Source organism: Ranitomeya variabilis, chromosome 1, assembly GCF_051348905.1.
Source record: "Ranitomeya variabilis isolate aRanVar5 chromosome 1, aRanVar5.hap1, whole genome shotgun sequence".
NCBI lineage: Eukaryota > Metazoa > Chordata > Amphibia > Anura > Dendrobatidae > Ranitomeya > Ranitomeya variabilis.
This window is the reverse complement of record NC_135232.1, coordinates 978,367,888-978,439,976: the sequence shown is the minus strand read 5'-3', so window position 1 is coordinate 978,439,976 and position 72,089 is coordinate 978,367,888.

Sequence of the window (72,089 nt, the reverse complement as noted above, 5' to 3'; positions counted from 1 at the left end):
CCCCTGTTGGATACGATGTGGAGAGGAAACCCATGAAGACGGAAGATATGTTGAATGAAATGATCAGCGAGCTCTGAAGCAGATGGGAGACCAGGTAACGGAACAAAATGCGCCATCTTCGAAAAACGATCCACCACAACCCATATGACTGAACAGCCAGAGGAGACGGGGAGATCAGTAATGAAGTCCATTGCGATGTGCTGCCAGGGTACTGAAGGAACAAACAGAGGTAATAACCGCCCGGAAGGCAATCGCTTATCAGTCTTGTTGCGAGCACACGAAGGACAAACAGCCACATACTCCTGAACATCTTTGCCCATGGTAGGCCACCAGTAGTAATGGGAGATGAGTAGCAGAGTCTTCCTTTGTCCGGCATGACTGGCCAATTTAGAAGAATGACCCCACCGAAGAGCTCATTTCTGATCTGAAGTAGAAACAAAGGTTTTACCTGGAGGGAGTTGAGCAATATTAACCTCAGCCACCGACACTAATCTGGATGGTTCAATGATGTGGAGCGGTCCTTCCACAAAGTCTGGAGGCAAAAATGCTCTGGAAACTGCTTCGGCTTTAATGTTCTTATCAGCTGGTCAAAAATGAAGAACAAAATTAAATCGAGCAAAAAACAAGGCCCACCGGGCTTGACGAGGATTCAGTCTCTGAGCAGATTGAAGATAAGCAAGATTCTTATGATCTGTGTAAATGATAACCTGATGAGCAGCACCCTCAAGAAGGTGACGCCACTTCTGCAGAGCCAACTTGATAGCCAACAATTCACGATCTCCCACGGAATAATTCCTCTCAGAAACAGAAAAGACTTTCGAGAAGAATCCACAGGTGACCATCCGGCCAGACGACGACTTCTGGGTGAGAACCGCACCAGCACCTATGGAGGAAGCGTCTACCTCAAGCAAAAATTGTTTTTCGGAGTCCGGTCGATGAAGTACGGGTGCGGAGGAGAAGGCATGCTTTAGGGAAGTAAAAGCCTCCTCAGCCTCAGGTGTCCATCCCTTGGCTTTCGCGCCTTTCCTGGTCAAAGCCGAAATGGGTGCCACTCGAGTGGAAAAGTTTGGAATGAACAAACGGTAATAGTTGGCGAACCCCAGGAACCGTTGTATTGCCTTCAGACCGCATGGGCGAGGCCACTTTAAAATGGCAGATACCTTCTCTGGATCCATCTTTAAACCTGTAGGCGAGACAATATAGCCCAGGAAAGATCCACATCCACAAGAAAGAAAAATGACCGGCACTGAAAAAGCTGTGTAGTGAATGAAACAGTCTGTGTGTGATCTTAAACGGAGTGGACGAGCTTGGTTTCCAATGAGACCTGAGTGGTGCTCAGCATATAAAATCCATTATCCAACAATGTGAGTAGAAGAAAGAAGAAATGCAGAACTCACCATCGGTCTTCAGCAAAACTTGTGTCCTTTATTTAGCAAATACAGCCATCACGGACATAACGCGGCATCGGCAGGAGTGTGCAGGGGAGCAGGAGAGTGTAGAGACAGGACGACGGCCGTTTCGCGCACAAGCGCTTCTACGGGTCCATGTGAGTGGTGATTGTGATGTCATTTCCTTTTATAGAATTCGACTCACCACATTATACAAAACAATATATAGAATGTTTTAAACAAACAATCTCCAAGAACGGACTGCTTCTTACAGACTAATTAGATAAAAATTGCCATGTCAAGTTTATCATTAAGTCCCAATGGACCGTGGGCATTTGTTTTTAAGATCCATCTGGCTTCGCGTTGCAATAGCAATCTATTATGATTACCGCCCTGCTGAGGGAAGTTAACTACTAAGTTTTGCTGAAGACCGATGGTGAGTGCTGCATTTCTTCTTTCTTCTATTCACATTGTTGGATAACCCAGGAAAGGCAGAGAGGATTGCTCAAAGAGACACTTTTCAATCTTAGCATAGAGTCTGTTCTCCCTGAGTCTTTGTAAGACCATACGTACTTGTCTCCGGTGGGAAGCTAAATCAGCAGAGAAGATCAGAATGTCGTCCAGGTAAACAACAACACAAGAATAAAGCAGATCTCTGAAAATGTCATTTACAAATTCCTGAAACACTGCTGGTGCATTACTTAGCCCAAATGGCATTACCAGGTATTCATAGTGTCAGTCACGAGTATTAAAGGCGGTCTTCCATTCGTCTCCTTCACGAATGCGTATCAGATTGTAAGCCCCTCTGAGATCCAGTTTGGTGAAAATTTTAGATCCCCTAAGACGATCAAACAATTCTGAAATTAACTTCAACTGATACCTGTTCTTTACCGTAATCTGGTTCAGACCCCTGTAATCGATACAGGGTCGTAGAGATCCATCCTTTTTCTTCATGAAGAAGAATCCAGCTCCAGCAGGCGAGGAAGACTTCCGGATGAAACCTCTGTCCAGATTCTCCTGAATGTATCCAGACATGGACTGAGTCTCTGCTTGAGAAAGAGGATAGATCCGTCCACGTGGAGGAGATGCTCCGGGAAGCAGATCAATGGGGCAATCATATGACCTGTGTGGAGGTAATTTCTCTGCCTCTTTTTTCCCGAAGACATCAGCGAAGGACCAGTAAGGAGATGGCAAACCCGGCAGGGCTTCAGGTTGTACTGGAGGAAGAGCAGGACGAACCGGAATGATACATCGATCAAAGCAATAATCTCCCCAGCGCAGGATCTCTCCTGTCCTCCAATTTAGAACAGGGTCATGCATCCGGAACCAGGGTAGACCTAAAAGCAAGGGGTGAGACAAAACTGGCAACACATAAAAACGGATTCTTTCAGAATGGGTTAGACCTACCCGGAGTTCCAAAGGCCCAGTCTGGAACCATATGGACTCCACCAGGGGTCTGCAATCCACAGATGTCACTTGCAAAGGTTCCGATAAACGCTGGACTGGAATCTGATAATGATCCACTACCACCTGCGAAATAAGGTTCCCGGCGGCACCAGAATCCAGGTGACAGAACTCCAAAAATCTCGTCTTGCCGAAGGCCACAGAGACTGTTATTTGCAGAGCTGGAGAGAGATGATCCTTACCTAGGGTAGCCTCTCCTACAGACCCTAGGCACTGGAGTTTCCCAGTCTCTTAGGACAAGAGTGGATATAATGCTTGGCACTGCCACAGTAGAAACAGCTCCCCTCCCGGCGACGCACCTCCTGGCGACGGTTGACCAGATTAACACGATCCACCTCCATAGCCACAGGAGCGGAAGACAAAGTTGGAAAATTCGCAGATTTAGGAGTACAAGCAACCAGGTGATCGGATTCTTTTTCACGTCTGATCTCGTTTGACCGTTCCTGAAACCGTAGATCAACTCATACTGCCAGGGAAATCAGGTCATCCAAAGCAGTAGGCAAGTCATGTCCCGCCAACTCATCCTTTACTCGTCCAGAGAGTCCCTGCCAGAAGGTAGCCACCAGAGCCTCATTGTTCCAGGAAAGTTCAGACGAAAGAGTACGGAACTGCACCGCATACTGAGCCACCGTAAGGGCCTCCTGTCGTAGTCAAAGAAGAGCAGAAGCTGTCGACGTAGTACGACCAGGTTCGTCAAAGGTCTTGCGGAATGCCTCTAGAAAAGACGAGATTAGAAACCAACGGATCCACCCTCTCCCACAGCGGATTCATCCAGGTGAGTGCCTCTCCATCAAGGTGGGACATGATGAAGCCAACTTTGGCCAAATCAGAAGCAAACCTATGCCCCAATAGCTCGAAGTGCAGTGTGCACTGATTTATGAACCCTCGACACAAAACGGGGTTGCCTCGGAAGCGGGTGGGAGCCGCCAAGCGAGAATCCTTACTTGCTGCGCAGTTAGATACCTGGACACAAGTGGCAGGAGCAGGTGCCATCGAAGAAGCCAAACTATCCAGGCGAGCAGATACGTTGTGCAGGAAAGGCATGATTTTATCCTGTTGCTCCTTCAGCTGGGAGATCTCCTGACGTAACTCCATGACTGGTGATTTCTGGGATCCAGCGGGTTCCATGGCGGGAGCAATCTGTAATGAATGGAAACGGAGGCACAGATGTAGAAGTTCACATCCGTATTTATTAAGGTTTGATGTGGAACCACTAGACTGTGGTCCGGGGGGCTCCAAAGGGGGCGTTACTGCATGAGCCCCAGACATGCATAGTAAGTCCCCTCGAACAGGGACAGAATGGAATGCCTGGAGGACACAGGTGCTACCTTCAGTTAGACCCCAAACTCATGGCGGCTGTCCCAGCGGAACAGACGGTCCAGCAAGGTTAGCGGATGTTGCAGAGCGGACTGGAGGATACCGGGTGTAGGAGTAGAAGCTGGCACCGGGAGTACCAGAAGTGAGGCTGGCGGACTGGCAGGACTAGACGGGTCCAGTGTAGATACTGCAGAAGCAGTCCAGAATAACTGGGTAACTGGTAGCAGAAGATCTGTGGAGACAGACGGAATGAGCGGAGTTCCCTGCAGATACTTCAGAAACAGAAGCGCCAGATAACAGGAACCGGAAGTTAGCAACAATATGCACTTGTTGCTCCGGCGCCCTCCCTATGGTGGAGGGGCCAGAAATAGCAGAAAAACACACGCCATTGGCTAGGGACATTTGTAAAATGCACACTGTCTCTTTAAGAGACAGGGAGCGAGCGCGCATGCGACGTAAGAACCCTGCCAGGAAACCTGCTGGCCGCACGCCAGGAAGCAGGAAAGGAAGGAGGGGTGGGGGCTGTGTCCAGACAGCGTGAGGCCGGCACAGAGCTAGAGACCCGATGGAGACCCCCTGGAGGTACAATAAACAGACCGGGTGTAACAGCTAAGTTCCCAACACCTCCATGACACCATAAAATCATTGCAATAGTTGTTGCGGCTGCCTTAACTCTTCCCCCAAGAAAAGTCTCCTGACTTGGTTGCAGATATCACAATCCATGAAAATATGTGAATCCTACAGTATATGTTGCTGAACATAAACTGTGATAATATTGCTTTCTTATATAACTAGAAGACGTTTCATTGGAAACATCTATGGTGCAAACTTTAAAGGGATTTTCCTGTCAAAGACTTTGTGCTACAACAGCTGGATATACCATAAAAGTCTGATTGTTGGTAGACTGATCAAGACCCCTCTGACCCTGGTTTTATGTTTATGTGACTTACAGAAATCTTCAGATATATATTAGTTACTAGGTATTTTTTAGGTATTTTTATTAGTACGTTAATGTATCTTTTATCTAACTCTGTAATTTAAGGTCTTTTTTTTATTTAAGGTTTTGATTAAAGTATTTGTTCCCATTTTGTAATTGCATACTACAGTTGTTATATATAGCTTATTTATTTAAATATCACTTGTATTTTTAATGCCACATTCTCAAAAATAAAGCTTTTTTTATTGAGACGGGCCAAGGGCTAAGTTAGATGAGCTATAAAAGATTGTAAATGACAATGATATTAAATATTTATATTTTAGAAAATTTCATAACCCAGTAAATAACTAAAGACCTTACATGTACCTGCAGATCTGAGTATCTTAATCTCTGTTGAATTTACAGATTCAGATTAAGGAATTGGATGGGCAGACATTTCTTTTTATCTTTGCTTTTTTTAGCTAAATTACTACAGTAGTTGACCAAGGTAGAGACGTGGTTGTGAGTTTTTATTAAAATATTGTTGAATCTTTTTAGTTCATAAAGTAAAGCACAGGATTGAATTATTCACATTAAAGAAGCTGTCCAGGCTTTTCACAAACGTCTGCAGTTACTCTATGTGTCTATGAAGGGACTTCCAGTGTTGGCGACAAGATTGAGTGGTCATGTGACTGCAAGTGTGCGCTATGTATACTACCGGAAACATTCTGACTAGACATATGCAGCACTTGTATTGGGTGACGCATACCGAATTTTAGTGATGATGTCACTGGATCTCCCAGGGATCGCGCAATATTGCTATGTCAGGAGAGCCCTTCACGCATTCAGTGGCCACTTTACTCTCATTTCTTTTGGATGAAAATTAAGCTTTGAAGAAGTAAGAGCTGCTGCTGATCTCTGACCTCATCCAAATGTCAATTATGTCCAAAGGAAACAATGTCATACGAGCCTTGGGAGATCCATTGCTGTCATAGCTGAAATGGCACCGACATCGAGGTGAGTGTTGTTATTTTATATGGGAGACTATAACTCATAAAGGGATTGCCCACTACTAGGACAACTTCTTTTTAAACTAAATGTTCAGCCCCAATAAAATAATAAAGCCTATACTCACCTCCCATGCCGGCGCCGTTCCCGCAATGTCGGCACTTGCTCTTCCAGGGGCTGTGTTGCAGTGTTGTGACATGTGACACCGGCGCCAAATCAATGCTGGCAGCACTGTCTCTGACTTTGTACGAACTGAACACAAAGAGGAAGTCTGGACTGCAGCTCACCCCGGACTTCCTGTTTATGTTCTGTTTGTCCGAAGGCAGAAACAGTGATCTCATAGCTGATTGGGCTCCGGGCATCACATGTCGTTCCACCGCCCTGGGATCCGCCGACACTGCTGGAATGGAGCCATCAAGGGAGGTAAGTATAGGCTTTATTATTTTATAGGGGCCGAATATTTATTTAAGAAGGGGTTGTCTGAGTAGTGAACAACCCCTTTAAAGAGAACCTTTTACCATATTTTTCATGTTGAACTGTACACATTAAATAATAGTGGTTGCAAAGCAAAATAAGACTTTTTTTAAATTGTTTTCATTGTGGAGATATTAATGATCAAAGTGTTTGGCACCTAATATGTCAAATGTTGTTAAGTCCAAGGGGGCATTATCAGATAATTTTATCTGGGGTGGGGGGGGGTGTACTACTTCCGCCTGTATGAGATTGACCAATAATAAGCAGACCGCGACACTCAGAAGAAAAAAAACCATAGCAAATAATGACAGACAGCCCTGATCTCACTGCAGTGCAATTTCAAGTTGCTATGAGTACAGCATGCCTGAGTGTTATTACCAATAGAGAACCGTGGGCACTACTAAGGAAAGTGCCGTAGTAGGATCCCACACCATAAAGTAATAAAAATAAACTAGGCACTCAACTTAAAGATGAATTTTTTGACTTTTAATGTAGTCAAGGCAAAACGTTTCGGCCGCATTTGGCCTTTATCAATTACTACAAAACAGAAAAAAATAATAAATAATCATTATTAAATTCATAATGAGAACAACAAAAATAAAATATGTACAGAGATGGGTAATATTGGTCCGGGTCAAATGAATAATACCAACATATAGAGGTCCAAAATACAACGCTCAACTTTATATCGCATTATATCAGTTAAAGAAGGAAAGAAGAAGAAACATACCAAACTATATAGGAGTGTCAGGGAGTGTCAAGTTGAGTGCCTAGTTTATTTTTATTACTTCATGAGTATTATTACTGACACATTCTATCTTTCATCTCCTGGCAGTACCTGTTCTGGGATGAACAGTACATCTGAGCTGGCAGCACTTTGAGAGGAGAGTTGATAGCAGGCTTTGGACTATGGCACAGCTAAACTCAGCTGTGCTGCTCATCCTCCACATTTACTGCTAGGAAACCTCAATGGTACCAGTAGTGACCAATGAAAGCTCAAAGGTGACAGTAATGAAATGTGTTGTTGACATCAATATTTTTTACATTCCTTTTATCACATATTAATATTGTTCTCATATACTCATAACAATAATATTTCCAGAAAGTACAACATTAAAAATAAAAAAAATGTCAATAACATTTTAGTTATAAAAACAAAAGTTTGGTTGCGGAGAAACTAACATACAGCTCACCCACCTTCTCTCCAGTTCCAACCATTTTGGCACAGCTGTTCCAAAGAGGCATGAAAAAGCCAAAAATTGCTAAAAATGTTGTGCTTTATGCAAAAATTATGCAATTTTTAAAGCTTTCGGACACTTTTGTGGAATAAAAGCTCTGATGAAGTATCACCTATGTGTATCTATCAATGTAGCGGTCTCTTGCCATTTACAAAATGGTGAAAATTCTAGCCATAGTCAGCCATATTCTTTACAATTTACCAGTTTGATCTTCTATTGAGATGCTCATTATGCTGGTGAAGACTACAGTGCATATTAGCAATAATTTACCATTCCTGGTTTTTTACCGTTCCTGTTTGAACACGGACTAATGTTTTGTTTAGTTCATCTGGGACATAGGAAAGAAGTACCGCCAGGCAGACGTAAGTGAATTTTCCTGAAAGATGTCAGGACTAGACACTGAAAAGTAAGATACATGATTACCTTGAAAACTCACATGAGAATTTACTACAATAAAACATTCATTATTTATGTGAAAACAATGACAGATGATTTTTAATGCTCTAAATAAATCAGTATTGAAATAAAACCTACAAAAACCCATGTATGAATCACATTTTGCTGGTACAATTATTCATCCCGGGTACATACCAATAGATACATTTGCTAAACCCACACATAGGGACATTGTTGTTTATCGTAAAGTTATTTGTATAAATGTATTTTATAAATCTTCATTTTTCTTTGTTATTTAATGTTATTAACAATGTTGACATGGGGAAAAATAGTATATTTATATGTTACTGACTAATGTTAGCAATAAAAATTACACTGTATAAGTCTATCTCTTCTGGTTATGCCCCTGCCACTAATACATGCTGAATATCAGGTCTAAGTGTCCAGGGTGGTACTGTCTTAATTGGCGCTCATGTATCAGGGCAGCTTTATTCCTTAGGGGATTTCACTTTCATTTGGTTTCCTCCTTAACTACAGATTGCTTTCTCTGAGAACATAGATGCTTTCCCCACTCTCGTTTCTCTGATCTGCCCCATGTTACAATTAGGGCTCGCTCACACAAGCCTATAACTCGGACAAGTGCTACGCAATGTTTTATCGTATGGCACTCGGACCAATGTTATACCATAGGGCAGTGCAGATCTGTGAATGGCTCTGCATTCAAGTCTGTGGGTGTATGTAAAACATCAAACTGCGCTTGGATGACATCCGAGTGCAGTACAATTTACACAGACAATAGAGAAGATGGAGAAATTAAGTTCTCCATCTTCTCTGCACATGTGATACGATTCTCTCGTGCAACAGAATCGGATCACAGTAAACTGACACTAGCTCAAAATCTGAGAATCATCGCTGTTGTGAGTGAGCCCTTAACAGAATAGTCCGTCAAATCAAAGGCTTCCACATACACTGTAACAGTAAAATGGTTGGAAAGTTTTAATAAGGACTTAACCCATTACTTGCCAAATTAGCAATTTTCGTTTTTTGGGGGTTTTTTTAATGACAGATTTTTTAATGATTTGGGTCCTAATGAATCAGAAACATAATTTGCAAAATTTTTACAAGTACAGATTTTTCTGAAAAGGGCATCCCAATATTCAATAAAAAATGACAATGACATGATTTCCTATTTTGAAAACGTTCATTTTACAAACACAACACAAAAAATTGGACCTAATTATAAAAATTATAAAATCTTAGTTGCTAGAAGCTAAAGATTAGGCGTCCCAAAAAAAGGACATTGGTAGATAATGGGTTAAGAAAGTTATGGGATTTTGCTCCTACCAGGGTTGTCTACCTTTGGTGATATTTTTTTCCTACTTCAATGAATGTAATTGGCTAAAAATAAATTTTTACAATTGTTTCGTTACACATTTTCCAGCATTTGCATTCTATTTCATCCGTGCTGCACTGTCTGTTGCTGTCTGCAGAACTGAGAATCTGTCAGTCAGACCCCTAGGATGGTCTGACAGGGGGGTTTATAACTCGTATCTGTATTTTTTTTTAGCTATTTCCAGCTGTTTTATGACCACAGAACACATCAAAGTTGAATTTGCAGAGATACGAAAAGCTTCTATATCTCAAAAGATGCAACATTTTTAATCCAACCCAATTGGAAAAAAATAATTTTTAGTCCCAAATACATGAATCTAAGAAAAACTATCTCCAAATACGGACTAGCCAGCAGTGTAATAAGTAAAAGGTTTGGGCCAAGATGTACATAGCGTGTAAGATTTTAGTGAGTAATGCAATGTTTTCCAAAATACAAATTTGTCCAATAGGTTAATTAAGTAAAATCAATAAAATCAGTGTTACCATTGGTTTCCAATGCCGACCTATTGTAATTATTGTATTTGCCTATTGATAATTATGAGTCATTTCCCAATTCACATGACATTATACCATATATTAATCTATTACTCTCTACTTTACAAAAAGGAACAATCATATAAAGGCATCTAATGTGTTTCACACATATTTTTATTTAGGTAGCTACAATTACAATATTTTATTGAGTTCTTGAAATATTTAGAAATGAGCCTAGAGTGTCCACACAGCTCAGATCAATAACTACAGGACATTCCCAACATATTTCTCCAGTTTTGATACAATGAAACAATACCGCAGTTGTAATTTGGTAAAAATATTTCTGTACTGAAACATTATCACATGGAAGATTAGATTACTTTGCACAGAATGTTGGAAGCTATAAAATGTATGCAATATACTAAATAACCACATAAAAGATAAGGCAGATCATATGTCTCAGCTATTGCAAACCTAACAGCTATTGACCTATATGTCAAATCTGATCCATTTCAATATACTGCACAAAATAACACTTGTTACTTGCGCCAGACCATGTGTCGCCACGTCAATCACACTTTATTAGTAGATAAAGTGCAGCATTTACTTCATAACTAATACTGTATTTTTTCCAAATGTATTCTTTTTAACCCAAAAAGTGAAAGTGACCATATGTAATTAAATACACTTAGAACATACTAAAGAAGAAAATGATGAGAATGCTGCTATCAGAACCTAGAAAAGAGTGTTGCACAACACGACAATCATAAACAAATTCAATGTATGAAAAGTTTCTAGGAATGGGAAAGAATAGTTACCTTATGGCAACATGATGTGCTGCAGTTGATGGATTAACACAATTCACTTTGGATCTGAATGCGAAATCTTCACTCCTCAAACATTAATGGCTTCTACTATAAATAGGCCATCAACTTACAATTTTAAACAAGCTCTTTCATACTTTAGAGCAGTGTTCCCCAACTCCGGTCCTCAAGAGCCACCAACAGGCCATGTTTTCAGGATTTCCTTAGTATGGCCCAGGTGATAATTGCATCACCTTCACAGGCAGGAATTTCATCACCTGTGAAATACTAAGGAAATCCTGAAAACATGATCTGTTGGTGGCTCTTGAGGACTGGAGTTATGGCTACACCAGGGGGTGGCTGAGACCCCGGAGAACATGAAATGGGTTGGTTTTTACTGACCACAGTGTAGCGATCACCATTATTCATAGAATAACGGCGACTGCAAAAAAAAAATCCCATTTAATTTCTATCTCCTCTGATGTGATCTAGCACTTCAGAGGAGAGAGAAATGGGGTACCCCGAGACCCCCGGTACCTCTGATGTCTCTGGACCCTCCTGCATCCCCCGGTCCTATCCCCTGGCCGCCAGCATCTTCCGGGAAGAAAATGGCGGCACCCGGCAACAATAGAACATTTTTCCTATTGCTTCAATTTGACCACTGTGATAGACCCAAACCCTCCTTTGTCACCCCCTAGTTAGGTAAAAATAATAAAATAAAATAAAAATTATTTTCATTTTTCCATTATGGTTAGGGTTGGGCTAGGGTTAGGGTTAGGGCTGGAGCTAAGCTTAGGGTTGGGGCTAGAGCTAGTGTTAGGGTTGGGCTAAGGTTAGGGTTCAGGCTAGGGTTAGGGTTGGGCTTAGAGTTTCAGCTAGAGTTACGGTTGGGCTAGGGTTAGGGTTGGGCTATGGCTAGGGATGGGCTAGGGTTAAGGTTGGGGCTACAGCTAGGGTTAGGGTTGGGCTAAGGTTAGGGTTGGGCTAGAGCTATGGTTGGGGCTAGGGTTAGGGTTGGGCTAGGGTTAGGGAAGAGGTTAGGGTTGTGGTTAGGGTTATGATTAGGGTTGGGATAAGGGTTAGGGGTGTGTTAGCATTAGGATTGTGGTTAGAGTTATGGTTAGGGTTGGGATTAGGGTTAGAGGTGTATTAGGGTTGGATTAGAATTGGAGTCTCCAAATGCGACATAGCGCCCACCATTGATTCCAGCCAATTTTGCGTTCAAAAAGTCAATTGGTGTTCCCTCCCTTCTGAGCCTGGCCATGTGCCCAAACAGTGACTGTCCCCCCCAAGTTTTGTGGTTCATTTTCTGCTGATACCCTTGTGAAAATAAAAAAAAGGTTCCAAATTAAATTTTTTGTGAAAAAAGTAAAATGTTCATTTTTTTCTTCCACATTGCTTTAGTTCTCGTGAAGCATCTGAAGGGTTAATAAACTTCTTGAATGTGGTTTTGTGTACCTTGAGGGGTGCAGTTTTTAGAATGGTGTCACTTTTGGGTATTTTCTGTTATATTGACCCCCAAACTCACTTCAAATGTGAGGTGGTCCCTAAAAAGAATAGTTTTGTAAATTTTGTTGGAAAAATAAGAAATCGCTGGACAACTTTTGACCCTTATAACGTCATAACAAAAAAATTATGTTTCCAAAATTGTGCTGATGTAAAGTTGACATGTGGGAAAGTGTTATTTATTAACTATTTTGTGTGATATGACTCTCTGATTTAAGGGTTAAAAAAAAAAGTTTGAAAATTGCAAAATCTTCGAAATTTTTGCCAAATTTCCATTTTTTCATAAATAAACGCAAGTTATATAATAACTAATACATTTTACCACTAATGTAAAGTACAATATGTCACGAAAAAACGATCTCCGAATCAATTGGATCTGATGAAGCGTTCCAGAGTTATAACCTCATAAAGTGACAGTGGTCAGAATTGTAAAAATTGGTTTGGTCCAAATTGGCTCTGCCACTAAGAGGTTAATAGTCTTCTTGCAAGATTCTCCCAATACAAAGGAAGTTTGTCTTTCACTTTGCCTACATAGAAGCATTATGGTCTATCCCTGTAAGTCATAGCCAGACTTAACTTAGATTTATGGGACTGCTAAGTCAGCGAAAAAAGACTGTGTACTTAGCTGACATTTAAAGCCAAGCAAAATTATGAGGTCTTTTACATTCATGCCGTACTTTGAATACTATCTCAAAAGACTACCAATCAAATGGTTACTAATTAGCAGCAAGGTAGTAGTGTTAAATAAAATTTAACTTTTAATACTTTGAATACACAAGACTAATTTGTGTAAATAAATTTACCACAAAAAAAAAAAAATTTTTGTAGCTAAACATGACATATGTGAATATTTTCTGTACAAGTACAGCATTCTAATAATGGACGTGAATAAACACAAACTAAAAAAATATTACTCGACAAAGAATATAATTTTATTAATACATAAATAAAAATCACATAAAAATATGTATAGAAGGAGAGGGCCATACACAAAGGGAATTTCACAATGAAACGTATAGAGAGTATAATAAAATAACAATGTTATTAACGAGATTATAACTATGTATATAGAAATAGCAGAAGGGTCAACAATATATAGATAGGTGGCTTTCTCTTACATACTCTTCGAGAAAGCCTCCTGGTGAAATGTACGAGTTCTATCCTGTGTTATTACCCTGCTTTTACGGTATGTATGTTTGTTTCATATTTGCCGAGGTTCTTTCAAACTTATAACGTATCAATCCACTTCCAATTTTTCTCTCTATATGTATATTTATTGACCCTACTGCTATATCTATATACAGATCTATAATCTCGTTTAGGGAAAATAACATTCCTAACACTCTCTATAGGTTTCACTGTGAAATTCCCTCTCCTTCTTTACGTATTTTTAAAGTGATTTTTATCTTGATGTATGAAAATTATATTTTTTATCAATTAATATTTCTTAGTCTATGCTTATTCACGTTCATTAGAAGGATGAAAATTGTGTAAATGTAAGACTGTGTACACGTACAGATATTTCAATATACAGCATGTAAAACGTAGAGCTATGAGACATTAGAAAGAGAATAAAACCTAAAGTCAGAACTGATAATGTAATCACCTGTAGCAATGTTCATAAAAAAAAAAATCAATCTATAACAGGTAGCAGATATTTTAATACAGTAGCTTAAAAACTGCCACCAAGCAAAAAGACAGTTTTTGCTCTTATGTTACTGCCACTGATCCCCTGAGTATTCATTTTTTGTCTATTTGTTTTCTACATTTGCCAAATAATTCCAGAGATTTGGCCCTTTGTATCTAGAACTAATTGTTATGGTCATTACTAGGGTTGAGCGAAACGGATCGGTCATTTTCAAAAGTCGCCGACTTTTGGCAAAGTCGGGTTTCGTGAAACCTGACCCGACCCCAGCGTGGGATCGGCCACACGGTCGGCGATTTTCGCGCCAAAGTCGCGTTTCGTATGACGCTTTCCCCATTTTTTTCAGCCAATGAAGGAGTGTGTGCAGCGTGATGACATGGGTTCCGGCTCGCTTTGTGCGGCGTCACAAGGGGTAATAGCGCCATCTTAATGTTTGGGATATAGCGATTCCCACAGTGAAACGCAAATTTTGCAGGGACGGAGGAGAGAGAGAGAGAGAGAGAGAGAAAAATCAATCCCCATTGACTTGCATTGGGTTTCGTGTTTCGGTCGGCCCCCCGACTTTTCACAATAATCGGCCGATTTCACACGATCCGACTTTCGAGACAGTCGGGTTTCACGAAACCCGACTCGATCCTAAAAAAGCAAAAGTCGCTCAACCCTAGTCATTACTAAATGGGGTGTTGCTCACATGGTAATTATGGAAAACAGCCAAAATGTACACCCCATGAGAATCCTGTGAGACATGCCCCCTTGGTGAAGACCATAAAAATTAGCAGTAAATAAGAAGGCCGATATCGCTGGAATCACATGCAGATTAAAAAAACAAAAAACAAACCAGAATACTCAAGGGATCAGCAGGAATAAAATAAGAGCACAATCTGGCAATTATTGACCTGGTGACAGGTCCTCTTTAGGCATATGAAGAAACACAGCACTCTGTGTTGTATAATTGTAGGTGCTCAAGTAGGGTGTCCAGCCCGTTGTATCAAATGTTCAAAATAACTTGCAAATTGCCTCTTCAGAGAAAAAGAGGACTTAAACTCTATAGCGCCACCTGTTGGAAGTAGCGATCCTACAAGTCACAATCAACCCTTTAACGAGTCTCAATATGACTTAGGATAAAACCCAAATCATAACTTGGCACTCAAAGAGTATTTCTGAAGAATGTGTATTCATTTGTTATGCATCCAGACAATAAAATCTTGTCGAACGTTTTCGGTCCAAACTTGACCTTCATCAGAACAATCTGGTTCAGTAGTGTAGATTTTCTTCTCCTTAAACAGTGGTGTCTCAGAGTAAGATTTAAGGTGCCTGGTGCTCGGGGTTCGTGTGTATACAGACCCCGAGCACCAGGCACCTTAAATCTTACTCCAGTTTGGACCGAAAACGTTCGACAAGATTTTATTGTCTGGATGCACAATAAATGAATACACCTTTTTGAGAAATACTCTTTGAGTGCCAAGTTAGTTTGAACATTAGGTCCTCTTTAAGCATCAGGCATTATTCTAGAATGTTACGTGAGATGTTTTTAGTCACATATGATATTATTTTCAGATCTAAATTAGATTGTGATGCTCGCGATAAAAATCTGCTTTGCTTAAAGGAAACCTGTCTGCCAAACTATAGGCAGCATGAATTGCAGCCTGTTCTTCACAATTATAGACAGGTATGTATTTCCGTGGAATGCTCTGGCATTTCAGAGAAAACATACGGTACTTTGAAGATCCAGCCTAGATCCATAGCCAGATATGAGACTATGGATTGGTGCAGACAAGCATATTTTTTGTCATCTGAGAAAATCGGATCAATTGCGCAATTTTAATCAAACTCTAATCAGAGTGTGATCATATTGTGATCTGATTCTCTAGGATGAGGAGAAGATGGAGAAAAAAAATCTCCATCTTCTCCATTCAGTGAGTGTACGGAAATCGGACTGTATTCAAATGTCATTCCCGTGCAATTCGATGTTTCTCAAGCACTCATTGATAGCATGGCCGAGTCCTATCTGATTATTATATCAAACCTGAGCATGCAGAATTTTTTCCCTCACACAGTCCCTGTCCATGGAAAAAATCCGACATGTGCACGGTCCCATGGAGTAACATTGGTCCGAGTGCGAATGCGATCCGATGTTTTGTCAGATCACACTCAGACTGAATATACGCTCATCTGCATAAGCCCTAATCATGGCTCTTAGCCCACAAGGCTCTTAACAGTGCAGCAGCAGGTGATTGACAGGTCTCTTCCTATGCACACATGAGAATGACCTGTCAATCACTTGCGGGGGGCAGATCTGGACTAGTCTCATCTATTCCTATGGTCCCCAGCCGGACCTTTAAAGTACGGTATATTTTCTATTAAACGCCAGAGTGTTTCAGGTAAAATATACCAGGCTACAATTATGCAGGCAAGTTGCAATTCATGCTGCCCATGATTTGGGCACCACGACTTGTCTGATACATTTCCTTTAAGAAAATGGCTGTTTTTAAATGTTGATGAATCTTTGCTTTTTAGAATTGCCCTGACTAGACAATTGTGATTGCTGAATGATTAAACCTAGAATATCAGAATAAGCTAAATCAACTATGAGGTTCAGAGGAAACTCTTTGGGGATGGATACAAATCAGTGTTGAGTCACAGCGAGGCGTTTAACTCTTCTCCATAGTGGATATTTTCCGCTGAATCATTTCCTTTAAACTGTGACCATGATCTAAGAGCTGTGGTGAGGGACTCACAATACGGCTAAATTCTGTGAATTTGCTGGTTAGTCCGTGTGTCTGTTGCTATGACAACTGGTAACTAATGTTGACAACCATGTAATAGAACATCAGAGGGTCTATCTTTAAGCACTGACACCCATGGACAAAATGTGTATTGTATTTGCATTAGAAAGAAAGTTAGTGAAAGATCTTAGCATGAAACTGGAGCTTACAATAAAAGGGGGTTACTTGTGAATTATATCACAAATTTGTCTCAATCTGCGGTAGACCTCAGAATGGATAAACTTGATGAGTTAACAGAACATCCAGCTTCCTGCAGTTTTCATGAAAAAATGTTCTGCTTGTTTAGATCACATGTGAAAATGTTTACATGACATAAATAAAATTAACATATGCATATTGATTAAGGATTATTTATAGAGGTTGTCCGCTACTCGATAGCCCCTTCTCAACTACAATAATTCTCTATGTAGAGTAAAAATGCCTCTGGTGCAAGCTTCGTACCAACAATGTCAGAACCTGGTGTCCTTGGGCTCGAGTGACGTTGTTATATCACGTGAGCGCTGTAACCAATCAGTGGCTGCTAATGGGCCGCTTCCACCTCACTTCCTTCAAATGAAAGTGACAACCGTAAGACGTGAGAGCTGTTGCTGCTCTCTTACTTCCTCCAGATCTCAGTTTTGTCCAAAGGAAGTAAGAGTGAAGAGGCCCATTAGTAGCCAGTGATTGGCTGCAGGACTTACGTAACATAACAATGTCATGTGAGCCCCGGGAGACCCGTATGGAGCTGGCAAAGGAGGTGAGTATATGGTGTTTTTGCTCTAAGTACAGGAATATTATAATTGAGTAGGATTTATCCAAGTATTCAGTAACCCTTTTAAGGGGTAGCTATCTCATCCAAAATGCGGTAATGGTAATCTGCAGATAAATACGAGCATTTATATCATGTCTGACTGCTTTACTGGAGCAGCGGTTACAAGGAGACAAGGAAGATATATTCTCCATGCAGCCGCTTGCTTCCAGACATTGGGGCAGAGCAGGAGCTTTATCAGTCACCGCTCACTACTCCTGATTCAGGGTGGCGTGTGATGCTCCTTATTCAGGGCTGAGTGTGATGCTCCTGATTCAGGGTGGCGTGTGATGCTCCTTATTCAGGGTGGCGTGTGATGCTCCTTATTCAGGGCTGAGTGTGATGCTCCTGATTCAGGGTGGCGTGTGATGCTTCTGATTCAGGGTGGCGTGTGATGCTCCTTATTCAGGGCTGAGTGTGATGCTCCTGATTCAGGATGGAGTGTGATGCTCCTGATTCATTAAGAGGCATACAACTCTTAATGAATCAGGCAAGGCACAAAATGGCCTGCACCTCTATGTGCTCCAAGCTACATTCTTACTCCAGTCAGGGACTGGAAAAAAATATTTTTGGCATGGTGAACGTCACAACTAGTGACAAGTTTGAAAGTAAGGGTTGCCATGCTCCATCCTGCCTTTGCTTTGGTCACTATAAGCGAAAAATAGCATGAAAACACCAAATTAGAGCGTTGTGCTAAAAAATAGCATGTTTATGCCTCTTCTTCTTCCAATAACCACAGCTTTTTATTTTTTCTGTCCACATAGCCATACAAGACCTCGTTTTTATGATGAACGAGTTGAAATTTTGAATGTTGCCATTCATTTTACCAAGTTCAAATTTCAGGTGCAGTGAAATTGCAAAAAAAAACTGAAAGCAATTCCGCAATACCAAACTTGTATATATTTTTTTCAGTGGTGAAAAATAATGTTGAAGTTCATAGAAAAAAAATGTCACTTGTGTTGCCATTTTAATTTTCCTGTCAAAGTTGCTGTGTGAATACTTGGTTTTTGCATGGTGAGCTCTCGTTTTTGGCATTGATACAAGAGATACGCAATTCTGGAGCTTTAATTTGTTTTCTTATTACGTCATTTTCCAATTGGTTTAATAATCTTAATTTAATATTTTGATAGACCAAACTTTTACAGGTACCAAATATGTTTACATTTTCATTTTTTTTATTTCTTTATCTTTAATGGGTGATTTTGTGTGTGATTGAAATTTGTATATATTTTTTATTTTTTTCATATTAAATTTTTGTTTACATTTTTATTCCTCTTAGGGGACTTGAACCAGCAATCATCCAGTCACTGATATTATATACTACAATACAACAGTATGGAAATATACAGTGAAAATATGTTTTCCTATGAAGTTCACCCACAAGGTGGGCTCCACAGAAGGACCTAGATCAGCACTAGATCAGTGTTCCCCAACTCCAGTCTTCAAGAGCCACCAACAGGTCGTGTTTTCAGGATTTCCTTAGTATGGCCCAGGTGATGGAATTGTTGCCTGTCTAGGTGGTGGAATTCCCACCTGGGCAGTACTAAGGAAATCCTGAAAATATGACTTGTTGGTGGCTCTTGAGGACCGAACTTGGGGAACACTGACCTAGATGATGGCAACGGGGACCTTCAGTAGCTAATTGGCTGCCATAACAACCCATAGGGCTTGTTTCCATTTGCGAGAAACACGTCCGTGTCTCGCATGTGGAAACCAAGCTCTGGTGCCTGTACATATGGACATATGAACATATGGAGCCGCACGCTCCGCTCTGGAGTGCCGGTACCAGAGCTTGGTTTCCACATGCGAGACACGGACGTGTTTCTCGCAAATGGAAACAAGCCCATAGGAGAGTACTGGTGACCACACACCAGTGATCGCACCATTCAAATATTGCTGTCAAAGATTGACAGGGAAATTTAAGAGGAACCTGTTATGTAACATATTGCTGTTAACCTGCAGGTATGGGGTTAATTAATGGGGTTAATAGCGTGCGAACCCTGGCAAACTTGCTCTTTCAGTCATTGGGGTGTGGCTGGCACGGTTTCAGACACCACATAGTACACAAAGAGCAATGGCTATAACCACACCTCCGCACTGACGTGATAGTTGGCTCATCCTTAGAACTGGCTGTCAACCAGAGTGCGATTATAGCCACCATTCACTTTGTACTGATGTACTGAGCGGTGACTAAAACCATGCCGGCTGCACCCCTACGACCTAAAGAGGAAGGCTGCCAGGGAATAATGAAGTTAATTTCCTCTCAGTACTGCAGCTGCACGGCGTCATAAAATATTCACCTGCAGATTAACCCTATATCTGTCTGTCTGACTCAGCAAATAAACACAGCAAAAAAGCAGAAAATATGAAGCAAAAAACGCAGAAAAATCTGTTTTTTGTAAGCAGCTTCTTTACTGTCAAGAAAGCAGTTTTTGCCTGCAGAAAAAAAACGCAGCGAAAACACAACATGTGAATATGGTCTTAGTCAGGCTCCAAAGGCTTCATATCATTTCTAATCCATTTACCATATATACTCGAGTATAAGGCGAGATTTTCAGCCCATTTTTTTGGGCTGAAAGTCCCCCTCTCGGCTTATACTTGAGTCATACCCAGGGGTCGGCAGGGGAGGGGGAGTGGAGGGTGTATAATTATACTCACCTGCTCCTGGCGCGGTCCCTGCAGGTCCCTGGTTCCCCGGCGCCACAGCTTCTTCCTGTACTGAGCGGTCACATGGTACCGTTCATTACAGTAATGAATATGCGGCTCCACCTCCCATAGGGGTGTAGCCGCATATTCATTACTATAATGAGCGGTAACGGTGACCGATCAGTACAGGAAGAAACTGTGGCGCCGGGGAACCAGGGACTGCACAGTGACAGGAGCAGGTGAGTATAACGGGGAGGGGAGCGCTGCGCGATATTCACCTGCTCCCATTCCGCTCCGTCTTCAGCGTCTTCTGCAGTGATGCTCAGGTCAGAGGGCGCGATGACGTGGTTAATGCGCGCTCTCTGCCTGAACGTCAGTGCAGAAGACTCTGAAGATGGAGCAGTGCCGGAACGAAGTCAGGTGAATATTGAAAGTGCCAGGGGCCTGGGCGACGGAGAGGTGAGTATGTGATTTTTTTTTTTATCGCAGCAACAGCAAATGGGGCAAGTGTCTGTATGGAGCATCTTATGGGGCCATAACGTTTGTGCAGCATTATATGGTGCAAGTGTCTGTATGGGGCCATAATCAACGTTTGTGCAGCACTATATGGGGCAAGAGTCTGTATGGGGCCATAATCAACATTTGTGCAGCACTATATGGAGCAAGTGTCTGTATGGAGCATCTTATGGGGCCATAATCAACGTTTGTGCAGCATTATATGGTGCAAGTGTCTGTATGGAGCATCTTATGGGGCCATAATCGTTTGTGCAGCATTATATGGTGCAAGTGTCTGTATGGAGCATCTTATGGGGCCATAATCAGCATTTGTGCAGCATTATATGGGGCAAATGTGTCTATGGAGCATCTTATGGGGGCCATAATCAGCATTTGTGCAGCATTATATGGGGCAAATGTGTCTATGGAGCATCTTATGGGGTCATAATCAACATTTGTGCAGCATTATATGGGGCATAATTTAATATGGAGTATCTTATGGGGTCATAATCAACATTTGTGCAGCATTATATGGGGCATATTTTAATATGGAGCATCTTATGGGGCCCATCATGAACTTTATGGAGCATTATATGGGGCTCCTGATTCAATATGGATATTCAAAAACACTTAACCTTCTGATGTCTCAATTAATTTTACTTTTATTGGTATCTATTTTTATTTTTGACATTTACCAGTAGCTGCTGCATTTCCCACCCTAGGCTTATACTCGAGTCATTAAGTTTTCCCAGTTTTTTGCTGCAAAATTAGGGGGTCGGCTTATGCTCGGGTCAGATTATACTCGAGTATATACGGTACATGAATAAAATAACTTATAATAAGAAAATAGTAACAGATTAAACAAGAGAATACTGTATGGTTCAGTATTTTTATAAAAAAAAAAAATAGGTGATATATTCTCTTTGAGGTAAGATAATAAATGTACAGTCTCATAACAAGCCCTAAATATAGAAGCGTACGGCAATGATCCGCACATCAGCTCCAGCATAATTACAATCTGCAGGCTGTCTCACTTGCCGAAAAACAAAGCCATTAGGCAAATAAAAGAGCGAGCAGAAGAGAGCGGCACATTCATCTGTATACTAAAGTATTTTGTACTTACTGATAACTGCAATTCAAGAAGCTGCTATCTGTTATAATTAGGTTAACGCACAGAAAGGAGCCGTTTCATGGTGTTCTTTTCAGGAAAATGTAGGAATAGATAGAAAAGAATTCCAAATTACAATGTGACTGTACTTCATAACCGCAGCCAAGCGACCTCATGCTGCTCTATAAATATGTTGCTATGAGAGCAATTTGAAAAATATGTGATTATGGAATATTTCTGATAAGCAACTGCAGGATTTCTGCTCGTAATTAGAATGGAGAATCTGTAAAATGTGGTGGACGTTGGTTTCGCCTTGCAGTTAGCAGCCACAATAAACTGTTATCTAAAAAAAAAAATCAGTTTAGAAGTTCTGGAATTGTATTCTTCATAATGAATTGCTTTGCTATCCAGTGTAGGGAAGGAAACATGATACTTGGCGCTGTGTTCACAGCTGCAGGTTCTTCCCACATGTTAAAGTTCTCCAGAAAACAAGATCAAAGTCTTATTCAATGTCTTATGTATATGTACTTATTGTGTGAAAGCAAATGGATTACACTGTGAGCTTGCTGCTAGATGGTCCTTGAGATCGGATACAGGTGAACGGAACGAGATTACCCCTGTGTTTGATGTGCTTGGTAGATGCTTATCGATTTATCAGCCATTCTCACACTATGCACTGGGCCCCACTGATGTCAAATCTGGTTTTCATTTCTGTTGGAGCTTCTATTACTGTAATATAGATTAGATATGAAGATAATAACAAAAAGTAAAGACATGCAAAAGACAAAACTGTCCAGTGAACCAAAACAAAATCATTTGAAAGAAGGCGAATATAAGAAATACTGTGGCCATCCAACTGAGAAGTTAATACTAGTTTTATTAGATGCAACCTATCAGGTCAGATAACGCTATTAATCTCCAGATATAGGGTTCATCTTCAGGTTAATAATAAAAAGGTGTCCTGCCACTGCACTGAAATTGAGGCCCACAGGAGAAAATGAACTTCCTTCCTCCGGGGTGCCACCGGCTTTCAGTCATACAGACATGTTGGCATGGCTACAGTCATTGAGCACAGCACGATGAGTGGTGGCTGTAGCACAGCCAGCTGTCAGTCATTGTGCTGGGGCGCACTTACAGACACTTCTCAAAGTATAGTTAGCGGTGGCCGAGTTGGCACGCCCGTATGACTGAGAGCCAGTGGCTCCCAGGAGGAATAAAGTTAATTTTCTTCCTGAAGCCACAGATAAAGTACAGCGGCTGGGCACCTTCATACCACTATAAACCTGCAGATCAATCCTATATCTGCAGGTAATTAGTGTTATCCGACCTGAGAGATTCCCTTTAAATATCAAAAGGCATCAAGGTACACAACAAAAAGAAAAGAAAGAGATCCCACAAATATATAAAAGCATGTAAAACCACGCAAAAAATATCAACTCCAGCCACACACAAATAATGTGAACAGTAGTCAATAATAGAAATAGTTAATAGAAACAGTTTAAAAACGATGTAAGTATAGATAATGGAATAGGAGGTATGATGGCCCAAGCTTATAAGGTGTTACTGTTAAGAATTTAGGTTCTGTTCACCCACCAGGGAATGGATCGAGTCTAGTGCTGCGCTACTGCTATCGCAAGCGCCGACATTGTCCTGACCCTGGAAGCAGAGCTACCATGTGCACAGGGAAAATGTTCCAATCTTATGGAGCGTTGCATCTGGAGTAGTAGGATGTGTGGAGACGCGGATCGCTGTATCTCCCATGGATTTCACTGCCCGAGGAACATGGGATGCTGTGTGCCAGGCAATGCAGGACACTGCTGTATCTGGTACTAGGCAGTGATGGGATTGTGTCCCATCTGCTGTGCAAGTTAGCAGGAAATGGTTGTCTGGGGATGATTGGGACTCATTCAATGGCTGATCATTTCCTTCAGCATCAGGCGGGCTATTTAACCCAGTTCCCAGATCAGGTTTTGGCTATTTATTGCAGTTCCTATGTGTTGTAGTGGTGAGTGGTGCTGGCAGTCTTGGTTGCTTTTTTTCAGGGTTGGTCTTAGGGTTTGTTTCCCTTTCTCTTCATGCTACACTCCCAGGGTTTTTAGTAGAGGAATCTACCTATTCTCAACTAGGCTCCGGCCGCCTCACTGGACACCCAATGTCCAGCTACAGTGGTCCTCGGAAGGGCTCTGCTAAAGTACCCCTCCCATTTTCTGGGACCTGGGTGAAAAGTATCCTGGCCCTTTAAGGCTTACTTAGCTGGAGCAGCTTGCGCCACGTGCGTCTGTGGCTTCACGTTTGCTGATTTGGTGCCAGTCTTGCTGGGTCTCTCTGCGATTGAGCATAACAGTTAGTAAATAGGAAATCAAAATTCAGCAAATAATGTAATATGTATCATCATCATCTATAGCCAATAAATAAGATCTGTTAAGCCCACAGGGTGTGATGATGTATAGGGGACTCACTAGACCACTGATGGTGCAGTGGAAGCTGTATACCCGATACACAAGAGACAGGAGAATGAGCTTCCAAAAACCAAAGATATTAATTTAAAGGAAGCCTAACAAAAGGGAGAGATGCCTGAGGGGAGAACCCTCTGGACCACGACACTGAACCACATAGTGGAGCACAGGGCAAGTTATACCTCTATACAGGGATTCCCCTGTCGCAACACCAGGTGGCCTAAATACCCTGACCAGAGGGACAACCCATATAGATCGTATAAACAAGACAGTGGAATACTGGCTCCATTGATGGAGAGAATCCTGGAAGCTCTGTGTAATCCTGGAAAGGCTGATCCAGCCAGCAGCGATATCTGGATGGTTCCGTGAGGAGAGGTTGGTCAGCCTGGAATGGAAACTGGAGTGTCCAGAAGGATTCAGGAAAGGGAACTGCCTGGAGAGGATTTTTAGGAGGTATTAGTATAAAGCAAGCAAGAGACATTAGTTTGCAGAGCACAGCAGAGTGTGTCCTGAGCAGGAGGCCACAATCCTAAAGAATGAACATGTTGCCCAGGCACCTCTCTTAAGGGGAGGATGCCTTTTATGCACAGAGCATGGCAGCACAGACAGCCCTAATAGAGAACAGGTTCCCTGCTGCTTTAAGTATGTGCAGGAAATGGGGTGCCCCTCCTAAGAGCATTTCCAGGACACCTGTCAAGGGGATGCAGGTTCCTATGCAGAGAAAGGAGCCACCAATCGTCCGGGGCCACGGACAGGGTGAGCAGTACCAGTGGAGCTGCGTGATAGGTGCCGGTCTCCCTGCACAGCGGAGACTGGACTTGCAGCTGAAAGCATGGCAAGATCAAAGTTTTGATAGTGAAGCTTATAAGCAAAGGGATATGGGAAAGAACCTACTCATATCACTGCTGAACTGCTGAATTGCAGCTTTATCAAGCTAGCTTTATCATTTACACATGATTAACAAAGTTACACATTTTTTTAGACATGCCACACTGTGAAACAAGCACAGACCGATCTGGTCAGTGACGCTGGCTCAGAGAGAGATGACTGCGCTGTCCAGATGTCTCAGGACAGGTGACTGCAGAACTGCACTGTTGGTTGTTGCTTTGATGATGCGCTGTTCCAATCATATGCATCAGCAGTCCTGTTACATTACATCAGTATAATCATCACCGTTCAGAGCTGATACCGATCACTAGAGCAATCTACACAGATAAAAGCAGGTTAATTTGTCTCTATTTATATTTTTTTTTTACAAAATGCCTAATTTATTTTATTAATGTCAGATATCCTCTTTAAGCTTAAGTAGGAAGTCTACATTTTTCTCCAATTAAGTAAATATCAGGGGATATACAAGCATCTAAACAACAATAAATCTTGCTATTTCTATATTCATTAAGTTGGTCTATGGTGAAAATTTTCCCTATCATCTATATAAGTTACACATGCAGCAGTCCCAAGCAAAAAACAGTCCTGAAGTATCATATAAAGCTTATTTATATAAGTAACAGGAATAATTTCTGGACATCAATCTCCTATAAGTCACCTTACATAGGGAGGGGTAACCTTCAGAATTGCTTAGATGACCTACAGTAACCTTACACTTTTGTGACTGAAATACTACAATAAAAATTATAACCAAAATGTTATAATACCCTTTGATCAATAACATATTGGCCCCAATTAATCAAGACCGGCGTGAACAACGCCACCCCTGTTGAGGAGGCATGATAGAGTCAGATGCTCCTGATTCATGAAGAGATACACAACTCTTAATGATTCAGGAGTGTCTGACAAGTGGTGTGCGCCACTGTGTGCCTCACCTCAAATCTTAAGGTACCTTCACACTAAGCGACTTTGCAGCGAGAACAACGATGATCCGTGACGTTGCAGCGTCCTGGATAGCGATCTCGTTGTGTTTGACAAGCAGCAGCGATCTGGATCCCGCTGTGATATCGCTGGTCGGAGCTAGAAGTCCAGAACTTTATTTCATCGCTGATCACCCACTGTCATCGCTGGATCGGTGTGTGTGACACCGATCCAGCGATGTGTTCACTTGTAACCAGGGTAAATATCGGGTTACTAAGCGCAGGGCTGCACTTAGTAACCCGATATTTACCCTGGTTACCATTGTAAAAGTGAAAAAAAAACCACTACATACTCACCTTCTGATGTCTGTCACGTCCCCCGCCGGTGGCTTCCCTGCACTGAATGTGTTAGCGCCGGCCGTAAAGCAGAGCACAGCGGTGACGTCACCGCTGTGCTCTGCTTTACGGCCGGCGCTGACACAGTCAGTGCAGGTTAGCCGCCTGCGGGGGACGTGACAGACATCAGAAGGTGAGTATGTAGTGTTTTTTTTTTACTTTTACAATGGTAACCAGGGTAAATATCGGGTTACTAAGCGCGGCCCTGCACTTAGTAACCCGATGTTTACCCTGGTTACCCGGGTGCTGCAGGGGGACTTCGGCATCGTTGAAGACAGTTTCAACGATGCCGAAGTCGTTCCCCTGATCGTTGGTCGCTGGAGAGAGCTGTCTGTGTGTCAGCTCCCCAGCGACCACACGACTTACCAACGATCGCATCGCTGGTCGTGATCTTGATAAGTCGTTTAGTGTAACGGTACCTTAACTCCAGTTTGGAAATGGATTAAGATCTCTGTCATAAGGGATGTCACAGCTCATCCTGAATAAGACGAGATGTGGCATCACACCTCCATCCCAACCCAGCTTTGCCCATTTGGACAGAGGTGGGCAAAATTGGAATGTAAAATGTTTCCGCAACTCCATAATGCGCAAATACGTTGAGACTTCTTAGACATACTCCAGAATTCGGGCATAATCGCTTTGATGAATCAGGGCCATTGTGCTTTCCAATTTCACTACCTCTTTATCACTCTCCATGTAGTCACTTAGGTATGTAGAAATAATAAACTTTAGGCAACTTTGGTTATTACTAATAATGATACGTGACAGCTGCACGCCTGACAAATAACCACAATAACTTCTGTACATTTTTACAAGTCCCAGTTATATGATGGCACATCATTTAGCCACGAGTACAGATATTGTTTCTTATAATGTAAAAAAATTATTGAAAATATAGTTAATTGGGAATAGGAAAATTATAATGCCAGATTATTTGTATTGTGAAGTTCATTTAATTCACAGATATTTTAACAGCCATAACTATATTTAAAGTCCATTTAATAGAGTAGAGTTGTGGATATTTGGCTTTATGGCGTGGACACACTGTGTAAAAAATCAATTAGCTATGGACTATAAAGTGGGAACCTAATACTTCGACAGCAATTACAAAGTAGACACATGAAGATTTAAATAAGCCACCTGGATTGTGTTGACTCCTATAGCATGACGAAAGTGGCAAATTAAATATAATCCTTCCATGCTGATATCATAAGAATTCTTCTAGTCTTTGAACAGCTGGAGCTTCCAAACTAAAAACACTAAGCATGTTTCACACTATGCAGATGTGTTTTGTAAACCTGGTATAAGATTATAACCTTCTTCATTATTGTTTCTGTTGTTAAAGAAATTGCAAAACTTTCTTCTAACGTTCATCATTTGCAAAGTTTAATGAAGCACCCCTATCAAAGTTTTTATCCTCTTAATACATTGCAGTCATCATAATATATAGCACTATGTACTTACAATTGGTCATTTTGTCCTACTACCCAGATAATTCTTCTCTTTTCCATTAGGTCTATGACATCGCTTGATTAAAAACTGACTAGCTGAACCCTTCAAAGCTCTATGTAGAAACAGGAGGTCAATTTTCCCTGTATGAGTTACGAGTCACTATAAAAGTCTAGGCAGGAAGGGGAGGAGCAGCTGGGTCAAGAGTGGAAGAGGTAAATATTTTCTGCAGGGGCAAGGTACTTCCTGTTTCTACATGGAGCAGAGAAAAGAGAAGAATTTACTGGGTGAAAAAGCAAAATGAGTAATTGTAAGTACAAAGTGTTATATAATATGATGATTGCAATATATGAAGAGGATAAAAACTTTGATGGGAACAGTACTTCTTTGAACAGTCATGAGGTGACTGCTGAATCTTTTGATGTTGTGATCTTTACATTTCAATCATGTCCACCTTCTTGTAACTTCTTGAACTATCACTCGTTTACCCATCACAGTGCCACTTGGGAATATTTGATTATGTCTTAAAGAGTAACTAAACTAAGTGCCTGCAGATCAGTGGTGGGGTCTACATATTATATTGCACCCCCATTAATTATTTTAAATAATTGTTAAAAATGTAAGGTACTTTGTAAGTTTTTTTTTTATCAAGTAGTGCAAAAGCCACTCAACCACATCAAGGTGTACCTAAATATGGGTGGTCCCTAAACAGTAATGCCCAAACTCTCCATGTGTCAAACCAGACCTCTTCCAGGGTTGCCAACCATCCAGAAATTCCAGTGTAGTCCATAAAGATAGGGCACTTCTTTGCTCTGTCAATAAAAAAGTTAAGGAGTCCGTGATTTTTTTTGAAGCTGAAGAAACTTATGCAGATTATTTTGACTGTAATTACAGTACCATCACTTTACAATTGACAATGACTGCAGCTGATGTCTTCACATCAGAAATATGAGCAGTAGACATGCATTCCTCATGATCATAATGATTTCTCATGGCTTTAAAATGTATCTGTAAAAAATTTAGTCTGTCCGTGATATTTTTATAGCCTGTGCATAAAAAATAAGAAGACAAGTTGGCAACAATGGCCTCATCTGAATGGGAGCGAAAGGAAACAAGGAATAGATTGTGTATATGTATGCAGACCAGTGCCCTGAGACCAACACCCATTAGACCCCTGAACAGTGCACAGCCCAGCAGATAGGAACTCATCTCTCCTACCTGTGCACTTACACAGAACAGTATATGGATTCAACAGAACGCATAGGCTCTGAAAAAGATATGAACAAACAAAATCAAAGTATAGTTACTCTTTAATATTTACATGTTGATGAAAAAAATTTGGAGCACATATTCAAAAGTCAAAATGTTAACATATTTATTTTGCAGCCTAACCTTTTTGAAATCCATCTTTTAATAATACGTATTTGTGCTAATTGGTGTTGATTCTGAGCAGCATGGATGATAGAGAATAGGAAGAACTGTAAGAATATGTCACAGTATAAGCTGGCAGGACGGGCAATGAATGTATGCAAGTATTTAGCATGGAACTAAGGATTTTGAAGTACAGTTGTGCTCAAAAGTTTACATACCCCAACATAATTTTTGCTTTCTTGACCTTTTTTTCATAGAATATGACTGATAACACCAAAACTTTTTGTCCACTCATGGTTAGTGGTTGGGTGAAACTATTAATTATCAAACTTCTGTGTTTTCTCTTTTTAAATCATAATGACAACCCAAAACATCCAAATGACCCTGATCAAAGTTCACATATCCCGTTAAGTCTTTTGTGGTAGTTGTGGATGAGGTTCTTTGCTTTCTCTTATGGTGAAGCTGCCCACTCTTCTTGGCAAATAGCCTCCAGTTCCTGTAAATTCCTGGGCTGTCTAATATGAACTGTGCGCTTGAGATCTCCCCAGAGTGGCTCAATGATATTGAGGTCAGGAGACTGAGATGGCCACTCCAGAACCTTCACTTTGCTCTGCTTTAGCCAATGACAAGTCGACTTGGCCTTGTGTTTTGGATCGTTGTCATGTTGGAACGTCCAAGTATGTCCCATGTGCAGCTTCCGAGCTGATGAGTGTAAATTTGCCTCCAGTATTTGCTGATAACATGCTGCATTCATCTTTCCTTCAACTTTGACCAAGTTTCCTGCGCCATTTTCAGAAAATTATTTTTTTAAATTTTTTTTAAATTATTAACAATATATTCTTTCATTTTCTATATTCCTATATACGTAAAAAAACAAAAACAAATCTACCAATTTTCTCACTGGGCAGTACGTCTAATTTTAGACTGATACTCCCTGTTCTTTACAAGAAAAGATATCACTACAATAAAATGTGACATTTATATATAAAGAATATGATGGAATTATACAACTAAGTAAAATAAATAAATTATTCAGTACCTGAGGAGAAAAGGGTAGGGATATTTTGATATCAAGTGCTAAAAGAATAACAGAAGGTCTTTTGCATTTGTTTAAATAATTTTAAACACATTATTGTTTTTATTATTATTATTATTATTATTTATAAACATATTATTACAAATAATAATATGATTTTCCTGTTACCAGCAGCTTTTCAACATTCGGTTTAGGGATAAAATCTTAGAATTCATTTAAAGAGATGGAATAGAAACATATTTGGCTCATTTCAGCCTAAGTTCTTGAGAAGTTTGTTCATTTCCACCCACAACCACAACCCATAGCATAATGCTAGCGGGGATTCATGCTAAAGAACTTATTTATGCTAGAAATAGATGGTTACCAGCAGAGACTCAGAGAAAAAGCCTCCAGTAATAACCTGATATTGACAACTAATGGGGACAAATGCAGGAAGCAGAAATCATCACAAAGTCAAAAATGAAGCAAAGAAAGAAAGACTCTAATAGGTAATGAAGCAAAAATCTTTGGAACCTTTAGATTTCGAATGCCTCAATGACAGCCATTACCAAAAAATATTATTAGTGTAATAAGGATTTTCCAGAGCATAGACTGAGAATAGATTAAATATTTAAAAGAACAATATCTGGCTCTCAACTCAATTTAATAACATGTGTATGGTCGAATTTATGGAGGAACAGAAAGGGTAAAATGTTATGCAATGTGTATAAATATTATCTATCCATCTATGCACCATATTTTACGCACCGGACCATAAGACGCACCTAGGTTTTAGAGGAGGATATTAGGGGAAAAAAAATTGAAGCAAAAAAATGTGGTCAATTCTGTACTTAATATCCCCTATCTTGGTATACAGGTGCATCTCACAAAATTAGAATATCATAAAAAAAGTTAATTTATTTCAGTTTTTCAATACAAAAAGTGAAACTCATATATTAGATAGAGTCATTACAAACAGAGTGATCTATTTCAAGTGTTTAGTTCTGTTAATGTCGATGATTCTGGCTTACAGCCAATGACAACCCAAAAGTCATTATCTCAGTAAATTAGAATACTTCATAACACCAGCGTGAAAAAATGATTTTAAAAACCGAAATGTTGGCCTAGTGAAATGTATATTCAGCAAAAGCACTCAATACTTGGTGGGGCTCCTTTTTCATCAATTACTGCATCAATGCGGCGTGACATGGAGGCGATCAGCTTGTGGTACTGCTGAGGTGTTATGGAAGCCCAGGTTGCTTTGATAGCAGCCTTCAGCTCATCTGCATTGTTGGGTCTGGTGTCTCTCATCTTCCTCTTGACAATTCCCCATAGATTCTCTATGAGGTTAAGATCAGGCGAGTTTGCTGGCCAATCAAGGACAGTGATACTGTTGTTTTTAAACCAGGCATTGGTACTTTTGGCAGTATGGACAGGTGCCAAGTCCTGCTGGAGAATGAAATTTCCATCTCCAAAAAACCTGTCTGCAGAGGAAAGCATGAAGTGCTCTAAAATTTCCTGGTAGTCGGCTGTGCTGACTTTGGTCTTGATAAAACACAATGGACCTACACCAGCAGATGACATGGCTCCCAAAACCATCATTGATTGTGGAAACTTCACACTAGGCCTCAAGCAGCTTGGATTGTCTGTCTCTCTACTCTTCCTCCAGACTCTCTGTGACAAGGGCAACTTGGGTGGTAGACCGGAAAAAGGTCAGTCACTAAACACCGTCTGTAGACACCCCAGCTCCTTGTAAATAGAATCTGGGATGGCTTCAGTCTTTCCCCCAAAAAACAGTTACCTTCTCTGTTCTGTTTACAGCAGTCCAGGAGATAAAAAACTCCAGAAAGGCAGCTGTTCTGCAACAGGGAAAACATAACTTTTAATAAACAGGAATAGAGTACAATAATAGAAGAATACAGCACTAGATTACTGATCTCTCTGTCACGCTTCGCATCTGCACCCACAGCAGCTGTAGCAGCCACAGATAGATAGTAGTCCACACGTCGGGATTACCCCTTCAGAAGCAGGGGTCCTTCCAGAGTCCTAGGGCCCATGTTGTGATCTTCAGTCTTTTGATCCTTGGGACCTCTCTTGAGTCCCTGGAGTCCTCTGAGACCTTGGAACCCCTCTTAAGTCCCTGGAGTCCTTTGAGTCCTGGGGAACATACCTCTCCCATCTGGGGGGTCTGGCAGTGCCCCGTGTATAATGTCTGTCTGCCCTTGCCAATGATCCGGGCAGAACTAGAGGGAAACAGCAGCTTCCTGTGGACTTAACTGCTGCCGCTGGCCAAGTCACCTTGTTAATTATTACTGCCCCTAGATCTTAGGATATTTAAAGGAGCACACCACATTTGCATAACAGACAGTTTGATCCCATAACATAACATAATACATTGCAAGGTTAGAACATAGGGACATGGACAGTACATTAGGCGAACCACACAGTAAGGAGGAGAGGGCACAACTGAGGGGACCGGCCACATCCTTACACCAAGTCCTGCTGGAGAATTAAATTTCCATCTCCAATAAGCTTGTCTGCAGAGGGAAGCATGAAGTGCTCAAAAATTTCCTGATGTAATAATTATAGGGGATAACTCAGGAGACTCTTTGCATGGAACAAGACAACTACAGGACACAGTTTTATAAGTGGTAAAGTATATATTATAACACGGTGATTCAAACAGGTGCAGAGAGAAACTCAAGTCCACAACACTTGGTGTAAATATTTAACGCAGCTTGGCAGTCTATAGGAAACTTCAGAGGAAAATGCAATCAAGCAGAAAGTCTATGAAGCACAGTTATTCTTGAGGATACTTGACACGAATAAATCCTCGTCTTAGTCCAAACACAGATAGATAAGCTTATAAGGCAGTTCAAATCATATCTTAGCTCAACCAGGGAGGCCTGGTTAATAGTCTCAGGTTTTTGCAGAGCAGAAACAGCTTACATTTCCAGCAAATGCAGATGGAAGTAAACATGAGCAGCAGATGAAGGAGGATTACTGGAAATGGTGTATGCAGCAGGAACTCGGAGCAGAGTAGCAGGATCATCACACAGGTTCACAGGAGCAGGTACATAGCCAGGGAGTAATCAGAGGTCAGGAGCTGGATGCAAGGCAGAATACTCTAGCACAGACTGAAGGCTGAGGTGGAGTTTTATAGCAGGAAGACACAGTGCACATGAGACCAAAGACGCCATCTTGGAAAAGGGCAATAATGCACAAAAGGTAAAAAATGTTCAGAGTCCTGACGCCTGATAGACAGCTGCGCTGACTTTGGTCTTGATAAAACACAATGGACCTACACCAGCAGATGACATGGCTCCTGAAAGCATCTTTGATTGTGGAAACTTCACACTAGACCTCAAGCAGCTTGGATTCTATGTCTCTCTACTCTTCCTCCAGACTCTGAGACCTTGATATCCAAGATCTAGTGTGAAGTATCCACAATCAATGATGGTTTCCGGAGCCATGTCATCTGCTGGTATTTTATCAAGACCAAAGATACTTAAGAGAAATGATTATTCATGGAATGGGGCGAATATTCATTTCTCTAAAGTATCAGCACATGTGACTGCCAGCAGCAAGAAGCCTCCGGCTGACACTGTACTCGCTAGAGAGCAATGATTACTCACTGCTTCGCAAGCACACAGTCGCGGTATGCGGAGCATTGAGTATTCCGGCAGTTGTACTCTGCTTGCGAGCAGTTCATGACGTCCCTGCCATGCGTTGCTTACAAGAATAAAGCAGTTGCTGGCATAGGAACAGGAAACTGTGAGGGAGCACCGGGAAGGTAAGTATAATGGTTTGGTTTTTTAATCCCCTTAACCCCCAAGGGTGGTTTGCACATTAATGACAGGGCCAATTTTTACAATTCTGACCACTGTCCTTTTATGAGCTTATAACTCCGGAACGCTTCAACGGATTCTGAAAATTCTGACATTGTTTTCTCGTGACATATTGTACTTCATGATAATGGTAACATTTCTATGATATTACCTGCGTTTATTTGTGAAAAAAATGGAAATTTGGCAAAAATTTTGAAAATTTTGAAATTTTCCAACTTTGATAGAGAGATATGTCACACAAAATACTTAATAAGTAACATTTCCCACATGTCTACTTTACTTTAGCACAATTTTGGAATCAACATTTTTTTGTTAGGGAGTTATAAGGGTTAAAATTTAACCAGCAATTTCTCATTTTTACAACACCTTTTTTTAAGGGACCACATCACATTTGTGAAGTCACTTTGAGGGGTCTATATGATAGAAAATACCCAAGTGTGACACCATTCTAAAAACTGCACACCTCAGGGTGCTCAAAACCACATTCAAAAAGTTTATTAACCCTTCATGTGTTTCACAGGAATTTTTGGAATGTTTAAAAAAAACCTGGAAAAATATAAAACTTTTTTCACAAAAAATTTACTTCAGCTCCAATTTGTTTTATTTTACCACAGGTAACAGAAGAAATTAGACACCAAAAGTTGTTGTACAATTTGTCCTGAGTACGCTGATACCCCATATGTGGTGATAAACCACTGTTTGGGTGCACGGCAGAGCTCGGAAGGGAAGGAGCGCTGTTTGACTTTTCAATGCAAAATTGGCTGGAATTGAGATCGGACGCCATGTCACGTTTGGAGAGCCCCTGATGTGCCTAAACAGTGGAAACCCCCCACAAGTGACACCATTTTGGAAAGTAGACCCCCTAAAGAAGTTATCTAGATGTGTTGTGAGAACTTTGAAACCTGAAGTGCTTCACAGAAGTTTATAACGCAGAACCATTATTTTTATTAATTATTAAAATTAATTTATTAATTATTTTATAAATTTTTAAAATTATCTTTTAGCCCCCAGATTTGTATTTTCCCAAGGGTAACAGGAGAAATTGGACACCAGAAGTTGTTGTCCAATTTGTCCTGAGTACGCTGACACCCCATATATGGGGGGTGAACTACCGTTTGGGCGCATGGCAGAGCTCAGAAGGGAAGGAGCGCCATTTGGAATGCAGACTTAGATGGAATGGTCTACAGGCGTCACATTGCGTTTGCAAAGCCCTTGATGTACCTAAACAGTAGAAACTCCCCACATGTGACCCCATATTAAAAACTAGACCCCCCAAGGAACTTATCTACATGGGTTGTGAGAACTTTGAACCCCCAAGTGTTTCACTACAGTTTATAATGCAGAGCCGTGAAAATAAAAAATCTTTTTTTTCCAGAAAAATTATTATTAGTCCCCAGTTTTGTATTTTCCCAAGGGTAACAGGAGAAATTGGACCTCAAACATTGTAGTCCAATTTGTCGTGAGTACGCTGATACCCCATATGTGGGGGGACCACCGTATGGGCGCATGGCAGAACTTATCTAGATGTGTTGTGAGAACTTTGAACCCCCAAGTGTTTCACTACAGTTTATAACGCAGAGCCGTGAAAATAAAAAAATAATTTTTTTCCCACAAAAATGATTTTTAGCCACCAAATTTTTATTTTCCCAAGGGTAACAAGTGAAATTAGACACCAAAAGTTGTTGTGCAATTTGTCTTGAGTACGTTGATACCCCATATGTTGGGGTAAACCCCTGTTTGGGCGCACGAGAGAGCTCGGAAGGGAAGGAGCACTGTTTTACTTTTTCAACGCAGAATTGGCTGGAATTGAGATCAGACCCCATATCCAGTTTGGAGAGCCCCTGATGTGCCTAAACAGTGAAAAACCCCAATTCTAACTGAAACCCTAACCCAAACACACCCCTAACCCTAATCCCAACCCTAACCATAACCCTAACCACACCCCTAACCCGAATATGCCCCTAACCCTAATCCCAACCACACCCCTACCCCAACACACCCCTAACTCCAACACACCCCTAACTCTAATCCCAACCATAACCTTAACTACACCCCTAACCGTGACACAATCCTAACCCTAATCCCATCCCTAATCCCAACTGTAAATATATTCCAAACCCTAACTTTAGCCCCAACCCTAACCCTAACTTTAGCCCTAACTTTAGCCCCAACCCTAACTTTAGCCCCAACCCTAGCCCTAACTTTAGCCCCAACCCTAACTGTAGACACAACACTAACTGTAGCCCCAACCCTAACTGCAGCCCTAACCCTAACTTTAGCCCCAACCCTAACCCTAATGGGAAAATGGAAATACATTTTTTTATTTTATCATTTTTCCCTAACTTAGGGGGTGATGAAGGGGGTTTGATTTACTATTTATAGTGGGGGTTTTAAACGGATTTTTATGATTGGCAGCTGTTCACACACTAAAAGATACTTTTTATTGCAAAAAATAATTTTTGCGTCTCCACATTTTGAGAGCTATAATTTTTCCAAATTTTGGTCCACAGAGTCATGTGAGGTCTTATTTTTTGCGGGACGAGTTGATGTTTTTATTAGTAGCCTTTTTTGGGCACGTGACTTTTTTGATCGCTTTTATTATGTTTGTGAGGCAGAATGACCAAAAACCAGCTATTCATAAATTTCTTTTGGGGGGGGGGGGGGCGTTTATACTGTTCCACGTTTTGTAAAATTTATAAAGGAGTTTTATTCTTAGGGTCAGTACGATTACAGCGATACCTCATTTATATAATTATTATATCATTATCATTATTTTTATGTTTTGGCACTTTTATACGATAAAAACTATTTTATATAAAAAATAATTATTTTGCATCGCTTTATTCTGAGGAAGATCACAAAGAAATGGACAGCATGTGACTTAAATATGAGTGTCTGAGCAAAGGGTCTGAGTACTTTTGACCATGTGATATTTCAGTTTTTCTTTTTTTTTAAATTTGCAAAAATTTCTATATTTCTGTTTTTTCAGTTAAGATGGGGCGCAGAGTGTACATTAATGTGAAAAAAATGAACTCTTTTGAATTTACCAAATGGCTGCACTGAAACAAAGAGTGAAAAATTTAAAAGAGTGTGAATACTTTCCGTACCCACTGTATGCAAACACTAAAAACATTGACTCAAAACTGTGTTATTATTCAGTAAGACGAACTTACAAAAATGAAGGTTCTTAGTGCATAAATTGGCCATGGTTGATCTATCATCTATCAATTGTACAAACATCAGTTTCATGTGTCTTTTCATTTTAAATGCAATGAAAGTGATATCAGGTGAAGAACATAGAGGACTTGAAATCTTTACAGCCACATGCACTGCATAACAATTTTTTTTTACTTTTTTGTTACATGAAGGACAATCAATGTGATACAAGCTGTGATAATATTCCAAGGTAGCTGCATGCTATCAGTAGTACATGCTTTCTCATAAAGAAGAATTTATCCTCTACATAATGTGCATTGCAAACCACGGTCTGTATGTATGGCTGAAGCATTTAATGTTTGTTTTGAAAGCTGTAAAGTGCAGGTACATACTGTATCTACTATATTCATTTTGTCTGTCAGTGATGGCAGTTTTTACTTTTAAAATGACCTTTTGTGATTCTTTCTAATTCTTTTTAATAAAAACTTTTATGATAAATGTGTGTTCACTCTTTATTTTGATTGTGTGCTTTAACTAATTGTTTATTTGAACTTCATTTAACTTGTATTTTTGTCTAAAATTTGCATTTTTTACTTTACTTTACTTTTAAATATTATTATTCTTTATAATGCTTTGGAAGCCCCACATAGTCTAATAAATTAGTGCTTGTGAGTGCACAGTGCATAGTCATCGGTTAGGGCATACCTACATATGTATTTGGGGTTGCTGCTTTGGTCAAGGTTCACATCCGCACCCTGCCACCCAACAGGAAAATGGCAGGCCATGACCCGGTGAAGTAGAGATAACTAAGGGAAACCAAAGTCTAAAAATAAACTTTTCTTTACTGAACAAAGTGATGAGAAGTATATGTAACATCAGATAGCAGATATAACACTTAAAGAATACATCTGCTGCACAAACCAGAGGCAGGAACTTCATGGTTACACATAGTGGTACTTGAATTCTGCTACATGTTGCACTACACCAGCAAACCATTATGGGAGCCTCCATTTTCTCTTTATGTGAGGACCTCACAGATTGAGATGCGTTGCTACGACTTCTCACAACTATTTTCAAATTTCCATTTGATTAAAGGGGCTGTCCGGCCCAAATCGATAAGTCTGCAGTCAATCTGTGTGACTGCAGACTTACGAATCCCAGAACCAGAGGGTATGTATGAGTTATACATTACTCCTGGACAGATCCCTTCTAGTGAGCATGGCCTCGCACCATACTCCTGAATGGAGCAAGGCCACGGCCCGTCTAGTGACACAACTGATCAGTGGGCATGACATCCTAGAGGGAGCGGCTTTGCTCCATGCAAGTGTATAGAAGTGAGGCTGCACCCACTGGCCGAGATAATGCATAACTCATTCATACCCTCCAGTCGAGGGTCAGAAAGTGGCGACTTAGGGTACTTTCACACTAGCGTTTTTTGCAATGCGTCGCAATGCGTCGTTTTGGCGAAAAAACACATCCTGCAAAAGTGCTTGCAGGATGCGTTTTTTCCCCATTGACTAACATTAGCGACGCATTGACACTCGTTGCAACTGTCGTGCGACGGTTGCGTCGTGTTGTGGCGGACCGTCGGCAGCAAAAAACGTTGCTTGCAACATTTTTTGCTCCGTCGGGAATGTCTTTTCCGACCGCGCATGCGCGGCCGGAACTCAGCACCCTCCTCCCCGCACCTCACAATGGGGCAGCGGATGCGTGGAAAATCTGCATCCGCTGCACCCGTTGTGCAGCGCTAACAACGCTAGCGTCGGTACATCGGCCCGACGCACTGCGACGGGCCGAGTATGACGCTAGTGTGAAAGTAGCCTTATTCATAAGTCTGAAGTTACAAGGTGTGACTGCAGACTTATCTACTTGTAGGAAAACATCTCTATGACTGTCAGGTCTGGCTACACTTTTGTTCTTATCTACAATAGATAGTGTTTGCTGTAGGCCCACTTGCTTCAGATAAGGACACTTCTGCCACTTAGTGCTTGTTTACTTCAGAATTTGCTGTCTGATTATAGTCTCCTTTCTTCTCACTCAGATAACTATTTCAGTGCAGGCCTGCAAACATTTGGACAAAGGTCCTTTTCCTTTATATGCTTTTCTCTATCTCTCTAGCAACAGGAACTGGGTAACTTTGGCAGACGTAACACCTCCCATCATGGGCTGGGCCCAACAGTTAACCCTATCTGCAGATAACCAACTGTTGTAGGCCACAAAATAAATAAAACAACATTCAAAATAAGGCAGTTCATAATATAACCACAAGATCTTCAAGGGAGAGTATCAACCTCTTCTCCACTCCATTACACATATACAGGACAGTATGCAAGCTTTGAGTACATTCTGATTAGATATGTTCCTTAATGAGCTGCCAATGAGCAGATCAGGATCAGAGAGTTTCTTGATCCTCACCATTTGCTGAACTTCAATGCAGTACAACTGGGATTTAAGTGCTGACTACTGGGGTCATATATAAACAGTGCAGGGTAACTAAAAGAGAATTATAAATAATTTGTAAATAAAATACTTTTAAAATATTTTATTCTAATATGCGTGCCCTTGCTGTTACCACTTCCTTAAGAGATACTGAATTGTTATTAGTATATTCAGGATATAGCAACATTTGCAGGCAAGTGATACATTGAACATATTAAAAAGTACAAAAAAGGAATTTTATTTTGGAAGTATGATAGGTTTACTGTCATTAAAAGATAATAAAACAGTATAAAACTATAAAAAGTGACATAGTTTAATAGGTGAAAAAAATATTTTTACTGGATGTTGAGAAGGCCGAACTTGTAAATTCCTATTTTGCATCTGTGTTCTCTAAAAAAGCAAATGTAACATCAACTGATCTTAACGGTGCTATCGAAGAAATAAAAGAATCCACATTATCTGTAAACAGAAAGTGATGAGGGAATACTTTGCAAATTTAAATGAATTTAAATCTCCTGGTCCAGATAAATTACATCCTAGAGTATTGAAAGAGATAGCAGAGGAAATTGCAGAATCAATAGCCAGAATTGTTTTTAAATTTCTGGAGAACAGGAGAACAAATGTTGTCCCTATCTTCAAAAAAAGTAAAGAAGATGGTGCCAGGAAATTACAGGCCACTTAGGTAGTTGAGGTAAAAGGGGTATCTTTGAAGAGGAAGGTTTGCAGTCAATGCTATAAGGGAAGGACAATTTGTGAGACATGCATACGAAGTTGGTGGTATAGCAGCTAACACTCTAACCGGTCCACAGACGTTACCTACATTGTCATAGTTCCACGTGGTGCTCCCGTGTCTATGTTTGCCTGCTGTGTTGTTGATATCTGTGGACGTATAGCCTGTTTAAATGTAGGCGTGTACCACCGGACCGGAAGTGCGTCATGAAGGTGACACCCACCGGAAGTGACATTACCCGTGGTGATGTGGCAAGTGTGGCTTAAATGGATGTGTGTATGTATGTTGCCATGAAAGCAGGGACACTTCCCTGGGCGGGAACTAACGTCACTTGACATCACATGGTATGCAGATCTGATATTTCTGGCACCGCGGGTAACGTTACTTCTGGTCTGGTTATACATCCTGACATTTAAGCAGGCCATACGGCCACAGATAGCAACTACACAGCAGTGCAAACATAAGCGAGGGATTGCCATGTGAAACCATGACAATGCAGGTAACGCATGTGGGCCGGTTAGAGTGTTAGCTGCTATACCACCAACTTTGTATGCATGTGATTTAAAAAACCCTGTTTTGGGCACATTCCAGTTAAAAGCCCTGCAGTAAAGGGTCAGGTTCAGTGTCAGTGTCAGTTTGGTGTTGGCAGGAGTACAGAGCAGGAGGCTCTGCAGAGCTCCACCAGTGTGAAGCAACACAGGCAAGCGGAGCCAAACATCCAAGGCAGCTGAAAGGCCTGGCATCCACAGCGCACACAGCGGTGCAGTCACCCACATCAACTGGTCTCGAAGGTGTACTGGCATGTTTATTGGCTGCAATCCAGAGGATATGGTTACCGGCTGCGATCCGGAGGAAATCATGTGCTGTGTTTTTGTGAGTTAAACATCAAAGAGACTTTTGCTTTGAACTTTGCTGGGTCACTGCCGCATCACTGCATAGTATGCTACTGCTGCACTACACCTATGACTATCATAATGTTCACTTATACTGTCATCTTCTCTTGCATCGACATTTTGATAAAGACCCTGGTGGGTCAAAACGTCTTTACTTTGTCTCTTATTTCACAGCCGCCTTCTATTTTCTTTATCTTCACAAAATAAAGAGCCTTGCATTACCAAAAATAGAGTGTATCTCTTTAGCTTTGGTCGTGGCGCCATAGACGCCATTCCACCTGCACCTCAACAATTGACCTAGTGCACAACAATCTTCCAGCCTCCAATGAATAGAACATGCTGCCATGAGAGGTGGTGAGTTCTCCTTCAATGGAAGTCTTCAAACAGAGGCTGGACCGACAGCAGTCTGGGATGATTTAGTGAATCCTGCATTGAGCAGGGGGTTGGACACGATGACCCAGGAGGTCCCTTCCAACTCTAACATTCTATGATTCTATGATTCTACTGCTAGATTATTTATAACCCACAATTCTTTTAATTACTAGTTTAGTCCTCATTTCCATGCTTATATACTATCTGTCATTACTACATCTTGTGGTTGGGTAATCCACAGACTGACTGCTCGAACTGTAAATAATATTTTCCTATTTAGATGAAGGAATCGCCTTTTCTACAAACATAATAAATGTCTCCTGATTTTTTGTAAGGTCCATGGAACGAATGCTTAATTTTTCAGTTCTCTGTATTGACTATATATGTATTAATATGTAGACTTTTTTCAAAGCTAAAGAAGCCCAACTTTTTTTTAACCTGTCATCATAAGAGTGACCTACCATTCAATGTAATGGTCTACTTGTTCACCTATAAAAAACAACTATGGATCCCATATTCAAGATGTGGTCTTAAATGATCTATAGAGGGCACTATTACATTAGGGTCACTGGTTTTTATACAATGTAAAATCTCATTGAGAAAAACTAACAAAAGAAAGGGAATGGTGCCCTACCATGTGTTATGTGGTAGATGGCCTCCTCTGTTACTGCAGTTAGGATCCAGATCCCGTTTGACCATCGGATAAATTGGAAGAAAAAATTGGATCAGCAAACTGAATTTCAATAAAAAAAATCTTCTTTATTTCATTCTTTTAAAAAAAAGTGGTCCAGACAAATTGTCTTTAGCAATTTACAGACATTACTGGCTCACAATGTAAATTCCCTATCAGTATGACTTTGGAGTGTGGAAGGAAACCAGAGGAAATCCACGCAAACATGAAGAGAACATACAAACCTCTTGAAGATGTTGTCCTTGATGGGATTTGAACCCAGGATCTCAGTGCTGCAAAGGAACAGTGCTAACCATTGAGCCACCCTGCTGTCCATTGCTGATACTGTATGTGGTCTGTTTGACAAGGCCAAATACAACAAACCGTTTTTTACTGTTTGTTTTGAACCAACCAAAAAAGGAAACTGTATTGAAATTTGCCTAAAAACCTACAGTTTTTAGCACAACCAGCAGACTCGTCTCATTGAATGTCTGGATAACTAAAATCCTACCTAATATGGACCCTATTATTATTTGCTGCCTTTTCTATATGTTGCATCATTTATTTCTTTTACTGCACAGCTTTGTTAGGAAGCTTATAGCAAACTCCAACTTTTAGCTTACCGTTATTGACATCTTCATTGATATTTACTCATACTGACACCACAAACAGTGTTTTATTAGCAGAAGATTATCACTGCTGGACTACCTTCCCGCATGCCTCTTGGTCAAGCCAAACCCCCAACACTGATTAACAGCTTACTGTCAATATACAATGTACATAGTAAGCTGCTGATCAGTGATGTGGGTGGGGTCAGCTTTCCGAGCACTGCTACATGTACATCAGAGAAAACTCTGATTGTATCACAACTGCTGAACCCAGTAAAGTAAGTGATACCTCGCTGGAATCAGGGTCTTTTTTCCTACATTATGCTGCTATCAGATGATGTAGCAAAAACTTGGTAACAGATTCTCTCTAAATTGGATTCCACAAAAACAAGCACTAGTTTTTCCTGTTCTTTCTGAATGTGTTGTGAACGCTACAATTGTGTCACTCAATCACAGTTCTTATCTAACCAGGTTTCTGTAATGCTCACCACATCATAATCTGTGGTTGAGATTACAATCTCCATTTCATGCATTTTGTTTGCAAATCTTCTTGCATCTGCCAGAAGACATTTAATACTATTATCACAGTTATTATTCATAATCATCTATTTCCCTTGCTAGTCTCAGTCCCTCTAAATCTTGATTAACCCCTACTGTATCCAACTTACAAATTGTTCTATCTACACCTTTCTGCACAACCACTAATCGATCCGTTATTAATCGATTTCCAAGTAGAATTTCATGAAATTCACAGGTCCTGGCAAATTCAAATAATTTATGATTTGATTCACATAGATCACTTAAAAGATGCCTGGCACCAAATCACAGAGTGCCAAAAATTGCATCAGCCAGACAGCAGGGCTCACATGATGACTTATAGCCATCACGTCACATGGTCCAGGGCAGCCAATCAGGGAGGCCTACGGCTACAATAAAATATGAAAGAAGAGAAAAAGTAGAGAAAGCAATGTTCATTTTAAGGTTTTACAGTCTAAAGATAGGAGATCAGGGTACACAGCACATCATTACAGACAGGGATAGAAATTTGCAAATCAGAGTGTAGTGTACTACTGCAGTGCTGAAGAACATAGAAAACGAGAGGTGTAGTTTGAGTCTTCAAGTGATAGAGAGGTGCAGGAGCTGCAGAGTCCGTACGACTATATATTGACCAATGGTGATATACTGCAGTATAGCACTTTAACAACACCATTTTCCATTCTTGATGCATTACAATCAAGAAGGGCAGTTTAAATCCCCTCAGTCATTATGTTCTTACTGAAGAAAGTTACAAGCACCAAAGTTTGTTGGTCAGAAAAATTGTGCTAACTGTCTGTTGAGTTGGACAATATATAAGCAATATCTTTTTGGCTGTCTTTTGCCTTTTAACCTTTCATTCTGGAAAGGATTTTGTTGTTTTCTTTATCTTAAAGGGAATCTGTCACCCCAAAAATGGCCTATAAACTAAGGCCATCGGCATCAGGGGCTTATCTACAGCATTCTGTAGATAAGTACTGCAGTGCGCAGGCGCCAGCAAAGGTAAGAGAGGCCCAACGCCTGCGCACTGGAGTACTTTGCTCTGCCCTCATCAGGGCAGACAAAGTACGCATGCGCAGGAGGCATGGCAAGAAGACAAGAAGAGGATAGGAGGCGCCGGACTCGGACTGCGATGCCCATCGGACCGGACCACAGCAGGACCGCCCCCGGGTGAGTATAATATAACCTGTTTTTCGTATCTTTCAGGATACATGGGGGCATTACAGAATGCTGTAGATAAGCCTCTGATACAGGTGGCCTTAGTTTATAGGCCGTTTTTGGGTTGACAGATTCCCTTTAAAAGAGAAAAAGATCTCCACATTCCAGAAATGTAAATCCAAATGTTCACCTCATAAAGAGTGCATGTTTTAAAAAAGTTTCACATTTGCTTAAATACTCGTTTTTATAAACCATTATTATACCCTCACACTTTATATGAATACAGTGGCCTCTTGTAGGTGCTGGCTTTTGGAAATCTACGAATCTTTTCTTGTTAGGTGATTTGGGTGGGTGATATGTACCAAAAGTGGAATAAAACGCGATCAAAAGTCGAATGTAAATGTAAATAAAAATTGTATCACTGAAAATGTCATCTTGTCCTACAAAAAAAGCTCTAACTCTCAGAATATAGCAAAGCAAAAACAATTACTTTTTCTAAAAATTAGTTTTTATGGTGTAAAAGCGGCAAAACAAAAAATAATATAAATGTGGTATCACTGTAATTGTACTGACCCAAAGAATAATGCTGCCTTAACTTTTTAACGACAAGGAGAATGGCATAAAAACAGTTCCTGAATTGCTGTTTTTGTTAATTCTGCCTCCCAAAATTGGAATAAAAAGTGATCAAAAAATGTTATGTGCTGCAAAATAGCATCAATAAAAACATTAACTCGTCCTGCAAAAAACAAGCCATCACATGACTCTGTTGGCAGAGATATAGAAAGTTTATAGCTCTCAGAATATGGCGATGCAAAAACTTTTTTTTTTTTTTAACATCCATGTTTTAGTGCATGATAGCAGCCCATCCTAAAAAGCTGATATAAATCTGGTATTGCTGTAATCGAAGAATTAATTCATCTAATTAGTTATACCATATGAGTAATGGTGTAAAAAAATAAATGAAACCAATTCTTGACCTGCTGTTGATTTGTTCATTCTGCCCCCTAAAGATCTTAGTAAGGCTCTGCACACATTTATCCAGTGCTCTATGCTGAACTCTTACACTGGTTTTCCTGTGTAAATCTCTGAAATAAGTGATTCAGACGCAACCTCCAACATAAGATTCCCTATAATGAGGCAGAAGGAAACACTATGGATGTTGTCTGGCCTATAATCCATTAGTATCCATCTTTTTAGGCACGTACAAAAGCGTGTCGACCACAGTTTTGTGTACATCTGAAAAAAAAGGAAACCACTGAACAGAGGCCATATGGAGTCCAGAGTAACACTGTTGCCTCATTACAGTGAATGGATCCATCAGGGGTTTCATCTGATCACTTCACAATCACATCATGCGGAGATTTAGATGGAAACCCTGATGCAAATACTCAGTGTAGAGAGCAGGATAAATGTGATTCAAAGTGTTCTGTAAAATGTTCCCAATAAAAGCTTCATCTCAAGTTACTAAAAAAACAAGTCCCCACTCAGGTTCGATATTTGTCAATGGAAATATAGGGGGCTTCCATGTTACTGCTATCACAAAGGTTCTGGAAAAGCAAATGGCTCCCCACCCCTCCAAAAGAAATCCAGAAAATTCTGCACTCACAAATCTTAATGTTCCCTCCCTACTGAGCCCCACAGTGTGCCTAAACCACAGATAATATTCAAATGTTTGGCATTTCTGTGGATCCCACTTAATCTATGGGGTACATGTCTCCAGAAGTATGAGCTGGGCACAATGTATGGGCACTACAATGTATGAGAGCTACAATGTACGGCCACTACATCACACTGCTTGTTTCTGGAAAACACTCATGGAGTCAAAATTGTCACTACGATTGTAGAAGATAAATTCGTGGAGTGGGGTAATTTCCAAAATGTGGTAACTTGAGGGTGGGATTTCTGCTCTTCTGGCACTTAGGGGTTTTGTACATTGAGTCCACAAACTATTCTAAAAAAATTTGATCTTCAAAAGTCAAAAAGCGCTCCTTCCCTCTCTAGTCTCGCCGTGTGGCTATGTAGTACTGTACAGTCACATATTGCTACATTCAGAAGAAATTGTATGACAAATTTTGGTGCTATTTTTACCTATTTCCAAATGTCAAATCTGAGGCTAAAACAACATTTGTGTTGTAAAAATGTAATTATTTTATTGATTGCCCAATGGTATAAAATTCTGTAACACACCCTTGGTGTCAATATGATCGCTGCAGCTTCAGATAAATTAATTGAAAGGTGTAGTTTGTAAAATGTGGTCACTTGTTTGGAGTTCAGCTGTTCTGGCACCTCAGAGGCTCTGCCCTCAAACCATAACAAAATAATCTGCATTATAATATGGTGATCCTTCCCTTCTGAGCTTTCCACTGTGCCTGAAAAGTGTTTCCCAATTACATGTGGGCTATTGGTGCACTCATGAGAAATTGTACAACAAATCGAGGTCCATTTTTCCCCATTAACCCTTATAAAAAATAAAAACTTGCAGCAAAAATAACATTTCAGTGGTAAAAATTTAATTATTTTACCACCATCACCCAATGTTATAAAATTCTGTGAGGTATATGTGGTGTCAATATGCTGACTGCATCACTAGATTAATTCATTGGGGGCTATGTGCTGTTCTGGCAATTCAGGGGCTTTGCCAATGTGACATGGCACTCTCAAATCATTCCAGCAAAATCTGCACTCTTCCCTTCTGAGCATTGTACTGTGCCTCAAAAGTAGTTTTTAATCACATATGGGATTTTGGCATATTTAGGATACATTGTGTAACATATTTTAATGTTGTTTAATGTTGGAAACCACGCCCCCTTGAAGAAGGTGGATTAGCACCGAAACGTGCGTTGGGGAGTGAGATCCAGGACGCCTGCTACTTACCAAATGGGTAACTATTACTAGCTGCTATGACTTTGCTAGATACTGTGGCTCATTTTACCTTTACTATTTGACTGTTAGTCTGGACTTGCCAGACTTAGTCTTCTGTCTCTTTTTGGGTACGGTTACTATTAAGCTGTATTTGGCAGCAGGCATGCGTCTATTTGGGAGCCGTACTGCCAAGGGGCTTTAAGTTCTGTTACCCTATGAGTCAGTTATATTTACATGGATATAATTATTTATTGTTCCACAGTAGGCATCTGCTATTTTACTAACGTGCTCATCTGGTAGAGCAGTGTATTTATTGGTTCTCACCAATTGGTTGGAGTTTGTCACGTACCCTTATCTTTCTGATTGCTCTGCTTCTTTTATATATGTGTATTACACACTGTTTTTATCTGTATGTATTCATATTTCTGACATCTAATAAAGTTTGTTTCTAATTGTTTACTTTCGAGCATTAGACTCTTTTTCCTCCTTTTTTCTATACATTGTTTGAGTCGTTCTTTGCTCATCAGCAACATGCAATTCAGCATGTGCCTGCGATTACACGTATGGTAAAGGTCACTAGATCAAAACATGTTTTTAGGGCTATTTCTTAAATATTTTAATGTTCGTTTTCTCCTAATACCGCTTTTGAAAATTAAAAACTTTGGGCCAAAGCAACATTTTAGTGGAACAAATTATAATTTTATATTTCCTCAGCCCAATGTTATACAATTCTGTGACTCGCCTGCAGTTTAAAAATGCTTACCACTCACCTAGATTACTTTCTGCAATTCTAACAATAGCTTAAGAGCATAAAAATTCAAAGTTTGAAAATAGCAACATTTTCAAAATTTTCAGCAAAATTTCAATATTTTCACAAATAAACAAAAAAATTGACTAAATTTTACAACTAACATAAAGTACAATGTGTCAGGAAAAAACAATCTCAGAATCACTGGGATACGTTGAAGCGTTCCAGAGTTATTACCACATGAAGTGACGCTGGTAAGAATTGGTGAAAACATGCTGGGGGGGTAAAGGTTAAAGAATTTGCTGCTAATATCTTGGTGCAAGATAGTAAAAGACAACTTCAGAGGTTTGTGGAGGTCATACCTCAACAGGTCATAGCTTTTTGGTGGCATTTTGGAGAGCTGTACAATAATAGGGAGGTAGTTTTGATGTTATATCTGATTGTTAAAGATTAAGGAAATATCTTTATGACTTTTATCATTTCAGAATGTGACTTGGACCTCCCTTCTTCAATGAGAGACAAATGATAAAGAATTTTTTAAATTCTGCCATTTTAGAATGTGCCTCATAATTGAAAAACATCATTTTAAAACAATTGCCTTTTCTTAAATTACAGTAATTACATTAACGATTCTCTTCACTTTATTAAGATTCTAATGATCTATAAAGCTTGTGTACTTTTAATAACTTTTTAATGAAAGAATAGACAAAAAGATAAAATAAGTTCTCATTCTTGAATTTAAATAATAATTTAACTCAAGAAACTGAGAAAAAAAATTGTTTCTGCATATCAGTGCAAATTTATTAAAGTCTTCAGCTTTGAGCAGAATACGTATATAGTGTGTTGAGAAAACTTCTTGGCCTACGGGGCCTACGGGCGTTGGACCCGTAGAAGCGCTCTGTGCAGCGCGAAACGGACGTCGTCTCGCCCGTCGCACTCCTCACCTTATTCACTCCCCCGAGCCGTGAAGATGCCTTTTCGTGTTTATCAATAAAGGACACTTGAATTAACAGGATTGGTGAGTGTTGCCGCGTTTGCTCTTCTTCTGTTCATATGATTCACACTTTAAATCACGCGAGCACCTCTGCCTTATTTTCGAACAATCCATTGCTTTGTGATTATACACCGTCATAATCTCTGGACATTTAGGCTGTGCTGCTATCTTTTTTCTTCTATACTGCATTATACTTAACATATAAACGTGCATGTGGTACAGCAGAATTAAAAAAAAACTTCAGCATTGTTATTTCATGGTGTTTATAAATGGTTACTAAGTTTAATAGCCCCAGTTACTCAACTATATCTGCAGCAGCAGTATCACATCAGAAATGCAACCCTTAAAATGGCAAAACATAGTAGTTTTATAAATGTAGTCATTAACTTCCTTACAGAGCACATGACATAACTGATTTTCAAGGTCATAAAAAAGAGCAACAAAAATTATTCAGCTCACTCTATCGGCCAGCAATCACAGGATACACAAAGGAAACAAGGAGCACTTGGGAGAGTCAATCAAATACAGAGGGCTGCGAGATAGTAGGGGATCCAGCACACATGAATAGATAAAATCAATGTTTATTTCAAAATTGTTAAAAACATCTTCATCAGTGTGTATTCCAGAAAAAAATTAGACAAGAGGTCACATGGGAGTTACTACACATTTCGAACCTTTAAACTCCCTGGTTGTCATCACTAAACATTGTAGGAGAAATTTAAATCACTTCCATTTACCATCCTTAACAATAAAGACATACAAGAATTAAAGAACATATGCAGTATCATAGCATCTGTAATAGTCTGATTTTTGAAAACATAATTTTTTTTTAACCCAAACGGTCAAAAAAATAAAAGCTCCAAATTTGCCATTTTTCACTTGCCGACCTCCCCTCAAAATTCAATACAAACCAATCAGAATATAATATCATGCCCAGAATGCTATGAGTAAAAATATCAGCTCACTAAGCAAAAAACAAGTTTTCACACAGCTCTATGGACAGAAAGATTAAAACGTTACAGGTCACAGAAAATGGTGACACAAACCAAATGTTACAAACTTCGGAATTTTCTTTCACAAGTAATATATTCAAACAAATATTCAAGTTGGTATCGCAATAATTGTACTGACCTAGAGAATTGTGGAGCCAGGTCTTTTTTACTGCACAATGAACTCTGTAAAAACAAAAGCCCCCCAAAAACAAAGGCATTTTCTTTTTTTCCCTTTCAATGCATTTAGAATTTTTACATAGTTATTAAGGTTGAAGGGAGACTTTACGTTCATCTAGTTCAACCCATAGCCTAACCTAACATGCCCTAACATGTTGATCCAGAGGAAGGCAAAAAAAAAACCCATGTGGCAAAGAGTAAGCTCCACATTGGGGAAAAAAAATTCCTTCCCGACTCCACATACGGCAATCAGACTAGTTCCCTGGATCAACACCCTAACAAGGAATCTAGTATATATAACCTGCAATATCATACTTTTGAAGAAAGGCATCCAGTCCCCCCTTAAATTTAAGTAATGAATCCCTCATTACAGCATCATACGGCAGAGAGTTCCATAGTCTCACTGCTCTTACAGTAAAGAATCTGCGTCTTATTATAGATCATCAGAAAGGTCTTTGTACTGTCCCCTCATATATTTATACATTAACATAAGATCACCCCTTAGCCTTCGTTTTTCCAAGCTAAATAGCCCCAAGTGTAATAACCAATCTTGGTATTGCAGACCCCCAGTCCTCTAATAACCTTGGTCGCTCTTCTCTGCACCCGCTCTAGTTCAGCTATGTCTTTCTTATACACCGGAGACCCGAACTGTGCACAGTATTCTAAGGCTACGTTCATATTAGCATCATGCGACGCTGCGTCGTCGACGCACGACAACGCATGCGTCATGCGCCCCTATCTTTATCATTGGGGACGCATGCGTTGCGTTGGCGTGCGTTTTCGGTAAAACGCACGACGCATGCGTCGTTTCACCGCACCTGGGTGGCGTTGGAGACGCTACATGTTGCATTTTTCTAGCGTCAAAAAACGCACGCGTCGCACTTGCGTCGCTCGTGCGTCGTCATTGCGTTACAATTTCCCATTGAAACCTATTGACAACGCACTTGCGTCGCGTGTGTGCGTTGTGCGTGCGTTGTGCGACGCATGCGTCGTTACATAAAATTAAACAAAAAAGTGTCTAGACAGTGTCTAGACAGTGCAAACAGTGATAAAAACATCCCCCATATCTAAAGAAAATGTTGGATTGTTTGTCACTTCTGCTGCAGCATCTAGAGGCAAGACAAACAAAACAAACAATTAACATTAATACCCACCCTCATCTACCCATTGGTGGCATTATCTATTGTCTAGACACTAGACCCACCCTCTTCTATTCATTGGTGGTGTTTGTCTAGACAAATTGTGTGGAAAGATACATCATTGTTTGACAACGCATGCGTCGTAAAACGCTGCGTTTTTTGGAAAAACGCAACAAAAACGCACAAAAAAACGCTACGTTTTATGACGCATCCGTTCGACGCATGCGTCAAACATGGTGCGTTTTTGCGTGCGTTTCCGATCCGTCGTGCGTTGTGTCGATGACGCAGCGTCGCATGACGCTAATGTGAACGTAGCCTAAGTGTGGTCAAACTAGTGACTTGTATAGAGGTAAAATTATGTTCTCCTCATGAGCATCTATGCCTCTTTTAACACATCCCATTATTTTATTTGCCTTTGTAGCAGCTGCCTGACACTGGCCACTAAATGTGAGTTTGTCATCCACCCATACTCCCAGGTCTTTATCATTGACGGTTTTGCCCACAGTTTTAGAATTAAAGGGAACCTGTCACCCCCAAAATCGATGGTGAGGTAAGCTCACCATCATCAGGGGCTTATCTACAGCATTCTGTAATGCTGTAGATAAGCCGCCGATGTAACCTGAAAGAGGAGACAAAGACGTTAGATTATACTCACCCAGGGGCGGTCCCACTCCGATGGGTGTCTCAGGTCCGGTAAAGCGCCTCCCATCTTCATTCCATGACGTCCTCTTCTGGTCCGCAGGCACAGGAAAGGTCAGAGAGGCCCGGCACCTGCGCACTGCAGTACTTTGCTCTGTCCTCAACAGGGCAAAGTATGCCTGCGCCCAAGCCGCGGCGTTAAGACAAGAGGATGTCATGGAATGAAGATAGGAGATGCCGGTGCGGACCTGAGACACCCATTTGACCGGACTGCAGCGGGACCGCCCCTGGGTGAGTATAATCTAACCTCCTTTTCTCTTTCAGGTAACATTACAGGTAGGTAGCATTACAGAATGCTGTAGATAAGCCCCTGATGACGGTGAGCTTACCTCACCATCGATTTTGGGGGTGACAGGTTCCCTTTAAGCACATAGTTATACATCTTATTACTTCTACCCAAGTGCATGACCTTACATTTATCCCCATTAAAGCTCATTTGCCATTTATCAGCCCAAGCTTCTAGATTACATAAATCATCCTGTAATATAAAATTGTCTTCCTCTGTATTTCTTCCATTTTCCAGTACACTGTATGGTAAAATGAATGGTGTCATTCAAAATTACAATTTGTCCCATTGCTTCTGTCTCCACCATCTAATTTGTTACCTCTGATTATCTGTTTGCATAATTTGTAGTTTTTTCACTAGTATGAGTCTACAGGAACTCATATATTCATACTGTATCTTTATTTGTCTACAGTGTTTTGGCTCCCTCTACCGGTCAGAGTTATGTTCACAGTCATATTTTCTGTTTTTTCTATTTTCCAAGTCTGATTCTCCTCACCCTTTTTGCAATGCATTATGGTAGCTCAGCCTCCATCTCCCTCCATTTCCCTCCATTTTCTTCAGTCTGCTTTCAAAGAAAGACACTTTCACTTCATCCCCCTTGCCATTGCATTGCCGGTATGTCATTATGCTTTCTGTAGGTAATTTCTGCTCTAATATTAGCCTAGCTTAGTCAGTTGTACTCCTAGTTCAGTTACTAGCCTTGCAAATGTTCATGCATAATGTACAACATGTGTAGTATGTATTTCTGTTGGACCATGCACTGATTGTATTTATATGATTGTTTACAGTTTCACTGCGCCAATATACTACTACGTTCAATAAAGCACAGACTCAACCACAGTCTTCTTATTGGACTCTGGTATAGCAGTTTAGCTGCCTGTATAGCTACATGAGCATGCCTCATTTAGCGAGGACAGAACACCCATAGAAAACAAAACTTTTGCCTTTATTTGGTGTTTTTTTTGCATAGTTTTATCTCCACTTTATACCAATGAATACATTTTCTAAAAAATGCTTTTAATATTTGTTTCAATAAAAGTCATACAGAACAGGGAAGCATAAGCCAAATGTATTAAAATACAAAATCCTTTATTCACAAATAATTGTAAAATTCAAATAAAATTAATTTTCTCCATAAATTAGGGGTATACAGAGACAATCAGGTCCAATTTATCCAAGATAGGATTACCTTTATCACAAAGCATAACTACTTCATGTATGAGGACAAGTTCTTTTTACAGACATGGGGAACCGAGATGGGTACGCGGTTTGCGCCCAGTTTTGCTAATATATATGTGGCCCAGTGGGAGGAGTCCCATATATATAAGGATAGACATCTACAGGATGGTCTGGTGTTATGGCAAAGGTTCATTGATGATGTGATAATCATTTGGGACGGCTCACGAAGTGAATTAGATTTATTCATGTCCAACCTAAATAGTGATGACTTCAGCCTTGAATTCATGCCTACTATTAGTACAGACAACATTAACTTCCTGGACCTCAACGTGTACATCAAGGAGGGTCAGCTACATACCAAATGCATACATACAAATCGGAAGGAGGTGGATGCTAATAGTTATATTCATATAACGAGTTGTCATTTACCTGTATGGCTCACCAATATTCCGAAAGGTCAATTCACCAGAGTTCGATGAAACTGTACAAATATAAGGGATTATGAGAACGAGTCAGAGTACCTGACACAACAATTTTTGGAAAAAGGATATTCACAAGCTGCACTGGAGCTAGCTAGAAGAGAAGTGAGGGGAATATCAAGAAATACTCTAATGCATGGGATTAAGTCCAACACCATGAAAGCTACTAACATCCCAGAACAGATTAACAAATTACTGATTATAACACAGTTCCATGCAGGCTACAGACAATTCCAAGGCATAAACATTGGGCTATCCTCCTAAGAGATAGGGTGATAGGAGAATATCTACCGCCCCACCCTAAGTTTGTTTTTAGGAAGGCCCAAACATTGGGCAACCTTCTAGCCCCGACAAACAAACTGGCCCTGAATAAAGCTGAACATACCATCAGAACTCCTTCAAATCTAAACACGGGATTTACACCATGTGGGAGGTGTTTTTGCTGTACTAACACGATTTTTAAAAAACCTCGCCAGGTGGAATTCAGGGATTCTGGTAACACGAAGACATTTAATATTAAGGGTAGTATTTCCTGTTTCTCCATGGGGTCATCTATATCATTCAATGCCCATGCAAGAAAATATATGTGGGCCGAACCAAGAGGAAACTTATGGTACAGATTAAAGAGCATCTAACCAATATCCAAAAAGGAAATATAGGACACCCCCTTTCACAACATTTTTCAGAGAGACATAGGAGGATTAAGGATATACTTTTTTGTGGTATTCAGAAAGTCCAACCAAACTCAAGGGGAGGGGATTTTCTTAAACAGATGTCCAGAATTGAGTCGCAATGGATATTCCTGTTGGATAGTCTAACCCCAAAGGGTCTTAATCAGGAGTTGGAACTATATGCCCTGTGAATGGGGTGTGGGCATCACGGGCATATTAATAGTTCCTATTTGTAACCTGATATCGAGGAGGGCAGAAGAGGGGCAGGTCATGATATGGGTTATTCGGAGAAAGATTCTCCCCCTATGCAAAAAGGGTCTGTATACCCTCTTGACGGCCAGGACTTACCCCCTCTGCATTAATATACAACCCACTTGTTCTCTTTTTATTCTAGTTTTTCGATTTTATATTCCCCCCCACCCCCACCCCCGATTCTAGGCCACATCAGGTGGAGTTTTACATCTAGAACCCCAGAGTAACCGCCATGGGGGTTTATTCTCATGTTCTTTTATTGTGTACTTCCAATAGTCTCCTTTTATCTTATTTTTTATTGTTCACATATATGGATTTCATGAACCGTAGTAAGACTTACGGCTTCATCTCGCCTAAAGCAGGTGGAGACATAAATACAGACATGTACTTATGTAGAGAGACATACATGTGCAGGCCTGTGGCTTGTGGTTTTAACACACTGGGGTACACATAAGTATAGATATCTACTCATAGTGAGTGATATACACACGCACACACATAGGTTTTAAAATATTAAAATACTTAATAAACAAGATCGAGTTTTTAAATACATATACGCATTCACACTCAGTAGTATCTGCACAGGTATAGACAGTACGAGATTAATGAGACGTATGGAGTCTAGTACTGTTTCTGACAAAAGAAAAGCATATGGAATAAGCCTTGAGCACGGGGGCAACTGCGGCAATACATAGTTGTGCTGGTGTACCTCTGAGTTGTGGAGGGCGGGACATGGGCAGGACCAGCGGCGCTGTCAGAGTGCATATATGGAGGAGATGGAGTGACGGGCATTAACCCTGATGAAGAAGGTCGTTTGCCTTCAAAACGCGTTGGTTACCCTCCTCCTTCTGGTCCTAATGCCGCTCAGTAGCAGTGTGACGTCACATTCAGGCACGCGCGACCAGGTACCTGCAGCCATCTTCCTCCAGCTGTAACCAGGGACGCCTTTGGCTGAGGCTCCCGAGGTGTTGCGCAAGCTGTGACATGCCCCCCCGCTCCCTGCCCCCGATACACACCAGCAGCAGGCAGCAGACTCAATACCTTCCCCACCTGCATACTCAATGCCGACCGGTCATGCTATCCTGAGTTATCCTGACCCATAGGACGCACGTTTACAGCAAGCAGGGTAAGCGCTGACCTTTATAATTATTCATGCAATTTAGTAACTAACAAGGGGAACTTGTTCAATTTGTCTCTGCCATTTAATCCATCGTCGCGGTGCATAGTCACCAGTGACACTTAGTGAAGATCTACTAGTAACCTAACCCCTATGCGCGGCATCACACCTCGTGTCAAATAAAATGAAATTAGAGACACAATTAGAAAAAATACACTGCCTGCCAAAGGCATATACCAATTCCTAATATGTACCCAGAAACTTCACAACTAGCCTTTTAATACAATATATCCTAAAGTTTCATACATATATGATAGGAATGTAACACTCCTAAAGACTGGATGTCTCTATATAAATCTCATAATCAGCATACAAGATATATGTCAAAAGGCTTAGAGCCTACTAATGCTGCAAATAGGACATCAAAAAATGGAACGGGGAAGCAGTGAGCCATAAAATTACATGACTTTTATTGAAACAAATATTAAAAGCATTTTTTTCGAAAATGTATTCATTGGTATAAAGTGAAGATAAAACTATGCAAAAAAAAACACCAAATAAAGGCAAAAGTTGCTGATGGATAAAATGTAAATTGGAAAAAGATAGAAAGTGTTTTTATTAACAGGGCAACATCAAGGTCCTGCTGTGCAATAGATGTGAAGGGAGCCAAAATCAGAGTTTCCCACCAATGTTTGGAGCCCAAAGATGAATAATTTATATATACATACCTAGCATATGCCATGGTCTAACACGTTTTCCAAAAAAAAAATATATATATGTGAATGTGTAGTTCACACAAAAAAGCAACAAAAACGAGATGAAAGGATTCTTTCAGGAAAGTATATGTAAACCTTGCCTTTAGGAGGGTTGCTAACTCTATAAAGATTTATATAGAGGAGACCAAGTGGACTTCAAACATATAGTAGGTTTGGCGATATAGCAACCCAGATCGCCCAAATATGGTCCACACCCCCATTCAATGAGTCAGGACAAGGGGGCAAAGTCAGCGCCAACACAGACCCGTCGACTCTTCACAGCAAAGAACGGCGAGCAGTCAGAGGGCGCGCACACCGCAGGTGTATAGAAGGGACCTAAGTGAAGCTAGTCCAGATACACGATATGTTGAGTGAGTATAAAGCGCATCATAGGTGCATAGATACGTCTCCAAGGTAACGAGCAGCCGACAGAAGGAATATACAGTGCTGGTGTGTGCAAAGGACATAGAGTAATGAATGAATGAACACAATACGCACCAAAGGTGCGTAATAAGTGCTATGTGCAAAATAAATAATCACTGCAACAGAGGTTTAAGTGAATAAACTATGGGCACTATAGGTGAGACCAGTGCAAAGGTAGAGGTAAGAGCCTCCGCCGGTGCAAAAAAAGTCATCATTTGAACAGATCCACCTTACTCTCAAATTGGCCTGTATGTTTCTCTTGATTAGTAATCAAGTATGCGAGGATGACACATGCAGTAATGAATTTACTGCCGTTTCTTTGTGAAAAACATTAGTTTCAAGAGCTCCATTAGCTCCCTTAAAAATTTGTATATCCAGAAAATCTATAGAGGTTTGACTGTATTTGCATGTCAGTTTGACATTGATATTATTGTCATCAAGAATGCCTACAAAATCGATAAGGTCCTGCTCTGTACCCTGCCAAATAAGAAGCATATCATCACTGAAGCGGGCCCAGAACAGGACCCTCTCAATATAGGCTATGGGATTTGCAAAAAAGATCTGCCTCTCCCACATGCTCAGAAAAAGGTTTGCATATGAGTGGGCAAAGGCCACCCCCATAGCAGTACCCTGCTTTTGTAGGTAGATTGAATGTTTGAACATAAAGAAGTTGTGCTTAAGCACATATTCAAGGAGGGTCAGGAGGAAGTTAACAAAGTCAATATCATAATCCATCATCATTAGAAAGTCCTAGTTGCTTGAAAGCCATCATCATGTTGGATTGATGTGTACAGTGACTCTACATCCAGGCAAACTAACCACATGTCACTGTCCATCGGGATACCTTCCACCATATTCAAGACATCCCCAGTGTCTCTAATGTATGACGGTAGATTACACAGCTATCTATTATAGTCTTTTTGCAGCTAGTGCACTTACACTGTACTGATTCTTGTATATTAATCTCTGTCTACACATCTCAGCTGCTTCTTGCAGTGAATATTTGTTGTTTGCACATTTGAGCATTAATATTTACTATATCCTCTTAGTGCACTGGTCTCACCTATAGTTCCCATAGTTTATTCACTTAAACCTCTGTTGCAGTGATTATTTATTTTGCACATAGCACTTATTACGCACCTTTGGTGCGTATTGTGTTCATTCATTCATTACTCTATGTCCTTTGCACACACCAGCACTGTGTATTCCTTCTGACTGCCGGCTGCTCGTTACCTTGGAGACGTATCTATGCACCTATGGTGGGCATTCTACTCACTCAACATATCGTGTATCTGGACTAGCTTCATTTAGGTCCCTTCTATACACCTGCGTTGTGCGCTCCCTCTGACTGGCGGCCATTCGACGCTGTGGAGACGTGTCTGTGCTGGCACTAACTCTGCCCCCTTGTCCCAACGCATTGGATGGGGGTGTGTACCAGCGTCACCTGATGATGACTGGCAGTGACGTCCCGACCGAGCCGTCGGCGGGAGCGCCATACTCAACCGCTGCCACCAATGATTAAGTAACACTATATAAGTACCACAGACACATTGATTTTCAATAGGAACCCCCAAGGAAGAAGCACTATGCGAAACGCACGTCGGGGATCTGCAATGCCTCCACCAGGTCATATACCCTCTTTCTTAGCCTTTACAGAACTTTTCCTACTCCTGCTGCTTTGTATTTATACTTTGCTGTGTTTCACTATGCATGGGATATTGGTCCCTAGGATTAGGTATATATTAATCTATTATGTAGGTGGTGGCTGCAGTCTGCTTTGACACATTTACCTGCACACTAGGCACCTTATGCAATGTTTTTGGACATATTAATGTGGTAGCACTAGGCACTTTAGGTAATTTTTTGTATGACATGTGTACCTTATACATAGCAGCTTCTATTTGCAGCATTAGTAGGCTCTAAGCCTTTTGACATATACCTTGTATGCTGACTATCAGATTTATGTAGAGACATCTACTCTTTAGGAGTGTTACATTCCTATCGTATATGTATGAAACTGTAGGATATATTCTATTAAAAGGCTTGTGAAGTTTCTGGGTACATATTAGGAATTGGTATATGCCTTTGGTAGGCAGTGTATTTATTGTAATTGTGTCTCTAATTTCATTTTATTTGAATTTTATAATTATTTGTGAATAAAAAACTTTGTATTTTATTACATTTGGCTTATGCTGTGATAGAAATATATATATCATGTAGATCTCACTTGCATGTATACTCCTCTATAATCAAATATATACTTATATGCTTACAGCTAATATATACATTATAATAAATGGTTTAAAATAGTTGACACGAACTAATATAACCCAGACAGATCATATGGGGTTTTCCATCCCTAAAAGCGGAATAGTGTCAGATGTTTGATGACTGCTGATCAAATGTCTCCACTTTGTCCTAGATTCAGAACTCAAGTTCAGTTGCTTAATCCGCTGTCATATGAGCATTAATCACCATGTTCCATATATGTTTAGATAACCAATGACAGAGGAGCTAGACAATATGGTAATTAACTAACCACCCCTGACAACCCCTAACCACTCCTTTCTATGTGAAAATATAAAACTATGCATGTACAATAAAGTATCAGTATTGATGGAATGTTATTGACACAATGATGTTGTGCAGTCTCATTCTTCCTTGAGCGCTCAAAATACTCAGTTTAATTGGGAGCGGCCGCAGCACACACAGAGGGATAAATTTATCCAACCCTAATATTTCCATAACAGAATGGCCCCCAACAGCGAGGCATGGATGAAACGCACACGTGGACCCACTACTGACCGGAGATACGGAAGTTGTAGCCGTGGCCTTGGCACAGGGGCAGGAGACTGCGCAGCTCCATAAGTAAGGTAAGAAAATGTTATCATCTTACCTGAAAGTCCCCTGTGCCCAGTCCTTGTCTATGCCTCTTGCCGGTCAGGTGTGGTCATCAATTCCCAGGTAGCGTAAAAAATCCGTAGCCACGAATCCACCCTGGGAGGTGTATGCTGTGGACCGTGTATGTGTTTGTGTAAAATCCGAGAGAAGAAGGAAAAAGTGACTTTTGTTTGTGGTTGCTGGGAAACAGACCGCAGGAGGTCAAATCGCTCGATAAGTTATTGCAGGATTCCCGTGCATAGGAGGAACAGGTAGAGTTCCGGAGCAGGTGGCTCCAGGTTCCAGGCACGGGTAGTGATAACTTAGAGAGGGCTACTGCAGATTCCCGTAGTGCCGGCGATCCAGTCAGGACGTCCGGACCGGGGTGGTAGATTTCCCGCTTGTTGTGCTTCTCAGGCACTCAGGCGGCCCGGGCGCAGGTGCGTCCAGTGCGATTGGCAGTAGTCTGTTCCCAGCGCAACCTGCATGTGTCACAGAATTTAAAAGGGCATCTCTCAGATTGTCTATCTGTTTCTGTCTGTCAAGTGTTGCTTCTTTAAGAAGCAGAAATAGTTCTCTTAAACTTCCTCTTTTTTCAGCTGAAGCAGAGATGCATTGTAAATCAAACTGTCACATCTGTTTTTTTTTCTGACTGTTTTCAGCTGCAATGCTGGCTATGTGTAGTTTTTTTGTGAAGAAGTGAAATTTAAATTGTATCTATCATTTTTGATGTGACGTAAGTGTTTTCAGATACGTGATTTTAGTGACATTTGATATTATTGCAATGGCATACGGAATAAAAAGAGGTGGTGTGTCTCTGACTGCATTTGAGCGCAGAGATTCTAAAAGAAAAAAAAAAGGAGAAGAGAAAAGCCGTTTTCATTTTTAATTTTTTTTACTCTCTTAAAGGGTCTTTTTCTTTTTGCGGCATTTTAAAGTTTTTTAATTAAGTTTTCCTCAATCTTCAATCTCTTTACCTTTTTACTTTTTTTGTATCAAAATTTTGAGTTTTTGGATGTGAACTAAGTTTTTGATGGTTTTTCTTATCGTTTTGGGTTTTTCTTAGAGTTTTATATACTCATTTTTAGAAGTTTTTTTAGTACTGTTTTCTTTTTTTTTCATTTTTGTGTGTTTTTCATTTTTTTTGCTTTTGCCATGGGGAATAAAGTGGCCGAGCAACAGGAAAGTCTTTTTACTTCCTGATGAGAAAACAGCCCCTAGATAGTGACAGAATACGAAGGTGTTAAGTATGTGAAGATTTTGGAAGGTATAAAGTACGTGAAATTCATTAGAATGGCAGATTTCAAGCTGCGGAGTGGCATGACGTAGAAAGGAAAATAAGGGAAGTTAGCTGATGTTAGATTGCTGAATGCCAATACATGGTATGAAGTGGCAGCAGAGCTTACATCGTTTAGGTGGTACAGAAAGTTATGTGAGCAAACCAGGAAGTGATTTTTGTGGGTATGAGACGGGAGAATCTGCGCAGTAGGTAGTTATTTTTGCACAGTATGTGGCGCGCCCCGTCTCTCCCTACAGGGAGAAGGCATAATTGCTCCTCTCTATTATTCTTGTTGTTCTCATCTATCCTCTTTTTTTCTCTGTCAGTCTTTTCTCTCCGCATCCTCGCTCTCTTTTCCTCTCCTCTTCCTCCACACTTTTCTCTTCTCTCTCCCCCTCTCTATCTCTCTCCTTCACACCTTCCATCTTCTCCTCCCTCTTCTCCTCACCCTCGCTCTCTCCTCCTTCTCCACACCCATCCCTCCTCCTCTCTCCACCTCCTTCTGCACACCCTGATTCTCCCCGTTTCTCTTTACCACACCTTTCTATCTCTCTCTCTCTTCCTTTGTCTCACTCCTCAACCCCTCCCTCTTCTTCTTCCTCTTTTTTTCCTCCTTGTTGCCGGCTGGGCCAACGCCCAATTCAAACAATATGGTGCTTACAGCACAAGGTTTCCCTCTATGCCCCTGGCACAAACCAGACATTGCCATTTGTGATATCGGGGAAAGAAAGTGAAAATCCCACTACACACAGTGCAGTAGGCAACCCCCAGACGTATCAGGCAGCAGACAGCTCAGCCCTGGGTGCAGAGGGGGGAGGAATGATATCAGAACGAGCTCACTGACAGATCCTCCGTTACCTCATTTCACAGTCAACAATATTGTAACCCTTAAGGTTTTACATGAACTTTGAAATCATCATGTATTGATAATGTACAACTTCAGCACCGGTCAGAGCTGCCTACATTCACACCAACATACAACCATAAGCCTAATCCATCACAGCTTCAGCAAGGGGGGAGACATCCTCACAGCAACTTCTAAGTCCAAAATCAGTCAGTGTACGACCTCAGTACAAGCTATCACAACTATTCCTCTGATGAAGATGAAGAGGGAACATCATACATGCTGTCCAGTACTAGGAAAGAAACCCACAGGCACCAAGAATGCAGGGGCAGATAGAGGCACCACCATTGCACTATGTGCACTCCACCCCAAGTCAGGTGACAATCTTCCAGACCCAGGGATGCATCCCATGCCATTTTACCGAAGAAAGTAGCAGAACCAGCGAACATATGCAGCCACCTGGAATGATCTCTGGGCCATAAATGGAAATAGAAGCAGGTGATGCACTCTGGCCAATCATGAAGGAACAATTCAAACTTCCAGCAGAATCAGACATACACGCTTGGGAGTCAGGGCCACAGCTAATTGAACAGCTCAGAGAGTGGGCCAAAGGCAGATTGGCAGGACAAGCCATGACATGAGCCAAGATAAGATAGAGTCTGTAAAGAAGTTTCATTGCAGAGTAATGCAAGTATTCCAAGACTTGGGCTTCACCATTCATGACCAGATACACAGGCCTTTGGGCATGGACTGAGACAGCCAATCAGGAAACCACTGATAGTGGCTAGGCCTAGGAACAGGTCAATAGCAGTGGACTGACCCAGAAAAAATGTTTTATGTGCGCCTAGGAGACTGTTTATTGCCGATTGTCACCAAAATTGCCACCATTATAGCACCACAAAAGAGCACAAAGAAGGAAAAGGGTGCCGTGCTGCTGAGAACACCAGAAGGGGAGAAGCTATGTCAGACCAGGGGTAAGAAGTGATGGCAGATGCAGCCACAGCCCCTGTAATGCCCCAAGACCTTGGGTTGGATGCAGCCGCCGGTCTCATGGCACCCCGGGCCTCGCCACGAATGCACCTGCAGGCCCCGTCTTACCACCGCAGCTTCAATCAGCAGGCCGGACCCCGCTGCCGCTGCAGTACCCATCATGCCGTTGTCCACAGTAGTCAAAGGGATTGAGTCCTAACCAGGGGTGCAGAAGACAGCCCCTCTCATGGTGACCACTGACCTGGAAGCGCAACCACCCTACAAAGACAGAAGAAGTGTCAAGTGTTACATCTGTGGCAAGTTTGGCCATTACCAGAACCAGTGCAGGGCACCCACGCCCCCGAAGAGACTGGACCCATGCAACCCAAGAGTGGGTCCAGAGAAACAGGTCAAGGAGGAAGTGCAGAAAGCAGTGAAGTACCCCGTCCATAGGACAGAGGCAAGCAAACCAGGCCCGCAAGACACTATGCTCTTGACATGTAAAACTTCATCTGCAAGACCACTACCTCAAATTACCCTTAAAATGGATGGCGTTGTCAGATCCAACGCGTTGCAGCCAGAAGTGTGATGACACCTGTGGAACTCGCTGATCCCACCTGCCTATCAGAATCCTCTGTGTCTCGCATGGGCATTGATGGTCAAGTCAGACATTCTCAGCTTACAAAGCCACTGAGCGTGTGCACTCAGCCAGGACACTCTATCCTGTCCCAGTTTGTGGTGTAAAGGACCTGCCACTCAACCTGCTGGGAGCGAACCTACTGCAGAAGCTGAAGGCAACCACAGTGTTCCAGGAAGATGGGACAGTGACACTTTCTTCATCCCTGACCCGAGAAGAGTCATGCTGGCGGCCCTACAAGAACATTAAACAATCGATGAGGCCTACCCAAGGAGGTACTGGATGTAGTACCAGAAAGTCTATGGTCTAAGGGACCCCAGCACATGAGAAAACCTCAAGTTGCCCCAGTACGGGTGTCACTCAAGCCATGTACCCCGTACCCTCGTAAGGCCCAGGCCAGGCCTAGAGTCAAGCTGCCTCTGACCAACTGAAGATCTACCTGGAAATAGGAATCATTGTTCCTCGCACATCGCCTTGCAATACCCCGCTTTTCCCCGTCAAGAAAAAGACTGTAAAAGGAGAGCCAGCCAAGTTCAGAATGGTATATGACCTGAGAGCTGTGAATGACGCCACGGTGTTTGAAACTGCAATTATGCCGAATCCGCACACTCTGCTCTCAAATGTGCCTGCCACAGAAAAAGTGTTCACAGTGAACAACCTGGCTAATGTTTTCTCCAGTGTTCCCCTTCATCCGGAAGACCAGTTCCTGTTTGCCTTAATGCACCAGGGGGGACACCACACATGGACAGTGATGCCACAGTAGGCCCAGAACAGCCCTTCACAGTTCACCAAACCAATGTCCACAGTCCTCACCAACTGGGTCACAGAACATGCAGAAGTAACCCTGCTACAATACGTGGACGATCTACTCCTTTGTGCAGTTGACTTTGACACGTGTAAAGCCCATTCCTTGTATCTCCTACTCTACCTGGCGGAGCAGCACTGCAAGATCTCAAAGAACAAGGTCCAGTGGTGTCTGAAGCAAGTTACGTTCCAGAGACACTGTATTGCTCACCAGGCGAAACGCCTGACAGATGACCGGAAGACCACAGTGGAGAAGATGGTTCCTCCAACAACTCCGAAGGTGCTACAGGCCTTCCTTGGTCTAGTTTCGTATTGCAGAGCCTGGATCCCTGATGCTTCCGTCCTAATGCAGCCTCTGTGTGAATACGTCAGCGTGACCCCGTTCCTCCAGACAGATGTGGCCTTCAGTTCGTTCAAGAAGTTAAAAAGCTCTGTAGTCTCAGCGCTAGCACTAGGCCTATCTGACTACGAGAAGCCATTCCGTCTCAACTTGATGAGAAGAGAAGGCCTTGCTACTGGAGTCCTGACACAGCTTCAGGGGGGAAAGCAGAGACTTTCGGACTACTTTTCAGCTTGCCTGGATCCAGTTGCAAGGGGAGCCTCTTCCTCCCGCATGAGAGCAGCAGTTGCAGCACACGCCCTCCTGGACAGGACTACTGACATCAGTGGAAAAACCATTGGAAATCCTGGCTCTGCATGACATCTCAGCAATCCTCAACCAAACCCAGCCAAAACATCTCTCCACCGCCAGGCATCTTCGCCTCCAGTGCTCTCTACTCCTGCCCGACAATGTCACCATCTCCAGATGCACAATCCTCAACCCGTCCACTCTACTCCCACTCCCAAGGGGGGATACAGATATGGACCTTCAGATAAAAAGTCTGATCAAAATCTGCATGATACCTTCTGCAGGGATCTGAATTTGCTCCGGACGGATGACCATGATTGCTTCAGCATCATGCAACAGGAAACAGCAGGACTACCCAAGGTGGCAGAAGAGCCACTGACCAACCCAGAGTTGATCCTCTATGTGGATGGCTCCAGATTCGCAGATGATGAAGGAAGATTCCACACGGGATGTGCAGTGACCAGCAATCAAGAGATCCTGTGGTCCAGAAGTCTGCTGCCCAGTCTGTCAGCCCAGGAAGCAGAACTGATAGCGCTGATGAAGGCCTACCAGATGGCAGAAGACAAGACTGAGAAAATGTATACCGATTCAAGGTACTCGCATGGCATAGCACACGACTTCGGACCCATCTGGGCTGCAAGGGATTTCATCACAGCAAGCAGAACAACCGTGAAGCATCATGGAGCCATTAAGGACCTGCTGAACACACTTCAACTTCCAAAAGTGGTGGCAGTACTAAAAGTCAAAGCGCATGGAAAACTAAACACAGTAGAGGCACGAGGCAACAACATGGCGGATATGGCAACCAAAGAAGCAGTCAAAGGAAGACAATATGGAAAAGTGGAAGAGGTCGTAGAGCCGGACGGCTACTACAGGACGGCTGAAGACAGGAAATCTGACAAGATGATGTCCTGTGATCTGCTCAAAAAAGCTGCAAGAGCAAGCCCCAAAGGACAAGAAGGAATGCTGGATGCAGAAGAGAGCAGCACATGAAGAAGGAAGGGTATACTCAATGGACTACAAACCCTGTTTACCACGAAGCATGTACCTTATTGTGGTCCAGTGGGCACATGGGCCCACACACAGATTAAAGGCACAGATGAATGATCCGATTGGTGCTTACTGGTTCGCCCCAGAAATCTCCACCCTAACAGCCAAGTTCATAAACAGCTGTCTGACCTGTGGCAAATGCAACCCTGGAAGAATGAAGAAAGTTCCCACACATCAACTTGCCAGACCACTGTACCCCCTTCCAGAGGATCCAGATAGACCACATCAAGATGCCGCCAAGTGGAGGATTCGAATATGCCCTTGTGGCCATGGACATGTTCTCAGGATGACAGCCAGAAGCTTTCCCAGTGAAGAACCAGTCAGCAAAGACTACTGCAAAGAAGCTACTCTCAGAGACGAGATATGCAGCTATGGGGTCCCAGAAGTGATAGAGAGTGACCAGGGACCCACATTCACAGCAAACCTCACATGAGAGATCTAGTCAGCAGTAGGGTCAGACTTAGGCCTACACACTCCCAATCACACTACTCAGTGTTAGGCACACTCCCAGAGGCCCAGAAAAGCTGTCATTATATGAAATTTTGTTTGTGTCTAGTCCCAGGTTAGGGGTATCCTTTCCCTCAGCAGCTGACTATGCAATATGATACTTTGTCTGCTTATGTAATTGAACTCACCAAGAAACTTGCTAACATCCATTCTCGAGTTTTTTTCTTCATTGCCAGATCCAGATTCGGTGTCCGGTATGCACTCCTAGAAGCCAGGAGACTGGGAGTTGGTGGAAAAAAGTTTGTAAGGAGAACACCACTCGATCCCAGATTTGATGGTCCTGTTCAAGTGCTGCTGATGACACCAAACTCTGCGAAACTGGAGGGAAGACCCGCTTGGATCCACTCATCGCATCGCAAGAAAGCTCCCCTGCCAGAAGATGACACCCAAGCCAGAATTATGTTGCGGCCTGACCGAAAGGATGACCTACCTGATAAAGACTGCACATCGCTCACTACACCTGCTATTGACTAAGAGACTGATTGCAACAAACCCCCGTTAGGGACAGATCTCCTGACCGCCCATTTGCGAAAAGTCTGTACGGAGTGGGGCACAGGCGTTAGGCTTGTGTCAGTTCGCCGACAGCACAAAAGAGTTGCAGCGCTTTGGGACAGGAGGCTAGGATTAGGGCAAGTGATATCTAAGGGGGGCTTGTGATAGAAATATATATATCATGTAGATCTCACTTGCATGTATACTCCTCTATAATCAAATATATACTTATATGCTCACAGCTAATATATACATTATAATAAATGGTTTAAAATGGTTGACACGAACTAATATAACCCAGACAGATCATATGGGGTTTTCCATCCCTAAAAGCGGAATAGTGTCAGATGTTTGATGTCTGCTGATCAAATGTCTCCACTTTGTCCTAGATTCAGAACTCAAGTTCAGTTGCTTAATCCGCTGTCATATGAGCATTAATCACCATGTTCCATATATGTTTAGATAACCAATGACAGAGGAGATAGACAATATGGTAATTAACTAACCACCCCTGACAACCCCTAACCACTCCTTTCTATGTGAAAATATAAAACTATGTATGTACAATAAAGTATCAGTATTGATGGAATGTTATTGACACAATGATGTTGTGCAGTCTCATTCTTCCTTGAGCGCTCAAAATACTTTTTTTAGTTTAATTGGGAGCGGCCGCAGCACACACAGAGGGATAAATTTATCCAACCCTAATATTACCATAACAATATGTTCTGTTTTGGATTACAGTAATAAACTCAGTACAGGGTATTATTGTAGTGATTTTCTTTACTTTACAATAGCAATTTTATTTAAATGCTAGTATAAATGCTTTTTCATTCGGTTTTACGTAAGCTTCTCTTTTGCACTTAGAAAACACATGAAAAACTTACACAAAAAATAAAAATTGTCTGCATTAGAGTATGTACACATGGCATACATTAGATGCCGGCAAAGCCACCGAGTTTTCCCTGGCGAAGCCACTTGAGTAAAGCATCAGTGGTTGTTTTCCCAAGGTGGATTTATGGGCCGCTTTTCTGTTATTCTTTGCAGCAGAGGCCTTCACTCTATATTCTTAAGTATAGTTCCATGTGGAAGTCACCCTAAGGCTAGGGTCAGACAGCCACAGATTCTCTCATCCGAGAGAATTGGGCCAGTTATGTAAATGCCTCTGTCTGAATGTCAGCATAGTGTGATTTGATTCTCTCAGAGCACACTGTGAGGAGAAGATGGAGAAAAAAATTTCTCCATCTTCTCCATTGTGTGTGTTCATGGAAATCGGACTGTAATTGGATGACATCCGAGTGCAGTTTGAAGTTTTCCACACACCAATAGACTTATTGGAATTCGATTTCAAAATGAAATCCCAGCATGCTGTTTTTTGCCTGATCAGATTCTGTCAGTAAAAAAAATTGTGCTTCAGCACTGCCCTACTGAATAACATTGGTCCGAGTAATAACCAATGAAAAATCAGATAGCACTCGTACAATGTATATGCTGGTGTAAGAGAGTCCTTAAAATGAGCAATTCTCTTATTTTAACTGGTTCAAGGTTTCAGAACCCTGACATGCATAAAATACGTGATATAAGATGGAACACGTGTACAGCAATGTCGCTTTGACATTGGTATTCACTATGTTCATTTTGTAGGGCACTTTTTGAGCCCTAAGTAAAAAGTGCTTAAAATTTTCGTTTTTACATAGTAACATAGTTACATAATTATTAAGGTTGAAGGAAGACTTTAAGTCCATCTAGTTCAACCCATAACCTAACCTAACATGCCCTAACATGTTGATCCAGAGGAAGGCAAAAAAAAAACCCATGTGGCAAAGAGTAAGCTCCACATTGGGGAAAAAAAATTCCTTCCTGACTCCACATACGGCAATCGGACTAGTTCCCTGGATCAACGCCCTATCAAGGAATCTAATATATAACCTGTAACTAGTGTTGAGCGATACCATCCGATACTTGAACGTATCGGTATCGGAAAGTATCGGCCGATACCGGCAAAGTATCGGATCTAATCCGATACCGATACCCGATACCAATACAAGTCAATGGGACACCAAGTATCGGACGGTATCCTGTATGGTTCCCAGGGTCTTAAGGAGAGGAAACTCTCCTTCAGGCCCTGGGATCCATATCAATGTGTAAAAGAAAGAATTAAAATAAAAAATAGGGATATACTCACCCTCTGACGCGCCCTGGACTTTACCGCCGTAACCGGGAGCCGTTGTACCTAAGAATGCGCGCTTGAAGGGCCTTAGATGATGTCACGGCGCTCTGATTGGTCCGTAGCGGTCGCGTGACCGCTATGCGACCAATCACAAAGCCGTGACGTCACCTAAGGTCTTTCAAGCGCTTGAAATACCTTAGAAGACGTCCGCAGCTTCTGAGTGCTTGAAAGACCTTAGGTGACGTCATGGCTTTGTGATTGGTCACGTAGCGGTCACGCGACCGCTACGGACCAATCAGAGCGCCGTGACGTCATCTAAGGCCCTTCAAGCGCGCATTCTTAGGTACAACGGCTCCCGGTTACGGCGGTAAAGTCCAGGGGCTGCCGGAGAGGTGAGTATATCCCTATTTTTTATTTTAATTCTTTCTTTTACACATTGATATTAATCCCGATAACGATTCCCGATACCACAAAAGTATCGGATTTCGGTATCGGAATTCCGATACCGCAAGTATCAGCCGATACCCGATACTTGCGGTATCAGAATGCTCAACACTACCTGTAACATTATACTTTTCAAAAATGGTATCCAGACCCCTCTCAAATTTTAGTAATGAATCACTCATTACAACATCATATGGCAGAGAGTTCCATAGTCTCACTGCTCTTACAGTAAAGAATCCGCGTCTGTTATTATGCTTAACCCCTTTACCCCCAAGGGTGGTTTGCACGTTAATGACCGAGCCAATTTTTACAATTCTGACCACTGTCCCTTTATGAGGTAATAACTCTGGAACGCTTCAATGGATCCTGATGATTCTGACATTGTTTTCTCCGGATATATTTTACTTCATGATAGTGGTAAAATTTATTTGATATTACCTGCATTTATTTGAGAAAAAAAAAAAATTTGGTGAAAATTTTGAAAATGCCCTGCTTTTATGCCCTTAAATCACAGAGATATGTCACCCAAAATGCTTAAGAAGTAACATTTCCCACATGTCTACTTTACATCAGCACTAGGGTTGAGCGAAACGGGTCGATCATTTTCAAAAGTCGCCGACTTTTGGCTAAGTCGGCGTCTCATGAAACCCGATCCGACCCCTGTGCTTGTCGGCCATGCGGTACGCGACTTTCGCGCCAAAGTCGCGTTTCAATGACGCGAAAAGCGCCATTTCTCAGCCAATGAAGGTGAACGCAGAGTGTGGGCAGCGTGATGACATAGATCCTGGTCCCCACCATCTTAGAGAAGGGCATTGCAGTGATTGGCTTGCTGTCTGCGGCGTCACAGGGGCTATAAAGGGGCGTTCCCGCCGACCGCCATCTTACTGCTGCTGATCTGAGCTTGGGGAGAGGTTGCTGCCGCTTCGTCAGAAGCAGGGAGAGCGTTAGGCAGGGTCCACTAACCACCGTTGTGCTGTAGCGATTTCCACTGTCCAACACCACCTTCGGTGTGCAGGAACAGTGGAAGCTATTTTTTTTTTTTTTTCCTCAGCGCTGTAGCTCATTGGGCTGCCCTAGAAGGCTCCGTGATAGCTGTATTGCTGTGTGTACGCCACTGTGGAAACCAACTGCTTTTTTCAAAGCACATATCCTCTTGTTCCTTTCTGCACAGCTATCTTTTTTGTTTGTCCACACTTTTTATTTAATTTGTGCATCAGTCCACTCCTATTGCTGCCTGCCATACCTGGCTTAGATTACTGCAGGGAGATAGTAATTGTAGGACAGTCCCTGTTTTTTTTTTTTTTTTTTTTTTTTTGTGGGAGATTAAGATTGGCATTTCTGCTACAGTGCCATCCCTGTGTGTGCCATCTCTCACTGAGTGGGCCATAGAAAGCCTATTTATTTTTTCCGTGATTTGTGTTCTAAATTCTACCTCAACACAAAAACACTACATCAATCAGTGGTAGAAAAATATTGGCCTCAGTCAGGGCTTGTGTGCCACTGCTGTGTGTGCTATCTCTTATTCAGTGGGCTATAGAAAGCCTATTTATTTATTTATTTTTTTTCTTATTATTTGGTTTCTAAAGTCTCCCTGAAAAAAAAATAAATAAATAAAAAAACAGTGGGAGAGTAATATTGCCCTTTCAGCTTGTGTGCCAGTCTTGACTCCTGGGTGTGCCACCTCTCTCTCTAATTGTGGGCCATAGAAAGCCTTTTTTTTTTTTTTTTTTTAAATATTATTGGGTTTCTAAAGTCTCCCTTAAAAAACAAAAAATACATAAAAAAAACAGTGGGAGAGTAATATTGCCCTTTCAGCTTGTGTGCCAGTCTTGACTCCTGGGTGTGCCACCTCTCTCTCTAATTGTG